Genomic DNA, 72,089 nt, shown 5'->3' on the forward strand with positions numbered 1-72,089 from the left:
GTGGCTGCTATGAAAGTGAACTGTGTTTATGCGGGATCAGGGATTTATTCATTCCGCCGATTCTGTTGAAAAATGTTTCGTAAACGGAAGCAAACAGAACAAAAAGTGAATTTGTCCTATATAAACTCTTGTTTGCAACTGTTGGACTAATGATTACACCCTATATCAGATAGATGCAGGCAAGAGTGTGCAAGGCGTTATTTGTCTGTCCATGTGTCATTGTCTCAAATTTGTCTCTCGACCTGTGTGCACCTACGTTGTAAACTTTCATTCATAGGCTAGGGAAAATGGGTATAGGGAAAATGTGAGTATCATGTAGTAGCCTAAACCTATTTCTGGTACATTGAACTGGATGAATGGAATATGAATGAGAGTCATCCAATATGCTGTAATAGAAACAAGGCCATGCACATGAAAAAAAAGTAATCCAACAATGTGTACGCCGCCATCTTGTCTATTTCAAATATTCTCATTGATTGGTGGTGCTTTCAATACAACTGGGAACTCGGAAAAAACGAGGTCAAATCATGATGTCATTGATCTTCATGTCGGAGCTCTAGAAAGATGTCAGATTTTACGACTTGGAATTCTGAGTTGGATGACTGTTCAAAATGATTTTTCCCCAGTCGGAGCTCATTTCCCCCCCCCCCCCCCCCCCCCGATTTCCCAGTTGTCTTGAACGCACTGAAGTCGGAGATTTCCAAGTTCCCAGTTGTTTTGAACACAGCATGAGACAGCCGTGTCATCATGACATGTGGCACTTTGGGGTGGACCCACCTTAATCAATGAGAGAAGATTTTAAATAGACAAAATGGTGGCGTACACATTGTTGGATTTCCTTCATTATTTTAACAGAGCATTTTCTAAATTCAAACGCATCACCTGCAACTGGACACATACATTTTAGAAGACATGTTTGGCTGAATCTAGAACAAATATATCACCTATAGACTACCAGGTTAATAAAAATCTTTGGCGACGTTTTGAATAGGCAAACCTGTAACTCCCAGTATGGATACCAAAAATCTTTGCTTAATCATGACGCCTCAGAGCGTCAGAGCGGTCGGGTAGGTTGTTTGGCGGTTTCAGACGGCTGGATTTGGGACCAAGCGGACACCACAGAGCATGTGGACAGGCTGTGTGAAGGAAAAGCTATTATTATAAGACCAGCACGTTGCTGCTGTCTGCAGCTGCTATCTCTGTGTGTTGCGCTTTTTCTCAGAGTTGTAAAAGCAAGCAGAGCAGAAACTGGCTATTCTTTATTTGACTGATGTAGCTGGCAAGGTAACTGTTTGACTTAACAGAAGAAAAATATGAAATATATATATATATATTTTCATTCCCAGTGCTGAGCTAATAGTGTAAGTGACATGTAACGTTAGCTAATGTTTCATCCCCTCTCGACTGAAGTTCTTTCTGAATTAACTAGCTAGCTAGTAGCTACCACAGCCAGTCCAGCTTTAGCCTCTAGCTATCTGTCAGGTAGCAGCATCTAGCAGTCGTTGTGTGCATCTTATTTATATGGGGGATACAATCTTCCCAGCTCTGCAGATTTTGCTGCGAAGAGACAGACTCATTAGATCATTTGTTTTGGTACTGTCCATTTGTAGCTTGTTTTTGGACACAGGTCCAGGAATGGCTAAAGGATTGCAATATTTACCTGGAGCTAACCTTGCAGATAGCAATACTGGGTGATCTGAAAAGTCATAGTCAAATCGATCAATAATATAATAATACTTTTAGCAAAAATGTTTATTTTCAATTTACAATCTGTAGAAACAATGAGAATAGAAAGGTTCAGAAATGTTGTAAAACATCACAGTACAGTTGAAAAATATATGGCAAATATAAATCCTATATGGATGTGTTAAGAGATAGATGGGTGGTGTTGAATGAAGTTGAGGGATGGGACTAATAACAAGATAACTAATAATGTAAGCATACTGTATCCATAATAAGTATGTAGGTTGTAGGTTGGGAGCTTTTGTGAAAGAGCACAGTTAGAAAGATATGGGATATATATATAGAAGCAAACCGGATGGACATCATGAAAATGATCGGAGAGGTTGAGAGTAGAAGTAGTTAAAGAGAAAAAACAAACAAAATATAATTATTATAAAATTGACTGTGTCCATAAAATGTATATAGTAAGTATAAGCTGGAAGTAGAGGCCTAAGCGTTGTTGTTCACTAGTTTACTCCAATTAGGGAAAGGGTAGTGGGGTTGGAAAGTAATAAAGGGGAATATATTTTTTTTAAAGGATATGTATAATATACACTGCTCAAAAAAATAAAGGGAACACTTAAACAACACATCCTAGATCTGAATGTGTTGACAACAAAATCACACAAAACTTATCAATGGAAATCAAATGTATCAACCCATGGAGGTCTGGATTTGGAGTCACCCTCAAAATTAAAGTGGAAAACCACACTACAGGCTGATCCAACTTTGATGTAATGTCCTTAAAACAAGTCAAAATGAGGCTCAGTAGTGTGTGTGGCCTCCACGTGCCTGTATGACCTCCCTACAACGCCTGGGCATGCTCCTGATGAGGTGGCGGATGGTCTCCTGAGGGATCTCCTCCCAGACCTGGACTAAAGCATCCGCCAACTCCTGGACAGTCTGTGGTGCAACGTGGCGTTGGTGGATGGAGCGAGACATGATGTCCCAGATGTGCTCAATTGGATTCAGGTCTGGGGAACGGGCGGGCCAGTCCATAGCATCAATGCCTTCCTCTTGCAGGAACTGCTGACACACTCCAGCCACATGAGGTCTAGCATTGTCTTGCATTAGGAGTAACCCAGGGCCAACCGCACCAGCATATGGTCTCACAAGGGGTCTGAGGATCTCATCTCGGTACCTAATGGCAGTCAGGCTACCTCTGGCGAGCACATGGAGGGCTGTGCGGCCCCCCAAAGAAATGCCACCCCACACCATGACTGACCCACTGCCAAACCGGTCATGCTGGAGGATGTTGCAGGCAGCAAAACGTTCTCCACGGCGTCTCTAGACTCTGTCACGTCTGTCACATGTGCTCAGTGTGAACCTGCTTTCATCTGTGAAGAGCACAGGGCGCCAGTGGCGAATTTGCCAATCTTGGTGTTCTCTGGCAAATGCCAAACGTCCTGCACGGTGTTGGGCTGTAAGCACAACCCCCACCTGTGGACGTCGGGCCCTCATACCACCTTCATGGAGTCTGTTTCTGACCGTTTGAGCAGACACATGCACATTTGTGGCCTGCTGGAGGTCATTTTGCAGGGCTCTGGCAGTGCTCCTCCTGCTCCTCCTTGCACAAAGGCGGAGGTAGCGGTCCTGCTGCTGGGTTGTTGCCCTCCTACGGCCTCCTCCACATCTCCTGATGTACTGGCCTGTCTCCTGGTAGCGCCTCCATGCTCTGGACACTACGCTGACAGACACAGCAAACCTTCTTGCCACAGCTCGCATTGATGTGCCATCCTGGATGAGCTGCACTACCTGAGCCACTTGTGTGGGTTGTAGACTCCGTCTCATGCTACCACTAGAGTGAAAGCACCGCCAGCATTCAAAAGTGACCAAAACATCAGACAGGAAGCATAGGAACTGAGAAGTGGTCTGTGGTCACCACCTGCAGAACCACTTCTTTATTGGGGGTGTCTTGCTAATTGCCTATAATTTCCACATGTTGTCTATTCTATTTGCACAACAGCATGTGAAATGTATTGTCAATCAGTGTTGCTTCCTAAGTGGACAGTTTGATTTCACAGAAGTGTGATTGACTTGAAGTTACATTGTGTTGTTTAAGTGTTCCCTTTATTTTTTTGAGCAGTATATATATATATATATATATATATATATATATATATATATATATATATATATATATAAACATGGGGGATTGGAAGTGATGCAGACAATTACATTGATGGAAGTTACAATCTATCTGCAATATTAAGCTGATCTACCCCCTAAAAAAAAAGATATATTAAATATTAAAACTATTTTAAGGCAGTCTGACAAACATCCAAAGTTCATTTCCAAACTGTATCAAGGCTTTTACCGATGACACAAAGTATATGTCAAACAAAAAAATGTTAGGAAGACCTGGGAGACACTATTGATGATGATGAATGTATACAGATATGGTTGAATGCCCAGTCATGTTCTTATAATGTCAGACATAAATTACTGCAGTTTAAGACCATCCATAGAACATACTATATGCCAGTGAAACTGAATATCATGCACTCAGAAATGTAATTCCTCTGCTGGAGGTGTAAAACACAAAAGAGGGCATATTTGCATTTGTTATGATCTTGTGAAGGCTGGCTGAATTCTGGCAAAGAGTATGTTATTTTATCTCAGCATGTCTACAGATTATCCCTTGTCCCTGTTTTTGTTTGATTGGAAATGTTGATACTGGATACTCTGTAACCTAGCATTTATAGAAATGCATTGCCATTAATTGGAAGGTTGATTATCCTCCCACAATGTCACAATGGATAGCATAAAAGTAAAGATATGCATCACTAGATTTGATTTATTACAAGATTAAGGGTATACTGTGCAACTTTCATAAGGTCTGGGTGCCTTATATGGAATACTGTATGACAAAAGGGGTCCGTATTGAAAATATGAGATTTTTTTAGTCAAGCAGTCGCAAATATATATTTTTTTTCATGGAACACGAGACACCTGTCTGATTTGCGCCTGTCTCAGTGGACTAATCCATTGAGGAGGCCGTGGTGATGCCACGGGCCAAGAATATGGGGATTGTGGCTCAGATGCCCGTCTCTCTCCAGAATGTGCCCTCTCCCGCCATTTTGTGGGTATTCATTGTTTCATAACTTAATTGTGTGCATTGTGTGCTGTGTCTATCAATTCCCCATTACATATATCACCAGTACTAGCCTACAGTTACCGTTAATTCCCAGAATTTCTCATCTGTGATGTTTGTTTGGTTACGGTAATTTCTGTTCATGCATTCAATATATTATTATTACAGTCATTTACCATTGTCGGAGTGGACATGTGTTTTGCAGAACTCACAACCTATGCTACACTTGTGAGAAACAAGTGTTTATTTCATTCCATTTATGAGTTTGGTAAATGTGTATTTTGTTTGAAACGCTCCTGTCAATGTTGAGTAGGACGTGCACCTGATTACACATATAGAACTGGACTAGTCTATCTGGCCTGTGCACAAATGTAGGCCTATGAATGTGCCCATTTGGGGATGTCTGATAGTATTTCTGATTGTCTTAACTCACCACCGCTAATGAGCAGTGGAGCTTCTCAAAGTACATTTTCTTCACCTCAAACAGAAAGTAAACAAAGTCTGTTTTTAAAATCAATTGAGAATGACAATAGTTCCTCAATGTATTTGTACAATATTTCCAGCTCTCTCCCTTTCGATAACCACTCGGCATTAAAGGGAAAAATGTAATGCTCTGATCCAGTGGAAACTTCATAAAATACCCGATTACTTCTTATCCCTTGCAACTTCATAAAATACCTGATTACTTCTTATCCCTTGCACAAATAGTATACAGCTGTGACTGTCCCAAGTTCACTGATGCAGGAAACTGAGGGCCCAGAATATTTTATACAATGTTTTAAGTTTGCTAGCATGAGTTCCTGGGCGACCCAGTTGATAGTTTATACAATGTTTCAAGTTTGTTGCAGACAGGCCATGCGTAGCCAATGTGATTTATAGGATATACATTTTTATCAGGATATTTTCTACCTGCAGGCTGCAATGTTTTTATGTGTTAGCTTTATGTAGGCTATTTTTACATAGTTGGCAAAGGCAATAAAAGTTACTTTTAGATTTGTATAATTTTCATTTAGAATGTAGATTAACCACAGACAATGATTGAGATACAAAGACTATTAGATACTGAACAAAAATATAAACACAACATGTAAAGTGTTGGTCCCATGTTTCATGAGCTGAAATAAAAGATCCCAGAAATGTTCCATACGCACAAAAAGCTAATTTCTCTCAAATTTTGTGGACAAGTTTGTTTACATCCCTGTTAGTGAGCATTTCTCCTTTACCAAGATAATCCATCCACCTGACAGGTGTGGCATATCAAGAAGCTGATTAAACAGCATGATCAGTACACAGGTGCACCTTGTGCTGAGGACAATAAAAGGCCACTCTAAAATGTAAAGTTGTCACAACACAATGCCACAGATGTCTCAAGTTGAGGGAGCATGCTGACTGCAGGAATGTCCACCAGAGCTGTTGGCAGATAATTTAATGTTCATTTCTCTACCATAAGCCATCTCCAATGTTGTTTTCGAGAATTTGGCAGTACGTCCAACCGGCCTCACAACCGCAGACCACGTGTAACCACGTCAGCCCAGGACCTCCACATCAGGCTTCTTCACCTGCGGGATCGTCTGAGACCAGCCACCCAGACAGCTGATGAAACTGAGGAGTATTTCTGTAATAAAGCCCTTTTGTGGGGAAAAACCCATTCTGCTTGGCTGGGCCTGACTCCCCAGTGGGTGTCCCTGGCTCTCAAGTGGGTGGGCCTATGCCCTCCCAGGCCCACCCATGTGAAATCCATAGATTAGGGCCTAGTTTATTTATTTCAATTGACTGATTTCTTTATATGAACTGTAACTCAGTAAAATAGTTTAAATTGTTGCGTTTATATTTTTGTTCAGTATAAATTAAAATGAAACTGTTCCACGAAAATGCGAACTGGCGGCAGATTGAACATTCGAATATGACCTGTCCACATTTGTCTGTGTTCTTGATACCGTGTAGGGCAGAATAACAATGCTATTTACAACTCCTATGTAAAGACAAACCGTGGTCCGTTTGTTTGAGCGTTTATCTGATTTTTTTGATTTTTTTCCAACTTCGTAGGAAATGCAGACACATCGAAGTTGCTTAAACGTTTATTTGAAAATCCGGTTGCAAGTTAAAAGTAGCCTTTGCCATTGTTTAGCGCAGTCTAACAAACATTTCAAACTTACAGTTACTTCTTGGTTGGATCAGCTGTTTTCCCGCGTGATAGGGCGTCCTCCGCCAGAGGTGCGAACGGTTATTGATTGGTTTGACGTCATTAGGGAAGACCACTTTGCCTAATATTCATGGTTAGGGCTCCGATATTTTACAAACTGATTCACAGTGGTTGAAAACAAGTTAGTTGTGGTGATTATCAATGTTGTCATGTATCTACAGCGTAGGCCTATATGGGATGCCATGAGTATTGGCCTGTGATATGAGAGGTCTTCAGTTTTAGAGGAAGTGTAGCTCTCCATGTGCATGGTAGAATAATAGATTTGCCTTCTCTGGGTCTGGGTGGTTGTAAGTATGCAATGATGCAGACAGGTCCTGATCTGGGTAATTGGAGGCAGATGATGGATATCCCAGAGATGTCTTTCTGTGACAGCCTTTAGTTCTCCACAGGTGGACCATGACCTAAAATACATATCTCCACCCCACAGCCTGGCTCTCATCATGGACACATGTTGCCACACACACACACACACACACACAGGTGTATCCTGAAATGCCTGACATTGCAATTTATCCTAGGAATTGTCTGCCAAAAACTGGAATAGATCACCCCTTTTGCTTTATGACTGGATTGGTATGACGTGACATTTTAATAATTTGTAGATACCAGTTAAATCCTTGCTTAACTTATATCCTATATAATAAAATTAAAATAGATTGTTTACATTTAAAATAAAATTGTGAAGCAAATCTTAATGAGAAAGGGTTGTACAATTAATGAGAAATGCATTATTTGTCAAATGTCTCCATCTGCTGCCGAATTACAGGACAACCATTCAACCATCCACGGATTTCCACTTCTAATAGTAGTTCTCTCAATGGACATGTGTGTGGGAGACACACAACAAAAGCCAATGCGTAAAAAGTAGATCGCTTTTAAATACTAGCATTATGCGATGTTCTTCACAATTACATTATTTTCCCCTCAATATTAGTTATCTTAATCTTTTCTATACAATTATAATCAGTCATTCATTTAAAATGTTCCTGTGTTAATAATTAACAGTCAATCAACTTGCCGCGTTCACCTCCATGGTCATCCCCCGCTCAGCCAGAAGGACATTCGATGTCAAAAAAGGGGTCTTTTCATAAAGTTGTTGATATTTGCCTATGGCCTCTGGAGAGGTTACTCTTTTCAATTCCTGCTGTCCTGATTTATCTCTGGTAAGTTCCCTCTCATAACTGTACACAGTTTTACTTGGTAACTAACTGTGAAGACGGTTTGTTGTTCCAGGCTGAGGCATGTGGTAGTGGCACTATTAGGAAGACTAATTAATGTGGGTAATTGACACGATGGGGTGTATTCATTAAGTCTTGCAACTGAAACAGTTAACCGTTTAAGAACCAAACGGAAGCAAACAGAACGGGACCTACGTGAATTTGTCCAATAGAAACGTTCCAAAACGTTTTCCGTTTGAGTAAATGTTTGTCGCAAAACGTTTTGCAACAGACTAAACGGTTTGCAAAATTATTGGCGTAATGAATACACCTCTGGTAGTGTTGACACTTTGTAGTCGTCTTGTAATATCTGATGCGTACGTTTCTTTACAAAGCTCCCGTATTTAATGTGAGTTAAAGTTTTGAGTGTGTTGGTTTTTGTAATGTGGTCTTTGCCAAATAACCATACATCTAGGTTACTGCCTGTTATTGCAATTCATATTATTAGACCTACAAGACCTAGACCTTTGCTTTTTGCTGGTTAACCATACATTATTCAGGTAGTTATGGCCCACTAATTCTGAGTTACTTAATTCTGTCTGCCTAGAGATGTGAGCGATGCTAAGAAACAGGTGTCATAGATGGATGTGCAGGGGTCTTGATGCAACAACACCGCAGACCCTCTCGGTTGTAAGCTTTATGTTGCCTTGGCCTTGTGTAAACTGCCACTCAGTCTAAGATTCAAGTTTAGATGTGCCAGTCAGCTCTGTGGAGTGTATAATCGTTACATTGACATTACTGATATTTTCCCCTGTCTGTGGTGTGGTTCAGTTGAAGAGGGATCAGGCACGTTATTTTATAACAATTTTTTTGGTAAAACATACAATCTACCTGTAGTGAAGCCGCTCATAATTGACATTACATTCAGTAATCTAGCAGACACTCCCATCCAGAGCAATCAGGGTCAACTGCCCTGCCCAAGGGCACATCGACAGATCTCCCACTAAGTCAAATCGGGGACCCAAACCACCGAACAAGCTCCCAACCACCAGGCCAACAACCATCCAAGATCCCCCCACAGTTCCCCCGAGCTCCCCCTACACTGAACAAAAATATAAACGCAACATGCAACAATTTCTACGATTTTACAGAGTTACAGTTCATATAAGGAAAAAGTACTACTTAAGTAGTTTTTTGGGGTATCTGTACTTTACTATTTATACTTTTGCCTACTTTTACTTCACTACATTCCTAAAGAAAATAATGTACTTTTTACTCCATATATTTTCCCTGACACTCAATTACTTTTCACACATTTATCAAGAGAACATCCCTGGTCATCCTTACTGCATCTGATCGGGCAGACTCATTAAACACAAATGCTTCGTTTGTAAATTATGTCTTGAGTGTTGGAGTTTGCCCCTGGCTATCCGTAAATAAATAAGAAAACAAGAAAATTGTGCCGTCTGGTTTACATAATATAAGGAATTAGATATTATTAAAACTTTTACTTTTGATACTTAAGTATATTTGAGCAATTCCATTTACTTTTGATACTTAAGTATATTTAAAACCAAATACTTAGACTTATACTCTGGTAGTATTTTACTGGGAGACTTTTACTTGAGTCGTTTTCTATTAAGGTATCTTTACTTTTACTCAAGTATGACAATTGAGTACTTTTTCCACCACTACCCTAATCTATGGATTTCACATGACTGGGAATACAAACATGCAACTGTTGGTCACAGGTACCTTAAAAAAAGGTAGGGGAATGGATCAGAAAACCAGTCAGTATCTGGTGTGACCACCATTTTCCTCATGCAGCGCAACATATCTCCTTTGCATAGAGTTGATCAGGCTGTTGATTGTGGCCTGTGGAATGTTGTCAATCCTCTTCAATGGCTGTGTGAAGTTGCTGATATTGGCAGGAACTGGAACACGCTGTCGTACACGTCGATCCAGAGCATCCCAAACGTGCTCAATGGGTGACATGTCTGGTGAATATGCAGGCCATGGAAGAACTGGGACATTTTCAGCTTCCAGGAATTGTTTACAGATCCTTGCGAAATGGGTCTGTGAATTATCATGCTGAAACATGAGGTGATGGCAGTGGATGAATGGCCTCAAGAGCTCGTCACGTTATCTCTGTGCATTCAAATTGCCATCGATAAAATGCAATTGTGTTCATTGTCCGTAGCTTGTGCCTGCCCATACCAAAACCCCACCTCCACCATGGGGCAATCAATTCACAATGTTGAAATCAGCAAACCGCTCACCCACACAACGACATATACGTGGTCTGCGGTTGTGAGGCTGGTTGGTCGTACTGCCAAATTCTCTCAAATGAATTGGAGGCGGGTTACGGTAGAGAAATGAACATTAAATTCTCTGGCAACAGCTCTGGCGGACATTCCTGCAGTCAGCATGCCAATTGCACGCTCCCTCAACTTGAGACATCTGTGGCATTGTGTTGTGTGACAAAACTGCACATTTTAGAGTGGACTTTTATTGTCCCCAGCAGAAGGTGCACCTGTGTAATGATCATGCTGTTTAATCAGCTTCTTGATATGCCACACCTATCAGGTGGATGGATTATCTTGGCAAACCAGAAATGCTCACTAACAGGGATGTAAACAAATTAGTGAATCAAATTTGAGAGAAATAAGCTTTTTGTGCGTATGGAACATTTCTGGGATATTTTATTTCAGCTCATGAAACATGGGACTAACACTTTGCATGTTGCGTTTATTTTTGTTCAGTGTAAATACCTCATGTAATATTAGATCTGTAATATTGTTTAAAGATGCACTATGCAGAAATCACTCCACCATTTCCTGGTTGCTAAAATTCTAATAGTTCACTTAATTTCAGTATATGTGGCAAAACAAAAGTATAGTGTAGAGAATCATTGTACCATCTAAACCGCTGTGAAATATATTTTACATAACCAAAAATATTGTATTTTCAGCTGTTTAAAGCTAGTGTACAAAACCGAAAGTAAGACAAAACATAAGAACGGGTAGCATAGTTGGGTCGCCCAAAAAGTTACATAGTGCAAATTTAGGTGAAGTCCCCACCATGCTTCAGAATGTTTTTTAATGCAATCTGCTCTTACCATCACTATGCATTAGTATACACTCTTGTTAACCATGACTAACCTCTACTGCCTAGGAAGGCACATACGTTTGGTCATATAGTGTATGTGGGCACCAGCTCGTCGAACATCTCATTCCAAAATCATGGGCATTAATATGGAGTTGGTCCCCCCTTTGCTGCTATTACAGCCTCCACTCTTCTGGGAAGGCTTTCTACTAGATGTTGGAACATTGCTGCGGGGACTTGCTTCCATTCAGCCATAAGAGCATTAGTGAGGTCTGGCACTGATGTTGGCTGATTAGGCCTGGCTCACAGTCGGTGTTCCAATTCATCCCAAAGGTGTTTGATGGGGTTGAGGTCAGGGCTCTGTGCAGGCCATTAAAGTCCTTCCGCACCGATCTTGACAAATCATTTCTGTATGGACCTTGCTTTGTGCACGGTGGCATTGTCATGCTGAAACAGGAAAGGGCCTTCCCCAAAGTGTTGCCACAAAGTTGGAAGCACAGAATCGTCTAAAATGTCATTGTATGCTGTAGGGTTAAGATTTCCCTTCACTAGCACTAAGGGGCCTAGCCCAAACCGTGAAAAATAGCCCCAGACCTTTATTCCTCCTCCACCTAACTTTACAGTTGGCACTATGCATTGGGGCAGGTAGTGTTCTCCTGGCATCCGCCAAACCCAGATTTGTCCGTCGGACTGCCAGATTGTGAAGCGTGATTCATCAATCCATATAACGCGTTTCCACTGCTCCAGAGTCCAATGGCGGCAAGCTTTACACCACTCCAGCCAACGTTTGGCATTGCGCATGGTGATCTTAGGCTTGTGTGCGGCTGCTCAGCCATGGAAACCCATTTCATGAAGCTCTCGACGAACAGTTATTGTGCTGACGTTGCTTCCAGAGGCAGTTTAGAACTAGGTAGTGAGTGTTGCAAACGAGGACAGACTATTTTTACGTGCTTCAGCACTCGGCGGTCCCGTTCTGTGAGCTTGTGTGGCCTACCACTTCGTGGCTGAGCCATTGTTGCTCCTAGACCTTTCCACTTCACAATAACAGCACTCAACGTTGACTGGGGCAGCTCTAGCAGGGCAGAAGTTTGTCAATCTGACTTGTTGGAAAGGTGGCATACTATGACGGTGACAAGTTGAAAGTCACTGAGCTCTTCAATAAGGCCATTCTACTGCCAAGGTTTGTCTATGGAGATTGCATGGCTGTGTGCTCGATTTTATATACCTGTCAGCAAAGGGTGTGGCTGAAATAGCCGAATACACTAATTTGAAGGGGTGTCCACATACATTTGTATATACAGTTGAAGTCGGAAGTTTACATACACTGAGGTTGGAGTTATTAAAACTCGTTTTTCAACCACACCACAAATTTCTTGTTAACAAACTATAGTTTTGGCAAGTCAGTTAGGACATCTACTTTGTGCATGACACAAGTAATGTTTCCAACAATTGTTTACAGACAGATTATTTCACTTATAATTCACTGTATCACAATTCCAGTGGGTCAGAAGTTGACATACACTAAGTTGACTGTGACTTTAAACAAGCTTGGAAAATTCCAGAAAATGATGTCATGGCTTTAGAAGCTTCTGATAGGCTAATTGACATAATTTGAGTCAATTGGAGGTGTACCTGTGGATGTATTTCAAGGCCTACCTTCAAACTCAGTGCCTCTTTGCTTGACATCATGGGAAAATCAAAAGAAATCAGCCAAGACCTCAGAATTTTTTTTGTAGACCTCCACAAGTCTGGTTCATCCTTGGGAGCAATTTCCAAACGCCTGAAGGTACCACGTTCATCTGAAGAAGCCACTTCCCCAAAACCGGCATAAAAAAGCCAGACTACAGTTTGCAACTGCACATGGGGACAAAGATCGTACTTTTTGGAGAAATGTCCTCTGGTCTGATGAAACAAAAATAGAACTGTTTGGACATAATGACCATCGTTATGTTTGGAGGAAAAAGGGGGCGGCTTGCAAGCCGAAGAACAACATCCCAACCGTGAAGCACAGGGGTGGCAGCATCATGCTGTGGGGGTGCTTTGCTGCAAGAGGGACTGGTGCACTTCACAAAATAGATGGCATCATGAGGAAGGAAAATTATGTGGATATATTGAAGCAACATCTCAAGACATCAGTCAGGAAGTTAAAGCTTGGTTGCAAATGGGTCTTCCAAATGGACAATTACCCCAAGCATACTTCCAAAGTTGTGGCAAAATGGCTTAAGGACAACAAAGTCAAGGTATTGGAGTGGCCATCACAAAGCCCTGACCTCAATCCTATAGAAAATGTGTGGGCAGAACTGAAAAAGTGTGTGCGAGCAAGGAGGCCTACAAACCTGACTCAGTTACACCAGCTCTGTCAGGAGGAATGGGCCAAAATTCACCCAACTTATTGTGGGAAACTTGTGGAAGGCTACCTGAAACGTTTGACCCAAGTTAAACAACTTAAAGGCAATGCAACCAAATACTAATTGAGTGTATGTAAACATCTGACCCACTGGGTATTTGATGAAATAAATAAAAGCTGAAATAAATCATTCTCTCTACTATTATTCTGACATTTCACATGCTTAAAATAAAGTGGTGATCCTAACTGACCTAAGACAGGGAATTTTTACTAGGATTACATTTTAATGTATTTGGCTAAGGTGTATGTAAACTTCCGACTTCAACTGTATAGTGTAGAAGGGCATAGTACAGAACATTATAAGATCAACCTCAAGAAACAACTTTAAGGTGAAATTAAAATGCATGCTGTCACAAATGCTTAGAACTTTACTGCATTGCATCCAGCAGGTCAGGAGTGTGTCCCCATTAGCACAGTTGGTCCATGGGAGCTCCCAGGAGATCTGGCAGACGGGCCACTATGGACCCATTTGCAGAGGCACACTCAGAAAAGCGGACATATCTACTGCTGTGGTGGTCAAGACACTCCGGGGTATGTGTTGTACTGTCCAGCGCAAACAGAGGCTGTGTGTGTGTGGAACATAGTTGCATCTATTTGGAGAGTTTTCCCCAATAAAGTTTGAGGTATGGGATAGCTTTGTGAGTACCTCGCAGGTAAAAACAAACATAATTTAGGACTTGCCCTCTTAGAGGGAATTTCCCATCCCACTGCATAAAAAACAACAAGTAAAATGGATGTTGTTCCTTCTTTGAGAAGATGAAAACTTTTGTGCAATATACTGTATCTCCTTTCAGATGTCTTAAATCAGCCTGAGGCAAAATAGTTTGTGGACGGGATCCTTTTACATGGGACAGTGTGTAAACACCACCACCTGGTCCGGATGCTGTACTGCCAGACCCAGCGACTACCCATCTACCTGGTTATGTAGTCCTTGCAACCCCCTGCACTACTATGGACCCTGAGGAATGTAAAACAATGGCCGGGACCTCAAGTTCAACTTTATTAGCTGTAACAAATACATTGGAAATCGTACACACCAGTGCTCTTACTAATAAACCATGTTGAATATGAATAATATTGTATTTCTATTCCCAATATTATGTAAATTCATTAATCAATTTTTCAGATACATTTAATTGAAAGGTCCACAGATAAATAATTGGTCAATTAAAATTTCAATCATCCACTGACTTAACTGAATAAGATTAAATACATTTCCCTTCTCTCCAGAGGGATTCGGAGTCCTTGGATCCACTCCAGCACTTTCCGGTGGCAAAGCAGATGGCAGCAGGCCTGATAAGTTGGAGGTGCCAAAATGACAAGCTGGCCAATCAGAGGACAGCTGAGGTCCCTCTCAAATGGCAGGCTCCAGAGAGGATGATGAAGCATCCAACCACAGACAGGAGTGATGTGTGAGCGTTGGGATTTAATCTGTGTTTGGGAATCTGCCCCGTAGCCTAGAGTATACATAGACATTTGTTTGTTTTATTAACGTTCAGACAAAATATTTCTACATTACTTTCAGTTGCTTTTTGTAACATCCCAACATGCTTGATAGCTTGTTTTGTCTCCCCCTCAGATGGTCTTTTGGAATCTGTATGAATTGATCACATTGGGTAACTGTTACTTTGCACATATCTGATTTAAAGTAATTTTGCAAATGTACCTCAACAATAACTTGTTTTAGTGGAGAACCCTTTTAAATCTGTCCATCCCTGGCCAAAAACAGTCTGTATATCTCATTATGTATATTTAATCACTCCACAGCCAATGTAAAACCCATTATTAGCTGTGTAATGCCTCCATGTTGTAACCACCTATTTAATGTAATTGGGCTCTCTCATTCTGTGCTATTCAGATCTCTCAGGTATGACCTGATGAAGTACTGCTGGATGTGGAGCTTCAAGGACCGCCCTGTGTCCTCCGCCATCATCAAGCTTCTGGAGTCCTACACATACCTGGATGACACTACAGACATCTACATCCCAGAGGGCAGACAACTTGAACTACAGCAAGAGGGCGGGTGTGCTCCTCTAAATGTCTAGCCTGAAGCATCACATTGATGAATGAAGATGCTAAAAGCAAGCAGGGGTGGACTGGCCATCTGGCATTTCTGGCAAATGCCAGATGGGCCTGTCTAACTTATTTTGTGTGCAAAATGATCATTATCTGGCTAATAATGGGGGCCTTAAACTACAAATTTGCCAGTGAGGGGGGCCTCGAGAAAAACAATGGTGTGTTAAATGCCAGGGCCGACTTCTGGTCCCAGATTTCTGGTCCCCTGAAAGCAAGGATTTAGTCCCATACAAAGCATGGCTGTAATTGATTCTAGGTTGATGTGTCACTGTGGTATCATACTGTGGTATCAACATTCAGAGAGATTATTTTATTAAACCGGGATTAAATGTTGTAAATGCGTTAACGTAAATGTGTGAAAGTACAGTTGAAGTCGGAAATTGACATACCTTAGCCAAATACATTTAAACCGTTTTTCACAATTCCTGACATTTAATCCTAGTAACAATTCCCTGTTTTACGTCAGTTAGGATTACCACTTTATTTTAAGAATGTGAAATGTCAGAATAATAGTAGAGAATTATTTCTTTCAGCTTTTATTTATTTCATCACATTCCCAGTGGGTCAGAAGTTTACATACACTCAATTAGTATTTGGTAGCATTGCCTTTCAATTGTTTAACTTGGGTCAAACGTTTTGGGTAGCCTTCCACAAGCTTCCCACAATAAGTTGGGTGAATTTTGGACCATTCCTCCTGACAGAGCTGGTGTAACTGAGTCAGGTTTGTAGGCATCCTTGCTCGCACACGCTTTTTCAGTTCTGCCCACACATTTTCTATAGGATTGAGGTCAGGGCTTAGTGATGGCCACTCCAATACCTTGACTTTGTTGTCCTTAAGCCATTTTGCCACAACTTTGGAAGTATGCTTGGGGTCATTGTCCATTTGGAAGAACATTTGTGACCAAGCTTTAACTTCCTGACTGATGTCTTGAGATGTTGCTTCAATATATCCACATAATTTTCCTTCCTCATGATGCTATCTATTTTCTGAAGTGGTCCAGTCCCTCCTGCAGCAAAGCACCCCCACAGCATGATGCTTCCACTCCCGTGCTTCACAGTTGGGATGGTGTTCTTCGGCTTGCAAGCCGCCCCCTTTTTCCTCCAAACATAACGATGGTCATTGTGTCCAAACAGTTCTATTTTTGTTTCATCAGACCAGAGGACATTTCTCCAAAAAGTACAGTCTTTGTCCCCATGTGCAGTTGCAAACCATAGTCTGGCTTTTTTATGGCGTTTTTGGAGCAGTGGCTTCTTCCTTGCTGAGCGGCCTTTCAGGTTATGTCGATATAGGACTCGTTTTACTGTGGATATAGATACTTTTGTACCCGTTTCCTCCTGCATCTTCACAGGGTACTTTGCTGTTGTTCTGGGATTGATTTGAACTTTTTGCACCCAAGTACTTTCATCTCTAGGAGACAGAACGCGTCTCCTTCCTGAGCGGTATGACGGGCTGCGTGGTCCCATGGTGTTTAGATGAACGTGGTACCTTCAAGCGTTTGGAAATTGCTCCCAAGGATGAACCAGACTTGTGGAGGTCTACAATTTTTTTTTCTGAGGTCTTGTCTGATTTCTTTAGATTTTCCCATGATGTCAAGCAAAGAGGCACTGAGTTTGATGGTAGGCCTTGGAGTACATCCACAGGTACACCTCCAATTGACTCAAATGATGTCAATTAGCCTATCAGAAGCTTCTAAAGCCATGACATCATTTTCTGGAATTTTCCAAGCTGTTTAAAAGCAGTCAACTTAGTGTATGTAAACTTCTGACCCACTGGAATTGTGATACAGTGAATTATAAGTGAAATAATCTGTCTAATCAATTGTTGTAAAAATTACGTGTCATGCAAAGTAGATGTCCTAAACAACTTGCCAAAACTATTGTTAACAATAAATGTGTGGAGTGGTTGAAAAACAACTTTTAATGACTCCAACCTAAGTGTATGTAAACTTCCGACTTCAACTGTATTGTATGGTAAATGCAACCTATAGCCTTATTGTAAGATTGCACAAATGTTGTACAACCACACCGGGGATTTTCGGATGAGTGACACTGTCCCTTTTAGCACAAATGGATGTCGGGAAAAAAAATCTGCTATTAATGTTATTTTCACATCACAATTCCTCACCTCACATGTTTGGTCCATCAGTAGTGCTTTTCCTTTGAAATTGTACAAATGTAAAAAGGGTTCTTTTCATGAAACCAGGCAAGTCATTATAATCACATTTTATTGTCAAAGGTACAGAATAAAAAAATCTTCATGACATTTACTGGTTTATAATTGGGTGAGTATCACTCTTGTGCATTTAACTGTAGTAATGAGACATGTATTGTGGCCATACAGTTAGAGCGCCCACCATGAGACTGTCAAGTCACTGATCATTCTACGTAAAATTGTCCTTTAAGTGTTCTTCACTCACTCAACGCTGTTGATTTTGTTCATACCATTACTTATCATTGACCATGATGTTAACAAACCAGCCGTGTCGACCACATGGAGGTGACATTTATAGTTGTACTGTAGAGTTGCTGTTGTCAGTCAGTTTCTAAAGACATTTCAAAACAAACTCATCACATTGTCTCCATCACTCACACATATTTGAAATCCTAAAGAGAGGCACAAACCGCCATTTTCAGAATAATACACCCAGTCGTGGAAATGGAGTAAGTCCTTGCTCGACCGAATGGATCAAGAACAGGAATATCTGGACATCATTTGTCCTCATGACTCATGCTTAAAAGTAACAGCAAAACGTTGTCACACTACTGAGCTGAACCAAGCCAAGATGAGCTGTGCAGGACTGGTTACACATAAACCATAGTTACTCGAACCGCGCTGGAAAGGACAGCAGGAAAGGAAAATATCCAAGCCAGCACAGTTCGGGCCGGCACTAATGTTATGAACTAAAAAATAAAAATAAAACATTCAATGTACCTTAGGTAAAAAGCAAAAAAATGTTGGTACTACTTAAAGCGCAAAGCCTCCTAAAACAGAGGTGCACAAATACCAACTATAAAGCTACGTTCACAGTAGATAAAATCTAACCACAATGTCATGTGTAAGTAAAATGTGAATATGTCAAACCCTTAGTTAGAATAAAATCTGCTCATGTGTTTTGTTAATAAGAACACAAACGCAAGTGCTGAGAGACCCAGTTATCTTATGAATGCTCATTATTGTATTCACCATAGCTAGCACATGACATCTTTTTAATATAGTACTGTAATTCTAGTGATTAAAATATCTGGTGGGAACGTAAGCACGAATACATTTTGCCTCCAATAAAATGAAACTAATCTATCGTCACAATGGTTTGAGGATAAAAAAATTAATACAAATTCAGATTAAAGAATGCAGTTTGATGCTCAAAAACAAACCGTGTTTGAAGATAAAATAAAAAAGAAATATTTCTCAATCCCATATCCACACACAATGTATTATGTACAATCACTGTGGTAGTTAAGTAGAACATAAGATATGTGAACCAGTCAGTCTACCATAATTTAAAAAACTAACTGGGTGGTTTGAGCCCTGAATGCTGAAAGCCATGGTATAAATCAGACCTTATACAATGGGAATGTCTAATCCTGGACGCTGATTGGAATGCAGTTTTAACCAGCCAGTGTCTATTCCACAAGTTACCACCGGCTAAATCTGACGTTAAAATGCCTATTTACTCTGTTCCAGTGGTGTAAAGTACTTAAGTAAAAATACGTTAAGAACTTTGAAATGATCTCTACTTTTACTCCTTAAGTATATTTTTGCCATTACATTTACTTTTGATACTTAAGTAAAAGTATTTGGTTTTAAATATACTTAAGTAGTATGTTACTGGGTGACTTTCACTTGAGTCATTTTCTACTAAGAAAATGTATATTTACTTTTAATAAAGTATTAAAATTGGGTACTTTTGCCACCACTACTCTGTTCCATCTCACTGCGCAATCCACTGTCTCATCAGCCCTGCCAGGCAATTTATAAACTTGATCCACTATAAAATGCATCTAGACATTCTCACATTTCTTTTAGACTAACATTTAGTTTTCAACAGTGGAGATTTGTATAAACATTGCCGTCTGTTTTTCCAACATTTGCAACATTGTTTCAATATTCAAATTCGATCTCCATCTGTCACATAGGCAGGCAGCTTTTTTCAGCCAGTCAAAATCATGAATCAGTGTAATTTTTATGGATATATGAAGAAATATCAATAGAAAACAGGTAAAAAGTGCAGCTAGTTTGCAGTCTTTCCAGCTTCAGTTTGAAGTGATTTAGTTAGCCGTATTGTTAGCTAACTCCTCTGAACAACAGTGTCCTGACGAGAGAGCACATTTTCTATGCCAGGTGAAATCGGGATGTATCCAAACAAATGTCACTAGAAAACAGCTTATGCAAATTAAGCTACTTTGTTGTTATTCTGGCTGCACTGTTTGACGTGACTGTAAGTTAGCCGTAGTTGGCAAGCAAGCATTGGATAAGAACGTTTCCAGCCAGTATGGCAATAGAACATTTAGAATGAACGACTGGGTCACGTCCATAGATAGAGAACAAAATGACTGGACGACTGGGTCGCATCTCTGGCAACCGAACGACCAGCCGGCTTGGGTAGCAACACTAGATTTGTGTCGGGACTATATATTGTGGAAGGATGAAATGGTATGAATAAATTCATCAAAATATCATTAAGGAAAATATGTAAATCATTATTTGAATGTTGGTAACCCATTGTATAAAAGTGATAATGCCGTCAAAGCCGGTGTTTGGAGGATATATTGGTACGGGTGTTGTTAGGCCCGAGACTAAGTCGGGGGCCGGCAAACCATGCCAATATCCTCCTAACACTGGCTTCTCGGGCATTATCACTTAAGTATACCACGGGTATGGAAAAATTACTTTTTACTCATCTAATTACATTGGTAACCAGTTTATAATAGCAATAAGGCACCTTGCGGGTTTGTGGTATATTGGCCAATATACCACGGCTAATGGCTGTATCCAGGCACTCTGTGTTGCATCATGCGTAAGAACAGCCCTTAGCCATTGTATATTGGCCATATACCACACCTCTCCTCTGGCCTTACTGCTTAATTATACAATGGACTTCTTTTGTATTTGCAATATGATGAAAATAAAATATACATTACAAATTGAGAGCATGCCATAAGTTTGAATCTACCATGTTTACAGTAAAAAGTTTCTCAAATGACTTTATTATTTACTGAAAATACTTATTAATAGTTGGAATAATCTCAAGCACAATTATGCACACAGTACACACAAGACAGTACAGTACAATTCTGCCGTTGTATTGTAAAAACATAACTACAGATACCCAAAGCCTGTATTAAATCAAAAACAAGATGGCTAAGGTACTTCACATTATCCATCAAGTGGTCGACGAAAAGGCAGTTCAATCTTACAAAAACATTAAAACGTCCTCTTACGTCCTTTTTCGATCCGCTGTGGATAGCTAGCAGCAGCAGTCTGGGAGCTTTAGTTAACCCCGCCGGACGGCCTGTTGACAAGCCATGTGTGAGTTTGGAGCAAGGCCTTTAACTCCTACACTTTGCAACTCCAAAGAGATGTTGGGAACAAAATGTAGGAGACAGACCACAACAGGTAGTACACACATGCCGGAGGGAAAGAGGGACAGAACACCATGACAACTCCTGCAAAACAAAACAGGAAAAGAAAAATGAGATGAATAGCCTACCTAATGAATAGCCTACCCTTTTTCATGGCTGGATTTTTGTGATCTGAAACATGAAACTTTAGAAACCTTTCATTTAGATTTAAAAGGGCAATTCCACCACTTTTCCACCACTCTAATTATCTCCAGCACCAAACCAGTGTCTACATAAAAAAAGCAGTTTCTATAATCTGTGGTTAAAAAGATAAGGTCCTAAGAAAATGCTTCTTTATGACTTCACATGGTAGGATTAAACGTTTTTTAACAGGGATTTTCAAAACCTGCAACGAGTTTCTAGCCACAGGGTATTTTCTTGCTCCCCAAGTCAGTGGGTTAGGGTTATTGTGTTTGAAAAATCAGTGCTTTTAAAATGTTTTAACGATGTCATTGGGTAGAACATGAAAAAAAATATATATATATATCTACAAAAACATAGAAATGCACAGTTCACATATGTAGACACTGGTATTGTGCAGGAGATAATATAAATTAGGTTGGAAAGTAGTGGAATTGCCCTCTAAGACCTTATTCTGGAGGATTCTTATTACTGCTCGTATGCTTAAAGTACCTGCGGCCTCATTTATCAAAGGTGCTTGCGCACAAAAAGACAACCTTGCGTGCGCAAGTTGTCCCCACAAAGGTTGGTATTTATAAATGTTGAACTTGACGGGAAAGTATGCATATCTCCACACAAATCTCTGTATTGCAAGAAAATACTTATTTTTGGGGAGATGGAGGCATTTGCACAGGAATTATAATAATGGTAGGCTAAAAACATTAAAGTAAGCCTAATGATAAAATTGATGAATTTGCCTTTGATAAGATCGCATAGCAGCATGTCGCCTAATATATTGATTTGACTTTTATTAGTCCTAAATCATAAATCATGTCACTCCTTTTCTGACATGACTGGTTTATTCCCACTATACAATAATTAGGCTACCATTTATCCATTGCTCATTCAATAGCCAACCATGCTCGAAAGTAAAGGAGTGTGGGCAGTAGGCAGCATTTACGTTTAAATTCTTCGATAGACAAATCAATCTTGCATAATAAGCAGCCAGTATTTGGCACTCGCTATAGGTGGCATGCATTTTTTGTGGTGAAAAAGTCACTACAAAAGATTAAAACATTCTACCCACACCTCTACAGAAATGTGATCCAATTTGCTATTTTCCGATTTTTTTTAAGAAACAGACATAGCGAAGTTCCAACATTTCCAAAGCATACAGCAAATGAGGGCGTTTTTGTTTGCATAAAAAAGGTGAATGGGGGGGTGTTTTCCAGGCGGGGTTGTAGCGCTCGTTAACGAGCGCACAACTATAATATGGCTCTGATTTATCAATGAAGACATGCACATACAGTACCAGTCAAAGGTTTGGACACACCTACTCATTCAAGGGTTTCTTTTTTTTACTATTTTCTACATTGTAGAATAATAGTGAAGACATCAAAACTATGAAATAACACATATGGAATCATGTAGTAACCAAAAATATGTTAAACAAATCAAAATATATTTTATATTTGAGATTCTTCAAAGTAGTCACCCTTGATGACAGCTTTGCACACTCTTGGCATTCTCTCAACCAGCTTCATGAGGTAGTCACCTCGAATGCATTTCAATTAACAGGTGTGCCTTGTTAAAAGTTAATTTGTGGAATTTCTTTCCTTCTTAATGCGTTGGAGCCAATCAGTTGTGTTGTGACAAGGTAGGATTGGTATACAGAAGATGGTCTTTTACCAAATAGGGCTAAGTCCATATTATAGCAAAGAACAGCTCAAATAAGCAAAGAGAAACAACAGTAGATCATTACTATAAGACATGAAGGTCAATCCGGAACATTAAGAACTTTTAAAGTTTCTTCAAGTGCAGTCGCAAAAACCATCAAGCGCTATGATGGAACTGGCTGTCAAAAGGACCGCCACAGGAAAGAAAGACCCAGAGTTAACTCTGCTGCAGAGGATAAGTTCATTTGAGTTACCAGCCTCAGAAATTGCAGCCCAAATAAACACTTCCGAGTTTAAGTAACAGACTGCGTGAATCAGGCCTTCAAGATTGAATTGCTGCAAAGAAACCACTACTAAAGGACACCAATAAGAAGAAGAGACTTGCTTGGGCCAAGAAACATGAGCAATGGACATTAGACCAGTGGAAATCTGTCCTTTGGTCTGGAGTCCAAATTTGAGATTTGTGGTTCCAACTGCTGTGTCTTTGTGAGACGCAGAGTAGGTGAACGGATGATCTCCGCATGTGTGGTTCCCACCGTGAAGCATGGAGAAGGGGGTGTGATGGTGCATTGCTGGTGACACTGTGTGATTTATTTAGAATTCAAGGCACACTTACCCAGCATGGCTACCACAGCATTCTGCAGCGATACACCATCCAATCTTGTTTGCACTTAGTGTTTTTCAACAGGACAATGACCCAACACACCTCCAGGCTGTTTAAGGGCTATTTGACAAAGAAGGGAAGGAGAGTGATGGAGCACTGCATCAGATGACCTTGCCTCCACAATCCCCCAGCCTCAACCCAATTGAGATGGTTTGGGATGAGTTGGACTGAAGAGTGAAGGAAAAGCAGCCAACAAGTGCTCAGCATATGTGGGAACTCCTTCAAGACTGTTGGAAAAGCATTCCAGGTGAAGTTGGTTGAGAGAATGCCAGGAGTGTGCAAAGCTGTCATCAAGGCAAAGTGTGGCTATTTGAAGAATCTCAAATATTTAGATTTGTTTAACACTTTTTTGGTTACTACATGATTACATATGTGTCATTTCATAGTTTTGATGTCTTCACTATTATTCTACAATGTAGAAAATAGTAAAAATAAAATAAAAACCCTTGAATGAGTAGTTGTCCAAACCTATGACTGGTACTGCATATTGCTAGAATCTCCACGTACGCCATAATTTAGTAAGAAATGTACGCACGGTTGCTAAATGAGGCGTCATTTATAACGGTTGTGTAAATTTCACACTAAATATCTGAATGTGCCATTTCTGAAAAGAATACGTACGTCAAAAAAATTGATGTATAAACTTGACGCAAGCCATTCATGCATGTTTCCCATGTATACCTGTCGTAAAACTGTGCGTGCGTGAATAAGCATCAAAACTCCACCCTCCACCTTTTATGGTGTATAATTTAGCACTATTAGAATTAGGTCACAGCAGTTTGTAAAAGAACAATGGCATATTTGATCACATTTCTGTAGAGGTGTGGGCAGAATGTTTTGATATTTTGCAGTAACTTTTTCAAACTAAACATGCATGCTGCCTACAGAGATGGGCAGTATTTCTGTTACATGTATTTGAAATACATATTTTAATTACTTCTGAGTATTTTGTATTATGCTGGGCTGAACTTCACTGTATTGTATTTTTATATGTATTTTTTAACAAGATACTTTCAAAGCTGTAATTTCAAAATACTTTTCTATACCATTTCTTTACAGCGGTTCCCAATTTTGTGGCCCCCTTTCACCCTACATTAGTTTCAAAAGTCTGATGGCACTAAGGTGTGATAAGAGCATCTGTTAAATAACTACATGTAAATGTAAAAATCAACAATTGCAAAGCATGCGGAGTATTACTCTTATGAGCTCCACCCCGAAACATGGCCAATGACAATACAGTAGTAGCATACATAGGCCTACTACAAAGTAAAATATCAACTGTCTGTAGGCAATAAACGGCGTTGCCTATGTGATCACAGAGAAACTTGAAATACATGGGCCAATTAAATGAGATGTGCATAGTAATTTGTTTTATGGCTACTTCAGGAATATGAACCCATCATGGCCAGAAAAGGTGAGGAATTTATTCTGCAATGGTTATGAAAATAAATCTATAGTAAATAGATTCCTCGGTCTAATTATTTTAGATAAAGAAATAAAATAAAATGGTTTGCTCTTCTCACTAACAGCCAATGGCTGCGTCTTGTCATAATATCCCCCATTTACAAATAATACTTAGGCCTGCTTGCAATACAACATGTCAACCACTAGAAGATGTGCGTACGCATGGTCTAAAATGTGCGTGGAGAAAGGACATTCTCACATCAAGTTCTGTTTTTATAAATGCCAACTTGTGGGAAAAAAGGGGCACGAACATTTTGGGGTATATTTTTTTTAACGTACGCACGGTTTATAAAATGAGGCCCCTGGTATCAACATTCCAATAGATTTCACAGGACCAAAAACCAATTTTTTGATGAATTGTTTAAAACAAGTGTAGCCATTTTATTTATCCCAGAAAAGTTTTTTTTTACAGTGGCTAGTTGCCATTTCCCAATAGGTAAACAACCGAACCTTCTACTTTACAGATGTATTTTTATGTAGCTGTTGCGCCCTCTGCTCCTCTTCCTTTCCTCCTGTTCTCACTCACCCACACATGATCGGATGTCTTTGTCTGGTGTAGAAACTTCACCTAATTGTTGTAACTATAATAAACTAATTGAATTTACCGCCCACACACAGTACCCAATGTGCAGCAGACTGATCACTTGAATTGACGGGCATGTTGACATTAACCAGGTTTCCATCCAACCTTTTTATGTGGGGATAAAAAAAATAAGTCATGATAGGCCTGATGGAAAAAGTTTTTCAGTAAACTTTCCAAATGTCGACAAAACGAAATAGGCTAGACAAGGTGGGATCTTTTTGCATCTGTAAAATGAATTATGCTGAAATAATTCCATGGAACCCGAGGTAGTAGGAACATGTTCATGCTAATAGCTAGCCAGTGTAACTCTGCTAGCCAACCTGTTAAGTGATGTACACTGTCTTCAAATAGAAAAAGTAAAGATGCCATCAAAGGCAGAATTATGTATGTTGTGGTTGTGCAGAACACGATCCCAGTAAAAAGTACAAACACAATATTTTTCGTACAAATGGCAATGATGTAGAACGCTACGACTACTGTAAAGCACTGGAGGAGATTGTTGGACCAATCTCTGGGAGCTGGCTTGCCACTGGCAGTTTGCGAAAAGTGTTGAACTCTTCTTAGAAGATACTACAAAAGCATCTGTGAATTGGCAAGAATAGGCAGTTTATTTCGAGAAAGAGAATATCCATTTTGCACAAGCTAACCGAATTGTCTTTGTTGCACACAAAGACAATACCGGCCCCTGGATGCAGCACACTTAGGGGAGGTTCTAAGGGTTGCGCTAGATGGTGATGGACCGCCACCTCCAGTTACAGAATGTTTGCGCACAAGTATAATTCATTGGCTGATCCCTCCTGATGACCTGGATGGAATTATGTGATACTTCCTTAAGCCATAGGAAGTCCCACTCAGTTGACTACTTAAATGGTGAAAGTCCTCAAATGGCAATGTCCATGCAAAAATGGGTTATTTCCATGGAATGAGCTCTATATACACATCTCTATGGAACAGGGAAGAGCGTCACTGCCTTATCCGGTGATGTCACGGCCTAGCGTCAACATCCTCGCCGGACACAACGTAGTAGCTGGCTAGCTAGCGAGATGGAGAATGCAGAGGTTATTTTTAATGAGCGCATTTCGCAAGTGGCTAGTTTGCATCATCTACCGCCACTAAAACCACTGCAAAGGTTTTGCCTGAAAACTTTGGTTTCAAATCTCAACATTATGAGATGTCTGTCTACAGGCTACGGAAAGTGTTAGATTTTTCAGGCTTGGCCCGCCTACCCAAACTCGTGATTTGTTGGGAGAGTTGTCGGTCTGAAGAAGAACCTCCCCGGAATTTGTTGTTGTTGAAATATCCAAGAGAATCCAACATCCTCCTCAGACCTAGTGTTGTTGCTCTAGGATTTCCTAGACTACTAGCTATCACTAGCTAACAGGAAAGAACTAGAACCTACATGCAGGCTACTTTCTGTCCCAAACACCAAAACTGAATTACATAAAAATGAAATAGGAATGTTTATCAAACTAAAACTGAATAGAAAATTAACTGAAAATTACCTAAATAAATAAAAAAAAACAGGATGTTTCCATCAAATCTAATATTAAAACACAAAACTATAATAACCTTGGAATGGAGAATGGTGCTTGTTTAATAAAGTTAGATCAAAGCTGAATCAATGTCTGCAAGATTACGATTAATTAGTATTCTACATAAAGAACCAACTATAACAGTATAACGTTACTGTAAGACAAAAACATCCACCTAATTTATAAGATTTTAGCAAAATATGTGCTTTGATTGAAACAAAACACTGATAAGATAGTTTAACACCATCTGCTTTAAAAAGTCGCTCACGAAACACTGTACATAATTCAAGAATATCTAAATGCCTATTCCCATGAAAATGGTTGGCATGCAGATGCTGCATGGATGTTTCAGTATTAAAACGTGAAGAATTCTCATTCACGATTGTGTAGTGAGAAGCGTGAAGGGGAAGGGTGAGCAGCAGCTACGTAAAAAAATATATATGCGTAAACTAAAAGGTAAAGTAACACATGTGCAGAACGTGACAGTTGTTAAACTCTGGGGGAGAGGATTCCAGGGGGGCGGGACAAGGCAGGACAGGGGCGGAACAGGCCGTTAATTTGGTTGTGCAGCCTCAGTCCTTTTTTACAAATTTGAATTCTAATTTTCAAGAGCTAATTCAGCACCTCTACTACCTATTCTACTTGTGCAGTTTCTTAACCCTTGTCTGGGGGCCCAAAGGGATGAACCTTTCTGTTTTTGCCGTAGCACTACACTAGCCTCGTACAACCTGCCTGATCTTGCGAGCTTACATAAATGATCTGTGTAGTCAATTATTTATGTATGCTTGCGAGATCAGGCTGGTTGTACGAGGCTAGCACTACACACCTGATTCCACTAATCAACTCACCATCAACCCTTTGATTAAATCAGATATGTAGTGCTAGGGCAAAAACTAAATTGTGCACTCCTTTGGGTCCCCTGGACCAAGATTAAGAAACACTGTATCTGGTGTATTACCTCCAGCGTAGACCACCTTCTTCCAGGCCTGTGACTCCAGGACCCTGTCATGAGGGTAGAAGCCCTGGTTGACCATGAAGAGGATCATGGCCACAGCAGTGACCCGCAGGATCACCATGTTACCTCCGGTCAGCAGGGAGAGACAGGCCAGGATGGCGGAAGAGTAGATGCACGGCAGGCCACGGTACATGAAGGGGATGCCTGGAGAAGAATAACCACAGAAAGACAGGACCTAAATAAAGACTTTGAATCTGAAATGGCCAAAGACTTCTTTTGCCTAGACTGCACTTTGAATGACAATACATGAAAATATGTTTTCCCTAGACTGAAATTGATCATGCCATCATCCTAGCATTTCACGTTTTCTTTCTGCGCCCCTTACCGCTGGAGAAGAAGCAGAGGCGGACAAACACAGACAGGACATAGCACATGCACAGGATGTTGTCCATTAAGGCATGTGTCCTCAGGAGCAATGAAGTTGCAATCCCAAAGGTTGTGAAATCTGCAAAATCATCCAGTTTAGCACCTGAACCAGAGAGGAAGACAGGAAGTGACTAGTTATACATTTGTCTCATGACTTGTCACACAGATCAGATTAATGTCAACATGCTACTGCTGTGAGGCTAGTTCACTGCTAACATAAGACAAAACAAGTTGATCTAATCTTGTTTATGCCAATGGCCTACTTCTCCCTTTCCTGTGTGCGTGTTATTGTTTGTAGAAAGGGTCTATCTGTAGTGGAAATGTCAGTGTCAGCCTAACAGGCCTGCCACTTTCCTCTGTAAACAACATTCCCAAAATTCACAGTCTATTTGTCCCCCCAGAGCAGGGAGCATGTTGTCACCGAGCGACGAGCAGGAGGTGATTCTGACCCCAGCTCCAAAGAACGGGATGGAATTCCACAGCACAGGGGTCAACAATTTTAGCAATTTCAGATATGCTGAGGTCCCAAAGCATTGGGATAAAACAGACAATTGGAGCATGATCCCCCGATTCAGACTGCTTATTCGGAAAGTGAAAGTTCAATTGACACAAAAAACGGGGGCACAACAACACCCACCTGCAAAGTCATGCAGAAAAACACTGTTGGGACACAAAGCCCCTGAAATATCCGGGTGACGATGCATTGTGGTGCACCTGCTGGGAGCTATTTCAGGCAGCCGTGGGATGCATGGTAGTGTAGACGTGACTATCTGCACACAGGAGGTCGTTATGTACAAAGCCACCTGTATGTGCCTTTTTAATACATCATATCATCATTTGAGAATGTGCTGTGTCGGGTACAATAGGAGTTTGCTTAAAAATCAACAGCTTTATTTTTTTAAATATTGAATCGTTAGCTAGGCCATTTCCTAATAATACACAACAGTCTACGGCAGAGAGAATTCAACAAAGACATGGAACCAGTGCAATGCAGAGAAGATAATTTACTGAACTACATACAGAGACAGAAGCAGCTCAGCACAGCAAATTGACAGCAAGTACACTTACTGCAACGAGATTCGATTTTGTTTGGTTTGCTGTCACTTAAGTGCCCTTTGGATTCTCCCTTTCATTCAAGAATGTTTTTAAAATGGGGTCTTTGTAAGGAAAACCAGTTTGGTCCAAACTTATTGCAGTATGCAACCTGCTGTCACTTAGCTATATGGCTATCCCCACAGGAGAACCCTTTTTGGTTCCAGGTAAAAAATATAAACTGTTTTGGGTTCCATGTAGAACCCTCTGTGGAAAGGGTTCTACATGGAACCCAACATGGTTCTACCTGGAACCAAAAGGGTTCTCCCATTGGGACAGCGGAATAACCATTTGTTTATGCTGATCGTCTTCTACCTCTGTAAAATATGCATGTACAGTGCATTCGGAAAGTATTCAGACCCCTTAACTTTTCCCACTTTTTGTTACATTACAGCCTTTTCTAAAATTAATTAAAATTGTTTGTCCTTCCTCAATCTACACACAGAAAAGCGATATTACATTTACATAAGTATTCAGACCCTTTACTCAGTACTTTGTTGAAGCACCTTTGGCAGCGATTACAGCCTCGAGTCTTCTTGGGTATGACACTACAAGCTTGGCACACCTGTATTTGGGGAGTTTCTCCCATTCTTCTCTGCAGATCCTCTCAAGCTCTGTCAGGTTGGATTGGGAGCGTCGCTGCGCAGCTATTTTCAGGTCTCTCCAGAGATGTTTGATCGGGTTCAAGTCCGGGCTCTGGCTGGGCTACTCAATGACATTCAGAGACTTGTCCTGAAGCCACTCCTGCATTGTATTGGCTGTACGCTTAGGGTTGTTGTCCTGTTGGAAGGTGAACCTTCGCCCCAGTCTGAGGTCCTGAGGTCTCTGGAGCAGGTTTTCATCAAGGATCTCTGTACTTTGCTCTGTTAATCTTCCCTCGATCCTGACTAGTCTTCCCAGTCCCTGCCGCTGAAAAACGTCACCACAGCATAATGCTGCCACCACCATGCTTCACCGTAGGGATGGTGCCAGGTTTCCTCCAGATGTGACACTTGGCATTCAGGCCTAAGAGTTCAATTTTGATTATCAGACCAGAGAATCTAGTTTCTCATGGTCTGAGAGTCCTTGAGGTTCCTTTTGGAAAACTCCAAGTGGGCTGTCATGTGCCTTTTACTGAGGAGTGGCTTCCGTCTGGCCACTTCCATAAAGGCCTGATTGGTGGAGTAATGCAGAGATGGGAGAACCTTCCAGAAGGACAACCATCTCCACAGAGGAACTCTGGAGCTCTGTCAGAGTGACCATCGGGTTCTTGGTCACCTCCCTGACAAAGGCCCTTCTACCCTGATTGCTCAGTTTGGCCGGGCGGCCAGCTCTAGGAAGAGTCTTGGTGTTTCCAAACTTCTTCCATTTAAGAATGATAAAGGCCACTGTGTTCTTGGGGACCTTCAATGCTGCAGAAATGTTTTGGTACCCTTACACAGATCTGTGCCTCAACAATCCTGTATCGGCGCTCTACGGACAATTCCTTCGACATCATGGCTTGGTTTTTGCTGACATGACTGTCAACTGAGGGACCTTGTAGAGACAGGTGTGTGCCTTTCCAAATCATGTCCAATCAATTGAATTTATCACAGGTGGACTCCAAATCAAGTTGTAGAAACATCAAGGATGATCAATGGAAACAGGATGTACCTGAGCTCAATTTCGAGTCTTATAGTTAAGGATCTGAATACTTACATAAATAAGGTTTCTGTTTTTTATTTATTTGTAATACATTTCCAAAAATGTCTACAAACCTGTTTTCGCTTTGTCATTATAGGGTATTGCATGTAGATTGATGAGGGGAAAATGTATTTAATTGATTTTAGAATAAGGCTGTAACATAACAAAATGTGGAAAAAGTAAAGGGGTCTGAATACTTTCCGAATGCACTGTAGGTCTGTAAATTATCTTCCCTGAATTATACATGGCTCCTTTTGTGTCTTTTAAGGAATAACCATTGCCCATTAGGCCATTTGAGCCATCAGCTATAATGACCAGTGCCAGTAGTAGAGGGCTGGGTTGTGTGCATCACTCTCCTGATCCCAGACCTGTTTGTGCTGTCTTGCCCTCTCATAGTCCTCGTCATAACTAACATGTTTCAGGCTAGTGAATCATCAGTGTCAGTTGAAGTTTAGCCCTTGCCAGAGGTAATGGACACCAATCCACTCACCTAGTGCAGAGCATGCATCCAGTTGCCTGGCAACTGCCCCGTCTGCCAAATCCAGCAGGTAGCCAATCAGGACCAGCCAGCAGGCAGCATGTTGGTGGCTGCAATAGGAGGGTAAAATGTTGGGTTGCAGTTTTACAAAACAGAAAATGACAATACTAAGACATTACATGATACAACCGTATTTACACAGTAACCTATGGATTACTTGTTTATTACCACTGCACTTACGGCAATGTCCCACCAAGAGCTGCTTTTTGTATTAACTTGTGGCTTTTACAGAGTAAGAAAACCACACAAATATCATACAAGAAAACATGGCTAAAAAACTAACAGGGGAATAAAGAGCATAACTTACAGATACAAAAATAAACAGACAAAACAATTATTATTTTTTAAACGACCATTAAAAATCAATAAATCCATCTGAAGTCATTTGACAGCATCCCTTTTTATTTATACAAAACTTTCCTTACACGTTTGCCCATGGAACAAGTGGTCAGAAAGTGACTTTTTGGCCCTGAATACGAGATAAAAGGTGCTCAAAGTTCACCCATTTTGCATACCCCCCCAATACCATGAGACATCCATGTCTTCATCACTGGACAAGATAAATGGTTGAGTTTTATATAATTTCAAAGCTTACAAACAGTGTTGTGAAGCTATTTTATTTCCCACATAGATTGCTAATTTATGTTTAAAAAATATATATATTAAAAAAAAAAGTCAATTCTTATTTATTTAAAATCCCCACAAATTATAAAATGCTTTGACAACTCTGTTTGTAAGCTATTAAATCTCAAGTGTTTATTTTCCATTTCCTTCTACAACAGGCAAATATGTATGGAAGGTTTTGTTCAAGTCAAATGGGGTGCTGTCAAAAAGTGATTGAATTCAAATGGATTTATGCAGATAATAGCCACACAAGCACCAGACTACACAATCACAGAGGTCAAGTATGTGAAAAGAGTACTACATACAGTGCATTCAGTATTCAGACCCCTTGAATTTTTCCATATTACAACCTTATTCTAAAACTGATTAAATCATGTCTCTCTCAATCTACACACAATACCCCATAATGACGAAGCGAAAACAGGTTTAGATGATTTTGCAAATTTATTAAAAATAAAAAAACAGATACCTTATGTAAGTACTCAGATCCTTAGCTACAGTGGGGGAAAAAAGTATTTAAAATTCCAGAAAATCACATTGTAGGATTTTTTATGAATTTATTTGCAAATTATGGTGGAAAATAAGTTTTTGGTCACCTACAAACAAGCAAGATTTCTGGCTCTCACAGACCTGTAACTTCTTCTTTAAGAGGCTCCTCTGTCCTCCACTCGTTACCTGTATTAATGGCACCTGTTTGAACTTGTTATCAGTATAAAAGACACCTGTCCACAACCTCAAACAGTCACACTCCAAACTTCACTATGGCCAAGACCAAAGAGCTGTCAAAGGACACCAGAAACAAAATTGTAGACCTGCACCAGGCTGGGAAGACTGAATCTGCAATAGGTAAGCAGCTTGGTTTGAAGAAATCAACTGTGGGAGCAATTATTAGGAAATGGAAGACATACAAGACCACTGATAATCTCCCTCGATCTGGGGCTCCACGCAAGATCTCACCCCGTGGGGTCAAAATGATCACAAGAACAGTGAGCAAAAATCCCAGAACCACACGGGGGGACCTAGTGAATGACCTGCAGAGAGCTGGGACCAAAGTAACAAAGCCTACCATCAGTAACACACTACGCCGCCAGGGACTCAAATCCTGCATTGCCAGACGTGTCCCCCTGCTTAAGCCAGTACATGTCCAGGCCCGTCTGAAGTTTGCTAGAGTGCATTTGGATGATCCAGAAGAGGATTGGGAGAATGTCATATGGTCAGATGAAACCAAAATAGAACTTTTTGGTAAAAACTCAACTCGTCGTGTTTGGAGGACAAAGAATGCTGAGTTGCATCCAAAGAACACCATACCTACTGTGAAGCATGGGGGTGGAAACTTCATGCTTTGGGGCTGTTTTTCTGCAAAGGGACCAGGACGACTGATCCGTGTAAAGGAAAGAATGAATGGGGCCATGTATCGTGAGATTTTGAGTGAAAACCTCCTTCCATCAGCAAGGGCATTGAAGATGAAACGTGGCTGGGTCTTTTAGCATGACAATGATCCCAAACACACCTCCCGGGCAACGAAGGAGTGGCTTCGTAAGAAGCATTTCAAGGTCCTGGAGTGGCCTAGCCAGTCTCCAGATCTCAACCCCAAAGAAAATCTTTGGAGGGAGTTGAAAGTCCGTGTTGCCCAGCGACAGCCCTAAAACATCACTGCTCTAGTGGAGATCTGCATGGAGGAATGGGCCAAAATACCAGCAACAGTGTGTGAAAACCTTGTGAAGACTTACAGAAAACGTTTGACCTGTGTCATTGCCAACAAAGGGTATATAACAAAGTATTGAGAAACTTTTGTTATTGACCAAATACTTATTTTCCACCATAATTTGCATATAAATTCATTTAAAATCCTACAATGTGATTTTCTGGAAAAAAAAATTCTCATTTTGTCTGTCATAGTTGACATGTACCTATGATGAAAATTACAGGCCTCTCTCATCATTTTAAGTGGGAGAACTTGCACAATTGGTGGCTGACTAAATACTTTTTTCCCCCACTGTAAATGCTCATCTCTAGTTCCCAGTGTACAAGCCTTTGCACCCAGCTGGAGAGAGCATTCAAAACACGTTATCCATCGCCTGTAGAACCTCTGACCTAATTTTTTTTTATTTACGGCCAATTCCAGAAACAATTAATTAACCTTCCGTACCCTGAAACTATTACAAAGACTAGCCAAATTAGGGTTAATTCTATCCCTAGACACAGGAGTGACATGAGGCGATGTAGGATCTTAAATTGCATTTAGGGCTGCTTTGTTGACAGAAGATATCATAAACTGTATCTTCTACTTACGGCTTTTCGTGCCATATACACTTCAGATACAGTATATTATTTAACACTAACAATGCTTTAAGGGTGGTGTTTGATGTGTGCTGTATGTTTTAGAGCCGAAGGTCTGACGACCTGACCTTAATAAGCTGCTTGTATTCATCTCAGTCTTCCCTCAACAGCGCAGCCTTTTTTTGGCAGGACATGCGCTTGTGTCAACCGTCAATACAACATTCAAAAAATAGAAGCCTCACAGATATAACAAAGATGTATGCTATAATAACATAAAACACTGCCACTGTCTATGTTAGCTATACTATGGTTTTGTAGAAAGAAAATCAGATACTGTATGCTGTGTTTACTCACCCATTCAGGCTGCAGAGGATAGAGGCCATGCCCATGAGCATGTTTGCCATAGACAGAGCGTTGGCTGCATTTTTGCGTACAAACTCCTTGAGCTGGACACCAGTGGCCTGCTCGCTTAGAAAAAGCTTATTGGTGCGCTGGAAGAAACCTGAGAGCAGTGAAGACAGTGATTGCTATTAGCTGGTGGTCTATGTTAGAGTCACTTAGCTGCTCTTAAGAGGATTGTAGCTAAAACACTACAGATATGATAGGACCATATCATATCTGATGGCCATACTTAAACTGCTGTACAGTATGTAAATCCTGTTTAAACAGATATGTCAAACAAACCAAACACGCGAAAGATAAATCATTGCTATAACCAATATTTTCTTTGCAAATTATCAGCTTTAACTTGTTTGGCTCGTTTGGCTTGCTACTTATGTGGCCCCTCCTCAAGACCAGGACAGAATCAGCAGCTGTACCAAGATATGAAAAAAGATGAATGAAAATTAAAGGGAAAAAGTCAAACCTCATGCACCCAACCTACTGTACAGCGTTCAACCTACAGTAGTACTAGTAACCAGCAGATTTCAAGTATAGGGGAGAACCTAAATAAAATTCACAAGTGGTTTAGGTTGTGCTTAAAAATATATAAATAAATAAATGTTACACAGTATTAAATAATGTATTTGTTATCAAAGAATGAACATTTGCAAAGAAACTTCATTTTTTATATACAAATTGTACATTATTTACAAACCTATGCAAGATTGATTCATGTAGCTAATAAAAAGTAGTAGCACTTACCAAGAAGTATGTAAGTTTATTGGCGACCCACCATTCGATAGACTAATCCACTTTTCAGAATAAAACATTCATATGAAGGGGCTGGCACAGTATGTACAGTAACCACCATTTGGTAGTGTTAATATTGTCATAGTCATTGCCACACGGAATACATATTTAGCAAATATATAGTGCATGTATAGCTGAGACAGGCTGGTGGGGAGAGAGTAAGTGACTGTCCACACATGGTACTATACTATAGTAATGGACTGTCCATACATAGTACTATAGTGCAACCCTGAGATATTGACTCTACTGGGCTGTTGATTCATTAGGCTAGTTGACTGGCAAAACAGTGACCTGGAACAATGACAAAGAACATGAAAGCAACTTTCACATGGATGGGTAGCTTTTAAAAAGCGTCAATAACAGTTTGCCTGTTCGGTCTTTGTCATTGTTTGTATTTTGTGGAAATGTCATACTAATTACATAATTTCTTTATACATTTGTTATTTGAAAGCCAAGTATTGTTTTATCAAAGTTCATATCAGAAGTAACTGTATAATACTGTGTTCCACCATTACGGTTATTAAAGTAATCGAAGAGTGTAAGGGCAATTTAATTTGACTTTCATTGAATGAATGGATGCCAGAATCTTGAAACATTAAAAGGCATCATGGATAGGTCATCTTACTTCAAAAGCTGGAAGGTCTAGTGACGCTAGCTACTTCACTATGGCCAGGGCTGTTCTTCATCCTTGCAATGCTGAGGGTTTTCAATGAAGGCAAACAAAGGGATCTTTGTTCTTGAGTGTCTGTGGCTTCGCTAGTGAGTTTAGATTTCACACAGAAGTTAATAAGCTGAGGTGATAAAAGTAGCCAACAGAGTGTTCTCTGCCGACAAAGACCCACATACCTCTAAATAAAATAAACAAAGATTACCATAGCAACCCTTTTTAAAACTAAAATAGTCTAACAAACTAACGTCTGTAGGTGAAAAAGGGTTAAAGTCATGTTCCTACTATTCTGTTTTGCACACAGAACTTCGTGTGATTCCAAAGCCAGTCGAGTTCAAGAGACTCTTCATCTGAAAGAAAACAGTGTATGAGACATAGCACAAGCCAACAACAACTTTTAAGAAGTTCACTTGACAAGCATGCTTCTCATTTCTGATTTGCATTTTACATTACTTGGCTTTCGACAACCTAACCAGAAAACCCCAAATGGTAAACTATGGCGAATCAATAAGCAGATACATTTACAGTATCTGCCACTAATCTTTGTCTGTTTGCCTAGAATGTCAACAAATATTTTCTAAAAATATTGAAATATTGACCCAGTTAGGAGAGAAACACACTTGTTGCTCTTCCGGAAAAAGAAAAAACAGCCAGCTTGTGTTTCACAACTCAGTGGAAAGGATACACCAGGTCTGATCCCTAATCCGGCCAGTCAATACTGTCTCACCACTGATAAATACCAGCTAAGTATCAAGCCAGAGCCAGATACATTCACACTTTTAAGTTCGTATTTCTGGGCCCATTTTCACAGTGTCTCAGAGTAGAAGTCCTGATCTAGGATCAGTTTTGCCTTTTAAATCATAAGGAATAAGAGAGGGGGGACCTACTGAGACGCTCTGTGAATACAGGCCCAGGATATCTGCCTATTAAGATGAGCATGGGAGCAAATTTCACAACTGGGAAATTATGGAATATGTACACTTAAAAAAACATCATGCTCCCACTTTAACTGAGAAATAATTAACTATTAATTTAATATTACAAAAATGATGAAAACTAACAACAAATACATCCAAAAACTAAAACAGGATATTATAGTAGCATTACATTACAATCCACACTATCGGTCAAAAGTTTTAAACACCTACTCATTCAAGGGTTTTTCTTCATTTTTACTATTTTCTACATTGTAGAATAAATGTGAAGACATCAAAACTATGAAATAACACATATGGAATCATGTAGTAACCAAAAAGTGTTAAATAAAATATATTTTATATTTCAGATTGTTCAAAGTAGCCACCCTTTGCCTTGATGACAGCTTTGCACACTCTTGGCATTCTCTCATCCAGCTTCACCTGGAATGCTTTTCCAACAGTCTTGAAGGAGTTCCCACATATGCTGAGCACTTGTTGGCTGCTTTTCCTTCACTCTCACCATAGCAGCACCAACCCATAGTCTGCGCTCCAGCAGGTATATTTCACTGGTCATCCCCAAAGCCAACACCTTTGGCCGCCATTCCTTCCAGTTCTCTGCTGCCAATGACTGGAACAATTGCAAAAATCTCTGAAGCTGGAGACTCATATCTCCCTCATTAACTTTAAGCATCAGTTGTCAGAGCAGCTTACCGATCACTGCACCTGTACACAGCCCATCTGAAATTAGCCCACCCAACTACTTCATCCCTATATTGTTATTTATTTTGCTCTTTTGCACCCCAGTATCTCTATTTGCACATCTAGCATTCCAGTGTTAATACTAATTGTAATTATTTTGCACTATAGCCTATTTATTGCCTTACCTCCATAACTTGCTACATTTGCACACACTGTATATATATTTTCTGTTGTATTTTTTTGACTTTGTTTTTTTACCCCATATGTAACTCTGTGCTGTTGTTTTTAATCGCACTGCTTTGCTTCATCTTGGCCAGGTCGCAGTTGTAAATGAGAACTTGTTCTCAACTGGCTTACCTGGTTAAATAAAGGTGAAATAAAATAAAATAAACTCTGCGGTCCGACTCCCCCCAAACCATCTCAGCATTCTGCAGCAATACGCAAAATCCCATCTGGTTTGGGCTTAGTGGGACTATCATTTGTTTTTCAGCAGGACAATGACACAACACACCTCCAGGCTGTGTAAGGGCTACTTTACCAAGAAGGAGAGTAATGAGTGCTGCATCAGATGACCTGGCCTCCACAATCCCGACCTCAAACCAATTGAGATGGTTTGGGAGGAGTCAGATCGCAGAGTGAAGGAAAAGCAGCCAACAAGTGCTCAGCATGTGGGAACTCCTTCAAAAAGCATTCCAGGTGAAGCTGGTTGAGAGAATGCCAAGAGTGTGCAAAGCTGTCATCAAGGCAAATGGTGGCTATTTGAAGAATCTCAAATATTAAATATATTTTGATTGTTTTAACACTTTTTTGGTTACTACATGATTCCATAAGTGTTATTTCATAGTTTATGTCTTCACTATTATTCTACAATGTAGAACATTTTAAAAATTAAGAAAAACCCTTGAATGAGTAGGCGTTCTAAAACTTTTGACGGGTAGTGAACCTAATCACATACAACCTGCATTAACATTTAGTTATAGATTTAAATGTTGATGAGTAACTATCTATTATCCACTATAATTTCATAGTTGACAACTTGCTATATAACTCTAAGCTAGTATAAGTACAAGAAAAAAAACTGATATCAGTTGTGAAAAAACTACACTCACACCCAGTTTTACATGATTCTTACCAGACCTTGGCTCTAGTGTTGACACAGATATTCACAACCATGTCATGCACATTTGTCCAGGGGCATCCAGCAATAAGCACTTACCAGAGGATGGAGTCAGCAGAATCATGGTACTCTCTGCGTCAGTCTGCCCACAGCACAGCAGCTGGAAAACAGTCAACATTTAGAGACTGTTTCCCATAAACAGATTAAACCTAGTTCTGGACTGAAAAGCATACTTAAGAGCTTAAAATAGCATTTTCAGTCCACAACTAGACTTAAAATGTGTCCAGGTAACTGGCCCATCCACTTGCCTTATGCATGAGTTGGATTGACATTAAAAGTTGCTCTATTGCCAGGGCCAGGTGAAGAGCAATTGGGAAAGTTGAGACTGTTTTGAAGTTGCCCCACTGGGCAGGTCACATCTGTCTAGGAATGCCTGACTGATTGAACATCAATGACATGCAAACAATTTGCTGCATTTTGATTGAACTTTATTTTCATTAGGCCATCCGTCAGTCTTAATGTCATTATCAACTTCATAACAAGTAACAAAAATGACTGCTATAATAGCTAATGGCACACATAAATCATGTCTTATTTAGAGCTTGAGGGTTTTAAGCCATGTCTATATTTGGCAATTATGGTATGCTACAAAACAATTAGCGCTACTGGTTTAATCCTCTGCAGTTGATAATTGACAGAGCGATCTTCTAATCATTATCGGAATGGACTCTGATAGGCATAAATTAACACTGTATGCCTGCAATACCTCAATCACCCACCAATAACTTGGAAATTAAAATGCATGTCTGAAGCTCAATCATTCACAAAAATGACTAGGCTCACAGTAGCCTAGTCATATACAAAGCTATAACAGCGTTATCTAGTCTAGTCAAATACACTCATAAATAAGATTGTCATTTTCAAAGGAAAATCTATTTCAAAAGCAATAATTCTAGTTAATTAACTACATAACTGTAGTACAAGATCCTACACACTTAAAGTACTAGATTATTTAGCTACAACGCCATGGATCACAAGGCAGTCAGTGCGCTCACCTATGCTATTGGTTGATCCTATTGGTTGAGCCAGCGGGTGTGCCCCATAGAGTTGGAAAGAGGCCTCATTTTTGTATGAATGCGATTATGGTGTCTGACATTGAGGCTCTCTCCATTTTAAAGTACGGAGTGGCTGTGGATCCAACTTTTTCAGAATCTTTAAATTTTAGTTTTGGCCATGAGAGAAAAACGTGGTGGTGTTTTTGTCTTACAGTAGCCAAACTTTATACTATGCTATTATTTTCTGTTATGTAGAATACTCATTAATCATTATGTGATCTTGCAGACATTGATTCAGCTTTGATCTAACTTTATTAAACGAGCACCATTCGCCTGAGTAGCCTGTTCTCTATGCGTAAAGTAGAGAATACACACAGAATGTTATCCACACATGCGCAGAAGCTTTGTGATCTTAAGTCTGGCGGACTAAAGACTCTGAAAAAGTCGGATCCGCAGACACAGCCTTTAAAAGTATAACCGTTTCTAGTTTTTTTGTGTTTATAAAAAAAGTGTCAAGCTAATATTGGTGATTTACCACCACCTGTAGTGCTGGAGTCCTGAACCAAATATTGTGTCATTCATTTATTATGGCCACTAGATTGCTGTGGTATTGCTGAAAGCCATTTACAAACCATAGCACCCAATTTAAAGAAGAAGACAATGCTCTGATCAGTAGCTATGTTTCCATGAACTTGTCCAGTGATTTCAGTTGTTAATATTTTGAACGTTTGCATAGAAAATAGATGCGACAATTGCCTGCTTGGGTGCGTTTCCATTTAACTATCGTGTGTTGATAAAAACAGCTAGACGTAACGACTTCACACCGAGAAAAAAATAGATTGAAAAATAGATTTTGCAAGCAGAAGACATTTAGAATTAAATGTAGAGTGGAGCTTTATAGTGACATCACGTGCCTCGGGTACCTTCAAAATTATTCGGCAATCATCATTTATTAGAAAAACAGTTTCCATCATAATTTGTCGCAATAAAAAAAGCTTCACAAAACGAAATCCACCCTTGTCAAATGGATAAAAATGTATCCTCTATCAATACACTTTGCAATTACTTTGTTGCAACATTGATTTTGTCGAATAAGCTTGAGTCGATGGAAACCTGCCTACTGGCTGATAGCTCCCAACCCATAGGAATCCCCACCCAGTTGTCTATAAAATTGTGGAAGTCCTCAATGGCTAAAACGTGTTATTTTCAAGTTGAGTCCTCTACCTATCTCTATGGTGTGCGCACACTACGCAGTTTCTTCAGTACCATAGCCACGCGCAACTACCCAAATTCCTTACTACCCTTACAAAAAAAGAGTGCCGTATAACTGCAGTATGTTACAAATACTGCGTCCAAAATACGTTTTTTTTACTGCAGTAATTTTGCACTAGAACTGCAGTTTTCTGCAATTACTGCGTCCAAAATACCACCGTCGACTGCAGTTACTGCACTTTTACTAGTTTCAAAACTGCAATCTTTTTTGTAAGGGTAGCCTATGAAATGTGTAAACTCGTGCGTTAAACGCATCATTCTCACAGTAGATGTCTTTTTAAAAAATACAATTATTTAAAAAAATACAAAAACAAAATGGTTGCTGCAATTTATTTTATACAAAGTGCGTCACACATTTAGGGGACAAAATCCACAACCCATAGCCTTTCTAAATATAATTTACTGAAATGCTTATAATAATTCCATATGGATGTCAACAATCGGTTTTCTGCGCACTATGTAAACTGATATGAGGATAATTTAAACAGTCTGACTTACCTGGAAGGACCTAAAGATGATGCTGAAATAGTGCAAATGATTGACACGGCTTCAATGGAACTAAGCAATCGTATTAAATGAATCTCTCTTCTGTAATAGTTACTTCTTCATGTGTACAAAGTGGTTGTTTATTGCATCCCAATAACGTTTCAGTGATTCACCTGTTAAAAGCATCTCAGTCTGCGTCTCAGCGCGCCTGCTTTTAAAGTCCCACGAAGAATCCACTAGAATATTCCACCGGATGTGACGCACAGCAAACTGGCTATCGTTTGTCTAGCTACTGTACTGTATACATTTATATTATGGGAATATCATCATTTCAGTGATGAATTTAGTTATAACACCAAAGTGTAGTTTGTCATTTATTTAACAAATGAACATTAACATATGTGACGCGCTCTATCATAATCAGTCGGAAGTCGCTATGGCTAATTTGCATATAAATGGTGTTTGTCAAAATTGAGATTTTTCGCTGTTTTTTTGGTTTCATCTGGTTTTAACAAAACAATCTCTTTGCTTTCATAATCTGTATGTTTTATTGGCTAATTCAGAGTATACATGTAGTTTTTAATCTTATAAATGTAGGATGAAACATAGCAACAGAACACTTTTCCCATCGGCTCGGTGGATGCTAGCTTGTAACACACACACACCTGTTTGACCTCGCTGTGATACTGTAGGCCTACTTATGTTACTTTTCTGAGTCAATTCAGGTAGCAATCAATGTCCTGCGTTTGTGTAAACCATGTCAGCCAGCATTGCAAATAAAGTGATGTGCATCGCTCTGGATAAGAGCGTCTGCTAAATGACTAACAAAAGATAAGCATCCTCTGTGTCTGTGGATCCTTTCCCCTTAATATATTTTTCATGTCAGCCAGGCCAATCTTTTCAAAGAAACAATCTCTAGTTCAGTAAAATAAGGAGTATATTGCTTCAGTCCTTGTTTCGTTTTCACCTCTTGTTACCTGGTAAATAACCAACAACCATGGTTAACCACAAGGAGAATAAGGTGAGGAAACAGTACGTCAACCAGGCCAATCTTTTAAAGAAACACCATTTATTTAAGTCTCTAGTTGAGTAAAATCATTTGTTATGTTCTGATCAGAAGATAATCCAGAAAATTGCAGTAAACACTGCCACACTCAGGCAGAAAACGGAATGTTCTATTCTCAGCCAGGCCCATTTTTTCAAAGAAAACACCATTTAATTATATCTCTATTTGAGCAAAAATAAGTAGTGTGATCAGCAGAACATCCTAACAATTCAAGTAAAGAGCGCCACAGTCAGGCAGAAAAATCTGAATGTTCTATCATAAAGTGAGAACAATTAGTTTCCCGGGCCTATTATATGGCTGCCACTTAGAAATACTATAACCAGTGGTTCATTTCTAAATCGGGAGGTGCCGGAACAAACAGTGAACACGAGAGGGGGTGACCTGGGGAGTTCTGAGGTACCGGAATGCATGAATAATTTTTTCCCCCTTTATAATAAAGCATTGCATTCATATCGTTGCATTTGCCTAGTGGCATAGAGCAGTAGAGTAGAGGCACTTACAGAAGTTGCACACATTGGGTACATTTTTAGTGGCATAATGTCCGGGAAAATGTTGGCCTTTTATAAACGCACTTCATGCAATTCTATGTCATTTTACATGACTGGAGACTTCGGCAGAATCTTTGTTAATACATTTACATTTGACATTTTACTACTTTGACACTGACAAACTGAGAATCAGAGATCAATAAAAACGACTGTCTTGAATCCATCAATAGCCTTGGCCTATAGGTGTGTGGAGACCATTGGCGGTCAGTGCCGTTTAAGATGAGGGAGGACGATTATTTTTGTCATAATTACTGCGTAAATCTATGGAAGCGGGTGAGAACCATGAGCCTCCTAGGTGTTGAATTGAAGTCAATGTACCCAGAGGAGGACGGAAGCTAGCTATCCTCCGGCTACACCATGGTGCTACCCTACAGAGTGCTTTTGAGGCTACTGTAGACCTTTGCAAAATAGTGTGTTTTAATCAATTATTTGGTGACGTGATTATATTTAGTATAGTTTTATCTAAAAAGGATAACTTTTTAAATGTTTTACCATTTACATTTTTATTAAATTCACTGAGGAGGATGGTCCTCCCCTTCCTCCTCTGAGGAGCCTCCACTGGTGGAGACATATTGTAGGCTACAATATGAGGAAGAAATTATAGTCCTAAAAATGCTTTCCAGTTTCACTGACTCACCCAATGATGCGCAGCTCACTCACTGGTGATGGCCGATGCACTTGTGCCAAAAGCCCCTCTCTCTCTCTTTCTCTCTCTCTCTCTCTCTCTCTCTCTCTCTCTCTCTCTCTCTCTCTCTCTCTCTCTCTCTCTCTCTCTCATAAAACAATATTTGGAAGTTGATCAAATATTTTGGTGGCCTACAGCATAGAGTCTAAATAAATGATTAAGTGCAACGCTTGAGAGATGAGAGTTCAGGCTCATGTCTATCGGAGCAGAGAGGGAGAGAGATCATAGAAAGTGAATCTCATTCTAGTTATGTGAGAGATACTGGCGCGTTTCTCACACAGCCACGCGTTGGTCTCAAACATATACTATGCCCACATACACTCTAAAAATTAGGGGTTCAACAAGGGTTCTTCTAAGATCCTCAAAGTTCTTCGAAGAACCTTATGGTTCTTGGCACTGAAAATTGCCCCTAAAAGGTTCTTCCAAGAACCCCATAGGAGGTGGGGTTAATCGAGGAACCTCATTAGTTGGAGGGGGTTCTTGCAGGAACCTAACTGCCCAAATGAAACATTTGAATTTGAATTTGAAATGACAACAGGTGCAGGAACTTAACTGAAAACTGTAAACATCTCCACAATTTAAGGTAAAGTTTGTCCCTTGTATGATCTAAATTGATATTGTTTTATGATGATACATCTATCTTTTCATATTTGTGCAAATCTTTCTAAAACAGAAAATTGATACAATTCAATGGATATCAATCAACAAAGAGGTAAGAATATGTATGCTATACGAATATGTTGAAGGCTAGCTGTATTGGGTGCAGATGACTGAACTGCTCACTTTTGTGTCTGTGTCTGTAGGTTTACAGATGAGGAGGCATACAAAAGGTACACTCTAAAAATTAGGGGTTCAACAAGGGTTCTTCTAAGACCTTCAAAGTTCTTCGAAGAACCTTAGGGTTCTTGGCACTGAAAATTGCCCCCAAAAGGTTCTTCCAAGAACCCCATAGGAGGTTGGGTTTCATCGAGGAACCTCCTTAGTTGGTGGGGGTTCTTGCAGGAACCTAACTGCCCAACTGAAACATTTGGATTTGAATTTGAAGGTTTGTCCCTTGTATGATTTAAATGGATATTGTTTTCTGATGACTCTATCCATCTTTTCATATTTGTGCAAATCTTTCTAAAACAGAAAATGGACACAATTCAATGGATATCAATCAACAAAGAGGTAAGAATCTGTACTGTAGGCTATAAGAATATGTTGAAGGCTAGCTGTATTGGGTGCAGATGACTGAACTGCTCACTTTTGTGTCTGTAGGCATAGGATGCATACAGACGAGGAGGCATACAAAGGTATGTAAATTGGTATCGGTATGTTATGCAGATCAGATTTACCATGATCCTCCCTTACCTCTTCAAATGAATATCCCATAGGCCTCTACATTATTGACAAGGCATGTGTATGAAAACCATTATTAAAACGTTTTTTTCATTCACATTTACCACAGAAACCAAGGTATGAATATTGTCGTGTGCATGTTTTATTAATCGTCTGTATAACTACTATTTTTTGGATTCACAGACTTCACCCTCCCTACACCTCTGATGAATATAACAGGAAACCTGTTCAATCACCATGCACTGCAAAATCATTCTGGTTATGGATACGGAGTACATCAACACATTAACATCAACATGCCAGAGGATATACCCATTGGACTTGGGGCTCTGCTGGGAGTTTTTCCTCATATTCTGATTTTTTTATTCTGCTTTGCAACTACAATCATAATAAACACTGACAATTAAGATATTGTGTTATTGTTGTTATTGTTAAGCATATTAACAATAATAATAGGGGGGGGGGTAGTTAAAAAATGAACCCCAAAAGGTTCTTCAAAAGGTTATTCGAGGATCCATTAAAAGGGGTTCCCCCACATTTTCAATTTGAAGAACCCCTAAAGAATCCTCCAGGAACCTTTACTTGTTAGAGTGTACTCTAGTTTAGCTGTGGGGCTTACAAGTCGGAATTTCTTATAGCCTAATTTTCAAGACATCAATGTACAGCAACATTTTTAGGCGTCACTGCAGAACACCTGCAATATGCACACATACTCAGCTGTGGGGCTTATAATACTCGAATTTCATATACTTTTCAAGACATCAATGTAGCAGTAGAACAAACATATCAAAATCATTTTATTTGATATCAGAATATACTTCAAATAAAATATATCAATGTAGGCTAAAGCAGAACACATATTATAATATATAGGCCTCCTGCCTATGTGATAATATGAAGTGCATATTCAGATGAACTTCACAGTACAGAACAAGTATGTAAAGGAAAAATATGTTCCTACCTTAGTTTTCCAAAACTTCCCACAACACAGCCATTTCCTGGTGCGTCTTCTCCTCCCTATCTCTTGTTTTGCTCCTGGTGTCTGTGACACAGCTGTGTCCTTTAGCAATCCATGACCTCACATAGGGGACTGGGTTGAATTTGGTCAGGGGTGGGCCAATAAGGTTCAGAAAGAGTAGCCCTGATATGGTGGAGGTATGCAGAGAGGCGCGGGTTTAGGTGCAAATCAGATTCATTTGAAAAAATCGCCGCTTGCATTCTGCACTGGAAATGGGAATGGTGCTGACCGCCATCAACAGCTCTTTAAGTCCATCTGGAATGACTCCTTTATCATTACCATTAGTGTCCCTGTACGGCCTGGCAGAGAGATTCTATCTCTGTTTCTCCTTACAGTGCTCCTGCGTCCTCCGGCCAGTATTGCGCGTAAAGCACCTTCAGCTCCTCTATGAACTGGCTGTATCCTGTATTGTCCACCGCCCGTCCTCCTTGAGAGAACATTCTAGCCTCCATGTTCCTCGCCAAGCTCTCAAAAAACTCCCTCTGATTAAGGACTCTGTCGCTGGGTCTTCCACCATTCAGTTTGACGCCTTGGAAAGAGTTATCTTGAATCCCTCTCTGGCTAAGTTGTGTGTCGGCTTGGCTGCTCTGTCATTGCACTGATCTTCCTCGCTTCCCTGGTGACTGCCCTGTGTGCAGTAATAATTGTGCAGTCTCTCTTTTGGAGCTCGAGTGACAATTCAGATAGTTCTTGAAGTGCATCACACATAAGGCCTAGATTGTTAACAAACGCATGCGAGGATATGCGCATGGCAAGGCCACTATAGCTCTGACAGGGGAGGCATCCTCAGCTGTTGTGGTGAAATGCTTGTGAAGAGCCGGGTAATTTTTCCACACAGACTCTACAGTTCTAAAACTGGATACCAACCATCTAGTGTCCAAGATCCTGCCGATTTTGCACAGCTGAATGTCTAAACTCTGTGCACTCCCTCAGCTCCATTCGGTTTTTGTTGGATACGCAATAAAGCGCATAAAGCTTGTCCATATATATTTTTTAATGATTGATAGCGCCCATCTCTTTTCAGCTGTTGTGATTCTGGATGGCCAGATTGCTAGCAAGAATGACACTACCATGTGTGGGAATCATAAGTGGCTTATTTCAGCATGTTTCATCATGTTATTGATACACTCTAAAAAGTAAAGGTTCCTGGAGGATCCTTTAGGGGTTCTTCAAATTGAAACTGTGGGGGAACCCCTATAATCTTCAAAGAACCCTTTTAATGGATCCTCAAATAACCTTTACAATAACCTTTTGGGGTTCATTTTTGAACTACCCCCCCCCCCCCCCTCCCCTATTATTAATAATAATAATACGCATAACAATAACACAATATTTTAGTTGTCAGTGTTTATTATGATTTTAGTGGCAAAGCAGAATAAAAAAATCAAAATATGAGGTCAACTCCAAGCAGTGCCCCAAGTCCAATGGGTATATCTTCTGACGTGTTGATGTTAATGTCTTGATGTTCTCCGCATCCATAGCCAATAATGATTTTGCAGTGCATGGTGATCGAACAGGTTTCCTGTTATATTCATCAGAGGTGTAGGGAGGGTGAAGTATGTGAATCCAAAAAATAGTAATTATACAGATGTTTAACAAAACATGCACACAACAGTATCCATACCTTGGTTTTTGTGGTAAATGTGATTTTAAAAAACTGTTTTGATAATGGTTTTCATACACATACCTTGTCCATAATATAGAGGCCTAGTGGCTTCCAGTTGAAGCTCGCATCTGCTACAAGACCATGGTGCTTGCCTACGGAGCTGTGAGGGGAACGGCACCTCCGTACCTTCAGGCTCTGATCAGTCCCTACACCCAAACGAGGGCATTGCGTTCATCCACCTCTGGCCTGCTGGCCCCCCTACCTCTGCGGAAGCACAGTTCCCGCTCAGCCCAGTCAAAACTGTTCGCTGCTCTGGCACCCCAATGGTGGAACAAGCTCCCTCACGACGCCAGGACAGCGGAGTCACTCACCACCTTCCGGAGACACTTGAAACCCCACCTCTTTAAGGAATACCTGGGATAGGATAAAGTAATCCTTCTACCCCACCTTACCCCACCCCCCCCAAAATAAAATAAAAAATAAAAAAATAAAATAACATATTGTAAAGTGGTTATCCCACTGGCTATAAGGTGAATGCACCAATTTGTAAGTCGCTTTGGATAAGAGCGTCTGCTAAATGACGTAAATGGAAATGGAAATGTAAATGCATGTGGGATTTTCATTGAAGAGGTAAGGGAGGAGGATGATACATGTGATCTGCATAACATACCAATACCAATTGACATACCTTTGTATGCCTCCTAGTCTGTATACCTGCAGACACAGACACAAAAGTGAGCAGTTCAGTCATCTGCACCCAATACAGCTAGCCTTCAACATATTCTTATAGCATACATATTCTTACCTCTTTGTTGATTGATATCCATTGAATTGTATCCATTTTCTGTTTTAGAAAGATTTGCACAAATATGGAAAGATAGATGGTATCATCATAAAACAATATCAATTTAGATCATTTAAGGTAAGGTTTTGGCAAACCTTACCTTAAAGTTAGGAGATCTTAAAATGTTTCGTTACATGCCTGCACCTGCCATCCTTTCAAATCCAAATATTTCAGTTGGGCAGTTGGGTTCCTGCAAGAACCCCAACCATCTAAGGAGGTTCCTCGATGAACCCCACCTCCTATGGGGTTCTTGGAATAACCTTTTGGGGGCAATTTTCAGTGCCAAGAACCTTAAGGTTCTTTGAAGAACTTTGAGGATCTTAGAAGAACCCTTGTTGAACCCTAATATTTAGAGTGTACCATGTCTTGTTTTGAGGTGTTTTGACTGATGTCATGTCAATGCAAGTATGGCTAAAATTCGCTAGCTAGCTAGTAACGATGTATTTGAAACAACAAGTGGTCATTGTGCAAATGTATTTGTTTTCAATAAACATTGGAGACGAAATACAGCTTACATGTTAACAATCTAAGCCAACCTCAACTGTTTTGCCCCATGGTTGCACGCCTTTCAATTTTGTTCCTAAAGCCACAGAGAGAGAACACAGGTATTGTGGTTAGTGAAGGGTAAAACAGTTGAATGTGTGATGGAGAATTTTATCTTGTGAAGAGACAGCCTTGAAAATGTTCATCTTGTCTTAGTGTTATAAATAATCCTTGGTTCCTGCCTGTGCTTGGTAAAGATATGAGGGGGGCGACATGACCCCCTCCTTAGGACCATCTGGCAGAACGCCCAGAATATGTTCTATAAATTAAGATAGGAGATGGTGCCAGACACATGTCGGAAACAACCCTATTTACTATGCCTATGTAACGTGTCTATAACCAGTATATAAGAGATCTAACGGGACTGCCCTGATAGAGCTCCTGACAGACATGGTGCATCAAGTTTGTTGGAACCTCTCCAGTTAACTGTTAATAAACAATGATTAATTTAAGATTTACTTTGAGTGTCCCATGTGTATAATTTCCACGACAATTGTTAATCAGGTTTAAGATTGAGTGAACTGCTAATATCTTAAGGAACATAAATTATCCCAGATTTGACCTTTAGCTCAATTCAGGTAAACATTATTTGCCTGTTGTTCATATTGTGTGTGTGCGTGCGTATATTGCTTATGTGTGTGTTTGTCTGTCCAGAATACTCCATACTGTTACGGCACTGATACTATGCCTTCTCTGTAATAATATAGGAGATCCAGGAAAGCAGAACTTCAGACAGCAAGGAAGAGAGGGGAGCAGACAGGACAGAGCGAGAACACAGGAGAACATAGAGAGAGGGGAGGCCCACACAAGACAATTAGTGTCCCTGTACTCTCAAGCCAGAGGAAGTAGTCCTTGCTAAACATTATCTCTCAAAAAAAGATGCCACTTCTGTGTGTATAAATTCTTAGACCCTGATATGTTCCCATCACTGAAGGCAATCATACAGGCCGCGCTGACCATCCCAGTTAGCAGCTGTAAGAGATCTTTCAGTGTATTAAGACATCTACACACCTTGTTTAGGAGCCCAATGACCCAAGATAGAATGCATCATGACAATTAACAAAGATATACAGTTGAAGTCGGAAGTTTACATACACTTAGGATGGAGTCATTAAAACTCATTATTTTCAATCACTCCACAAATTTCTTGTTAACAAACTATAGTTTTGGCAAGTCGGTTAGGACATCTACTTTGTGCATGACACAAGTAATTTCTCCAACAATTGTTTACAGACAGATTATTTCACTTATAATTCACTGTATCACAATTCCAGTGGGTCAGAAGTTTACATACACTAAGTTGACTGTGCCTTTAAACAGCTTGGAAAATTCCAGAAAATTATGTCATGGCTTTATAAGCTTCTGATAGGCTAATTGACATAATTTGAGTCAATTGGAGGTGTACCTGTGGATGTACTTCAAGGCCTACTATCAAACTCAGTGTCTCTTTGCTTGACATCATGGGAAAATCAGCCAAGACCTCAGAAAGAAAATTGTAGACCTCCACAAGTCTGGTTCATCCTTGGGAGCAATTTCCAAACGCCTGAAGGTACCACGTTCATCTGTACAAACAATAGTACACAAGTATAAACACCATGGGACCACACAGCCGTCATACCGCTCAGGAAGGCGACGCGTTCTGTCTCCTGGAGATTAACGTACTGCGAAAAGTGCAAATCAATCCCAGAACAACAGCAAAGGACCTTGTGAAGATGCTGGAGGAAACAGGTACAAAAGGATCTATATCCACAGTAAAATGAGTCCTATATCGACATAACCTGAAAGGGCACTCAGCAAGGAAGAAGCCACTGCTCCAAAACCGCCATAAAAAAGCCAGACTATGGTTTGCAACTGCGCATGGGGACAAAGATCATACTTTTTGGAGAAATGTCCTCTGGTCTGATGAAACAAAAATAGAACTGTTTGGGCATAATAACTATCATTATGTTTGGAGCAAAAAGGGGGTACTTGCAAGCCAAAGAACACCATCCCAACCGTGAAGCACGGGGGTGGCAGCATCATGCTGTGGGGGTGCACTTCACAAAATAGATGGCATCATGAGGAAGGAAAATGATGTGTATATATTGAAGCAACATCTCAAGACATCAGTCAGGAAGTTAAAGCTTGGTCGCAAATGGGTCTTCCAAATGGACAATGACCTCAAGCATACTTCCAAAGTTGTGGCAAAATGGCTTAAGGACAACAAAGTAAAGGTATTGGAGTGGCCATCACAAAGCACTGACCTCAATCCTATAGAACATTTGCGGGCAGAACTGAAAAAGCGTGTGCGAGCAAGGAGGCCTACAAACCTGACTCAGTTACACCAGCTCTGTCAGGAGGAATGGGCCAAAATACACCCAATTTATTGTGGGAAGCTACCCGAAACGTTTGACCCAAGTTAAACAATTTAAAGGCAATACTACCAAATAATAATTGAGTGTATGTAAACTTCTGACACACTGGGAATGTGATGAAAGAAATAAAAGCTGAAATAAATCATTCTCTCTACTATTATTCTGACATTTCACATTCTTAAAATAAAGTGGCGATCCTAACTGACCTAAGACAGGGAATGTTTACTAGGATTGAATGTCAGGATTTGTGAAAAACTGAGTTTAAATGTATTTGGCTAAGGTGTATGTAAACTTCCGACTTCAACTGTACATACTAACACACTTGGGAAAGAGTGAAGTCATAGACAGGTTTGCACCTACAGTTTCATTTTGTTTATTTCTAATCTTTATGGATGGACTAACATCCTAGTACTGTGTAATATAACTTGCAAACATTGTGAATACTTAGTTGGAGAAAGGATTCTACATGTGTGTAAAATTGTGAAGTGTTGTTATTACAGGGGTTTTGGAGGGGGTGTATTTGTTTTTGTGTACTTAATTATAAGAAATCCCTCTATGCCCTCAGACGAACCATCAAACAGGCAAAGCGTCAATAAAGGACTAAGATTGAATCCTACTACAACGGCTCTGACGCTCGTCGGATGTGGCAGGGCTTGCAAACTATTACGGACTACAAAGGGAAACCCAGCCACGAGCTGCCCAGTGATGCGAGCCTACCAGACGAGCTAAATGCCTTTTATGCTCGCTTCGAGGCAAGCAACACTGAAGCATGCATGAGAGCACCAGCTGTTCCGGACGACTGTGGATCACGCTCTCCGTAGCCGATGTGAGCAAGACCGTTAAACGGGTCAACATTCACAAGGCCGCGGCCCAGACGGATTACCAGGGCGTGTACTCAGAGCATGCGCGGACCAACTGGCAAGTGTCTTCACTGACATTTTCAACCTTTCCCTGACCGAGTCTGTAATACCCACATGTTTCAAGCAGACCACCATAGTCCCTGTGCCCAAGAATGTGAAGGTAACCTGCCTACATTACTACCTTCCTGTAGCACTCACGTCGGTAGCCATGAAGTGCTTTGAAAGGCTGGTCATGGCTCACATCAACACCATTATCCCAGAAACCCTAGACCCACTCCAATTTGCATACTGCCCCAACAGATCCACAGATGACACAATCTCAATCGCACTCCACACTGGTCTTTCCCACCTGGACAAAAGGAACACCTACAGTGAGGGAAAAAAGTATTTGATCCCCTGCTGATTTTGTACGTTTGCCCACTGACAAAGAAATTATCAGTCTATAATTTTAATGGTAGGTTTATTTGAACAGTGAGAGACAGAATAACAACAAGAAAATCCAGAAAAACGCATGTCAAAAATGTTATAAATTGATTTGCATTTTAATGAGGGAAATACGTATTTGACCCCTCTGCAAAACATGACTTAGTACTTGGTGGCAAAACCCTTGTTGGCAATCACAGAGGTCAGATGTTTCTTGTAGTTGGCCACCAGGTTTGCACACATCTCAGGAGGGATTTTGTCCCACTCCTCTTTGCAGATCTTCTCCAAGTCATTAAGGTTTCGAGGCTGATGTTTGTCAACTCGAACCTTCAGCTCCCTCCACAGATTTTCTATGGGATTAAGGTCTGGAGACTGGCTAGGCCACACCAGGACCTTAATGTGCTTCTTCTTGAGCCACTCCTTTGTTGCCTTGGCTGTGTGTTTTGGGTCATTGTCATGCTGTAATACCCATCCACGACCCATTTTCAATGCCCTGGCTGAGGGAAGGAGGTTCTCACCCAAGATTTGATGGTACATGGTCCCGTCCATCGTCCCTTTGATGCGGTGAAGTTGTCCTGTCCCTTAGCAGAAAAACACCCCCAAAGCATAATGTTTCCACCTCCATGTTTGACGGTGGGGATGGTGTTCTTGGGGTCATAGGCAGCATTCCTCCTCCTCCAAACACGGCGAGTTGAGTTGATGCCAAAGAGCTCAATTCTGGTCTCATCTGACCACAACACTTTCACCCAGTTCTCCTCTGAATCATTCAGATGTTCATTGGCAAACTTCAGACGGACCTGTATATGTGCTTTCTTGAGCAGGGGGACCTTGCGGGCGCTGCAGGATTTCAGTCCTTCACGGCGTAGTGTGTTACCAATTGTTTTCTTGGTGACTATGGTCCCAGCTGCCTTGAGATCATTGACAAGATCCTCCCGTGTAGTTCTGGGCTGATTCCTCACCGTTCTCATGATCATTGCAACTCCACGAGGTGAGATCTTGCATGGAGCCCCAGGCCGAGGGAGATTGACCGTTCTTTTGTGTTTCTTCCATTTGCGAATAATCGCACCAACTGTTGTCACCTTCTCACCAAGCTGCTTGGCGATGGTCTTGTAGCCCATTCCAGCCTTGTGTAGGTCTACAATCTTGTCCCTGACATCCTTGGAGAGCTCTTTGGTCTTGGCCATGGTGGAGAGTTTGGAATCTGATTGATTGCTTCTGTGGACAGGTGTCTTTTATACAGGTTACAAGCTGAGATTAGGAGCACTCCCTTTAAGAGTGTGCTCCTAATCTCAGCTCGTTACCTGTATAAAAGACACCTGGGAGACAGAAATCTTTCTGATTGAGAGGGGGTCAAATACTTATTTCCCTCATTAAAATGCAAAACAATTTATAACATTTTTGACATGCGTTTTTCTGGATTTTGTTGTTGTTATTCTGTCTCTCACTGTTCAAATAAACCTACCATTAAAATTATAGACTGATCATTTCTTTGTCAGTGGGCAAACGTACAAAATCAGCAGGGGATCAAATACTTTTTTCCCTCACTGTATGTGAGAATGCTGTTCATTGACTACAGCTCAGCGTTCAACACCATAGTGCCCACAAAGCTCATCACTAAGCTAAGGACCCTGGGACTAAACACCTCCCTCTTCAACTGGATCCTGGACTTGCTGACGGGCCGCCCCCAGGTGGTAAGGGTAGGCAACAACACATCTGCCACGCTGATCCTCAACACCAGGGCCCTCAGGGGTGCGTGCTTAGTCCCCTCCTGTACTCCCTGTTCACCCATGACTGCGTGGCCAAGCGCGACTCCGACACCATCATTAAGTTTGCTGACGACACAACAGTGGTAGGCCTGATCACCGACAATGATGAGATAGCCTATAGGGAGGAGGTCAGAGACCTGGCAGTGTGGTGCCAGGACAACAACCTCTCCCTCAATGTGAGCAAGACAAAGGAGATGATTGTGGACTGCAGGAAAAGGAGGGCCGAACAGGCCCCCATTAACATTGACGGGGCAGGAGTGGAGCATGTTGAGAGTTTCAAGTTCCTTGGTGTCAGCATCACCAACAAACTATCATGGTCCAAACACACCAAGACAGTCGTGAAGAGGGCACGACAACACCTTTTCCCCATCAGGAGACTGAAAAGATTTGGCATGGGTCCCCAGATCCTCAAAAAGTTATATATATCTGCTCCATCGAGAGCATCCTGACCGGTTGTATCACCGCCTGGTATAGCAACTGCTCGGCATCCGACCGTAAGGTGCTACAGAGGGTAGTGCGTACGGCCCAATACATCACTGGGGCCAAGCTTCCTGCCATCCAGGACCTACAGTACCAGTCAAAAGTTTGGACACACCTACTCATTCAAGGGTTTTTCTATATTTGTAATATTTTTTACATTGTAGAATAATAGTGAAGACATCAAAACTATGAAATAACACATATGAAGTATGTAGTAAACAAAAAAGTGTTAAAGAAATCAAAATATATTTTATATTTAAGATTCTTCAAATAGCCACCCTTTGCCTTGATGACAGCTTTGCAAACTCTTGGCATTCTCTCAACCAGCTTCACCTGGAATGCTTTTCCAACAGTCTTGAAGGAGTTCCCACATATGCTGAGCACTTGTTGGCTGCTTTTCCTTCACTCTGCGATCTGACTCATACCAAACCATCTCAATTGGGTTGAGGTCGGGGGATTGTGGAGGCCAGGTCATCTGATGCAGCACTCCATCACTCTCCTTCTTGGTAAAATAGCCCTTACACAGCCTGGAGGTGTGTTGGGTCATTGTCCTGTTGAAAAACAAATGATAGTCCCACTAAGCCCAAACCAGATGGGATGGCGTATCGCTGTAGAATGTTGTGGTAGCCATGCTGGTTAATTGTGCCTTGAATTCTAAATAAATCACAGACAGTGTCACCAGCAAAGCACCCCCACATCATAACACCTCCTCCTCCGTGCTTTAAGGTGGGAAATACACATGCAGAGATAAAAAGTCTCCAATTACAAATTTCCACCGGTCTAATGTCCATTGCTCGTGTTTCTTGGCCTAAGCAGGTCTCTTCTTCTTATTGGTGTCCTTTAGTAGTGGTTTCTTTGCAGCAATTCGACCATGAAGGCCTGATTCACACAGTACCCTCTGAACAATTGATGTTGAGATGTGTCTGTTACTTGAACTCTGTGAAGCATTTATTTGGGCTGCAACTTCTGAGGCTGGTAACTCTAATTAACTTATCCTCTGCAGTAGAGGTAACTCTGGGTCTTCCATTCCTGTGGCAGTCCTCATGAGAGCCAGTTGCATCACAGCGCTTGATGGTTTTTGCGACTGCACTTGAAGAAACTTTAAAAGTTCTTGAAATGTTCCGTATTGACTGACCTTCATGTCTTAAAGTAATGATGGACTGTCATTTCTCTTTGCTTATTTGAGCTGTCCTTGCCATAATATGGACTTGGTATTTTACCAAATAGGCTATCTTGTTACCTTGTCACAACACAACCGATTGGCTCAAACGCATTAAGAAGGAAAGAAATTCCACAAATTAACTTTTAAGAAGGCACACCTGTTAATTGAAATACATTCCAGGTGACTACCTCATGAAGCTGGTTGAGAGAATGCCTAGTAAAAATAAAGAAAAACCTTTGAATGAAACTTTTGACTGGTACTGTACATACTAGGCGGTGTGAGAGGAAGGTCCCAAAAATTGTCACCGAAGTCATAGACTGTTCTCTCTGCTACCGCACGGCAAGCGGTACCGGAGCGCCATGTCTAGGTCCAAAAGGCTCCTTAACAGCTTCTACCCCCAAGCTATAAGACTGCTGAACAATTATTAAAATGGCCACCCAGACTATTTACATTAGTCCTGTGTCCCCCCCCCCCCCCCCCCCCACTCTACAGTTCTAATACAAACCTACTGCTAATGTGAGTTTATGCAGTTCCAACATAATCCAAAGGATGGTAGCCTAAAATCACAATCCTGCTATATTGCACGTAACTATATATTTTCTTCAAGCAAAACATTAATTTGTGGTTTAGGCTGCCACCATTTGGATTATTCTGGAACTGCACAGTGCGCCGCGCAGCATAACTAGCAGTATTGTGACCAACATCAACATGAGGCTTTTTTTAAATTGCCAATCAAATATTGGACACGGTTTATATAAACATTGCAACAAAATGATAATTACTTTTTCCAACAATTTTTGTTCATGGAAAATTACGATATAGTTATGCACTTGTAATTTGTACTTGCTAATAGATTTTTCAAATATATTATTGAAACCATATTCCATGGGTTTACTGACCACAATCCATTACATTAATATTAGGTCGTGTCAATTATTAGGCGTCAGGAGAGCACAGCGCATGGAAGAAAGCAGTGAGATATGCAACATAGTGTTGTGTTTCTGCAAAATGTTCACTGCTAACGTGCGAGGCCAAGAGTGCCGGGCGCTTCATTTCGGTCGCGCAGGGATCAAGTCCCTGCGCACCATCACACGTAATTCCAATAAGGGTTTTGGAGAGAACATCCTCAGTAAACGTTACACCTTCTAATGCAGATTACAGATTACGGACAATTCCCCCTGCAGATAAATCCTCCAGTTCCACAAGATCAACAAATGTTTTTTGCTGGTACGTCCATATCTGCCAGCTGAAGTCTGATGTATACAATGAAGGCACTCTTTTTATTCAAACTAGTAGCCTCATCGAGCATTAGGCTGATTTTGGGAGAGCACTGTACTATTCTTTCAAATAGTTTTCGCTTCATTTCGGATGAAATATGTTGCTGTATGTTGGAGCAATCAACATTGGAATGTAGAATTCTCCCCATGTCAAGTCCATTTAACTCCTAACAGTCCATTTCTTGCTCAAAACCATGAGCAGTCTGTGAAGTTTAGCCTCCTTGTGAACTGTTCAGAAGACTCTGGCTGTAGTGTCTGTTTTTATTTTGAGTGTTAACTACAACCTGTGTTAAGGTGTCCTCTTTAGCCTAGTCTACAATTCTAAATGGGTCTTGGGCATGTTCAAAAACCTTTTTTCTGAGGGCTCTTTGTTGCTTTTTTACGTCGGAGGCAGAGGATGTTACTGTACATTCCACTCTCTCCTTTGCTAGTTTCATCCCTCCAGTCTTTTCCGGGCCCAAACTCCCTACACTTTTGCATGTTGTACAGCCCGCTTTGAATTTTGCTTGACAAGCCAGGGGTTATAAATTTGCTTGGTCTTGAACTGAGCCTCCGTCCAAATTGCACCTGCTCCGGGCACTTCGTCGGTGGATGCACTGAATAACAGTAAATTAATAGATGACATTCACTGATATAAACCTGTCTCCAATATAATCGCATAGCTTACACAGACCCACCACGGACCTTTGACAAATACATCCCCGTGTAAAAAGGCGTCCCATGGTCTACTTAGTACATAAAAATAATAATAAATAATTTTGCAGGACAATAAACATATTTGCCTGCCACTCCTGGGAACCCTGTACATATGTGAGGGCTGTTGGGGCCCTGTTTCAGCTCCAGATGACAAAAACTGCACACACTCCCAAAGGGTTACAGGTCTGCCGACTTCCTTTTGGTCATTCATTTTAAATCAGAGAAATATCCAATAAACCAAACTGTTGCTTTAACTGTGAATGTACTTATTGCACACAATCCTCAAATAAAATAGAGCATACATAAAATAAACAATGTGTGTGTGAGAGAGTGAGAGGGAGGCATGTTTTTCAACACAGAAAAAAGCACAAAGAATTTCCTTAAACTGTACAAATTACACAATAGTCTTAAACAATATTATCAATCACACTTTGATTGGATAGATATTTAGAGAAATGATGTAGATATTGATAATGGATATGTAGGCGTTGATATCTCCAATCCTAAAATAAAATTGAACATACATAAAATAAACAAGTAATTACCATTTATTTACATTGGGGATAATGTGTGTGTGACAGAGACAGAGCGAGGGTGTGTGTGTGTGCACGTTGTGTTTTATTTTTCCTTGTCAGCCACCTATCTCTGCTTGTCAGTCTTGATTGGCCCAGTATATGCACTTCTGGGTGAGGCTGTCAGGCAGTGGTGGAGTGCATGGCATATCTGAAAGAGAGATGCACAAAGTGACAGTAAGTATACAGCTCAATAACATGTTTGTGTGCACATCTGTTGGTGTGAGTGAGCATATGCAATATAATTCTGAATTACCTGTATCCATCTGGGAATCCTCAAAAGTTTCTCCCTTCATGGCCAGTGTAGTAGGAACTGGTGCAGCCGGTAAATTAAATACCACAGCAGAGGACTGCTGTGACTGCAGCTGAACTGCTGAGGGTGGCAGATCTAAAAGAGAGAGGCACAATTTTCTTAACTGACAATAATTATACAACTAAATAGAGTGAATGAGCGTAAAGCCTAGATTAAATCAGATCAAGCGTTAACCGTCGATAGCCGACACCTGATGTTTTGGCGGTGTCTGAGGTGTAACTGCGTTGGATCTGTCAAATCAGTAAGCAGCTGCTCTTGATCATTGTCACGAAACTACACCCGTCCTACTCGCGTTACAAGTTCAGAACGAGAAAGTGTAGGTTATATAGAAATAATGACGCTCAAATTCTAAATCATTAAACTAAATAATGAGGATTTCTATCAGCCTAATCGAGGTGTAGATTACATCTCAAATTCCAGTGTTCTAACTTGTAAACAGGGCTGCATGAGATTTATGTTGATGCGACTCGGTGCAGCCAATGGCAATGTCCGCTTTAGGTATAATGCCAGGAGCCGCTTGTGAATTTGACAGCTCTAACACAGTTCCACCTCAGACACCGCCAAAACAACCGCTATACGGATGTCGGCTAAAGGGGATGTGATTGAATAGAGCCCCAAGTGAGGGAGAGTTTGCATGTATGTATCCATGCGATAATTACCTGTATCACCTGTCGCAACTGGTGTAGCAGGCGCAGGGGCAGACGACTGCAGCTGTGAAGACTGTGGTTGAGCTAATAGGGGTGTCAGATCTAAAAGAGAGAGGCACAATTTTCTTAAGTGAAAATAATTATACAACAAAACAGAGTGAGTGATTGAGTGAGTGTGTATACGTGTGTGTGATATTTACCTGGACCACGTCACACTGTTTCAGGTCTACAAGCTTCTGGAAGTTCCAGCGTGCCACTCCAGGCCTGGAACAGCTTGGTGGAAACAAGGTTACCTGTCACCCACCAAGCCTGGTTAGCAGATCTGAAAGATAGACAGTATATTATTTTAATGACAAAGCCTTGACTACACACTAACCTAAATTAAGTGTGTGTTTGTGTGTGTGTACCACGCAGTGGACTTCATTTCCCCATTGTACTTGCCCTCGCAATCTGCGGTATGTGTTATCTGTGTTATTGTGACTCAGAAGTGTGTCAACATGACCACATCCTTGTAGTAGGACTTTCAGTGATTAGCTTTGGGGAAAATAACAGTGTACAAATAACAGTGTACAGTAAAAAGGATATCAAATATTCAGATCTGGATTGACAAGTACACTAAATCATGTGAAGTTACAAAACCTCTAGGACTTAGTCTACACAAATTTAATAAAGGATGCAGGACTTGAGCCCTAGGACCAGGACTACCTGGCCTGTTGACTCCTGGCTATCCCTGTCCCCAGTCCACCTGGTCGTGCTGCTGATCCAGTCTCTTTCTGTCTGCGGCTATGGAACCCTGACCTGCCCAGGACTCACCAGAAGTGCTACCTTGTCCCAGACCTGCTGTTTGATCCTGTCTCTCTCTGCCGGATTTTGTAAGATAAGTCCAATGGGACTGAAATAATTAACAGTCTGAACGTACATTTCTGTGACTCACTAGCTAACTTTAACTTGCTAGCTCAGTGACCGATGCTGGGCGAAGAAATATGCACCTCTTCCTTCTGCTTCTTCTTCTTCTTCAGTGGGGTTTATCGGCGGTTGGCATCCAACATGATGGTGCATTACCGCCACCTACCGTACTGGAATGTGGGCCAGAGACATGGAGAAACTAAATCCTACCTGCCAACCCCGTCTCTCTATGCACCTCTTCCTGTTTACAGCGTTCCCTATGGGGAAATCGGTCTAGCGCCACAAGACCAACCAGTGGCCGGAAATATATTACATCCGGGTTCGTCGCTCTGGACAAGAGCGTCTGCTAATTGACTCAAATGTAAATGATGAGGCTCAAATTGGCTGACTAGCAAATTAAAGCAGAATGTGTGGCATGAGAGAGGGAAGTGGGGGATGTGTAGCCCATGCAACCTAGCTAGTAACTTTGGGACCTGTGTGTGATGGTAAAGAGATTGGTTACATAAATGCATGAAATGCCCATCAATAAAGTTATCACATTTTTTATTTATTTTTATTTCACCTTTATTTAACCAGGTAAGCCAGTTGAGAACAAGTTCTCATTTACAACTGCGACCTGGCCAAGATAAAGCAAAGCAGTGCGATAAAAACAACAACACAGAGTTACATATGGGGTAAAACAATACATAAAGTCAAAAATACAACAGAAAATATATATACAGTGTGTGCAAATGTAGCAAGTTATGGAGGTAAGGCAATAAATAGGCCATAGTGCAAAATAATTACAATTAGTATTAACACTGGAATGATAGATGTGCAAGAGATGATGTGCAAATAGAGATACTGGGGTGCAAATGAGCAAAATAAATAACAATATGGGGATGAGGTAGTTGGGTGGGCTAATTTCAGATGGGCTGTGTACAGGTGCAGTGATCGGTAAGGTGCTCTGACAACTGATGCTTAAAGTTAGTGAGGGAGATAAGAGTCTCCAGCTTCAGAGATTTTTGCAGTTCGTTCCAGTCATTGGCAGCAGAGAACTGGAAGGAATGGTGGTCAAAGGAGGTGTTGGCTTTGGGGATGACCAGTGAGATATACCTGCTGGAGCGCATACTACGGGTGGGTGTTGCTATGGTGACCAATGAGCTAAGATAAGGAGGGGATTTGCCTAGCAGTGACTTATAGATGGCCTGGAGCCAGTGGGTTTGGCGACGAATATGTAGTGAGGACCAGCCAACAAGAGTGTATAGGTCACAGTGGTGGGTTGTATATGGGGCTTTGGTGACAAAATGGATGGCACTGTGATAGACTACATCCAGTTTGCTGAGTAGATTGTTGGACACTATTTTGTAAATGACATCGCCGAAGTCAAGGATCGGTAGGATAGTCAGTTTTACAAGGGCATGTTTGGCAGCATGAGTGAAGGAGGCTTTGTTGCGAAATAGGAAGCCGATTCTAGATTTAACTTTGGATTGGAGATGCTTAATATGAGTCTGGAAGGAGAGTTTACAGTCTAACCAGACACCTAGGTATTTGTAGTTGTCCACATACTCTAGGTCAGAGTACACTACCAGTCAAAAGTTTGGACACACTTACTCATTCAAGGGGTTTTCTTTATTTTTACATTGTACAATAATAGTGAAGACATCAAAACTATGAAATAACACATATGGAATCATGCAGTAACCAAAAAAGTGTTAAACAAATCAAAATATATTTTATATTTGAGATTTTTCAAATAGCCACCCTTTGCCTTGATGACAGGTTTGCACACTCTTGGCATTCTCTCCACCAACTTCATGAGGTAGTCACCTGGAATTCATTTCAGTTAACAGGTGTGTCTTCTTAAAAGTTAATTTGTGGAATTTCTTTCCTTCTTAATGTGTTTGAGCCAATCAGTTGTGTTGTGACCAGGTGGGTATAAAGAAGATAGCCCTATTTGGTAAATGAGGACCACCACAGGAATGGAAGACCCAGAGTTACCTCTGCTGAAGAGGATAAGTTCATTACAGTTAACAGCCTCAGAAATTGCAGCCCAAATAAATGCTTCACTGAGTTCACGTTACATACACATCTCAACATCAACTGTTCAGAGGGGACTGTGTGAATCAGGTCTTCATGGTCGAATTGCTGCAAAGAAACCACTACTAAAGGACACCAATAAGAAGAAGAGACCTGCTTGGGCCAAGAAACACGAGCAATGGACATTAGACCGGTGGAAATTTGTAATTTGGTGTGGAGTCCAAATTTGAGATTTTTGGTTCCAACCGCCGTGTCTTTGTGAGACACAGTGTGGGTGAATGGATGATCTCCGCATGTGTAGTTCCCACCGTGACGCATGGAGGAAGAGGTGTTATGGCTTGGGGGTGCTTTGCTGGTGACACTGTCTGTGATTTATTTAGAATTCAAGGCACACTTAACCAGCATGGCTACCACAGCATTCTGCAGCGATACACCATCCCATCTGGTTTGGGCTTAGTGGGACTATAATTTGTTTTTCAACAGGACAATGACCCAACACACCTCCAGGCTGTGTAAATGCTATTTTACCAAGAAGGAGAGTGATGGAGTGCTGCATCAGATGACCTAGCCTCCACCATCCCCCAACCTCAACCCAATTGAGATGGTTTGGGATGAGTCAGACGGCAGAGTGAAGGAAAAGGAGCCAACAAGTGCTCAGCATATGAGGGAACTCCTTCAAGATTGTTGGAAAAGCATTCCAGGTGAAGCTGGTTTAGAGAATGCCAAGAGTGAGCAAAGCTGTCATCAAAGCAAAGGGTGGCTATTTGAATAATCAAAAATATAAAATATATTTTGATTTGTTTAACACTTTTTTGGTTAATACATGATTCCATATGTGTTATTTCATAGTTTTGATGTCTTCACTATTATTCTACAATGTAGAAAATAGTAAAAATAAAGAAAAAACCTTGAATGATTAGGTGTGTTCAAACTTTTGACTGGTACTTGACCTTTATATCAAACATGACCTATTTACAAAACTAGTTTGTGTGTGTTCACACATGCGTTTCAATGAGTACAGGTTATTGAAAGTGTATTGATGTTACTTGAAAATCTATTGGCTCAAATAAATGATGATGATGACTGAATGTTAAAGAATAATAGATTGTTATTAGTCTTATTTTTCAGATGAAAAACATTAGTGCTCATTGGCAAGATCCCTGTTTCCATGAACCTCGGAAAAGGAGCAAACAAAAAGAAAGGAAACAGAGGACATTATATTTCCTTGATAGACAGCAAATCTGCAGAGGAACATTAAAGTTCCTACATGTAAGTTTTCTTTAGAGTAATACAACTTGATGTTTTCTGTTACAGTATTAAAAGTTTGAGGTATTTAAGAAATAATTAGTAATAGGCTGTATCATCAATATAATAAAAGAGCTGAGAATACATTGTGCCTTTCAGCACATATTAAAGGTAATTAAAATAATTTATTTTATTGTTTCAGAATTTCTACAGATAAGCTGACTGCAGTGATAACGTTCTACAAGGAACATGGTGTGGCTCCAAGGAAGAAGAGGTGTGATGGTCATCTCGCCAGCAAAAGTGTGCTGTCCTGCAAGAACTTTCAGAGAATCGTCCACTAAGTCAACAACTTCGCAGATGTCCACGCGATGCCGCTACCTGGACGGATCCCTGTATTTAAAACTGCAGACATCCGGGTGCTACCGACATTTGAGACCAAGTCCTCTGTGTTGCGCAAGTACAAAACTTTGATGCGTGATCATGGTGAGTGTTTTCGTAAATCTTGATACTTATATTTGTATCAAACGTTCGTCAGCTCAAGCCAGTGGACCAGCGGAAAAGACTCTAACCAAAGCCCACACGTATCAAATCCTAAGAGACTGTCAGTCCTTACTGGTGATGAGTGTGGGGTCATATTTTCTTTAATGTTTCTCATTGGTGTATCTGCTTAGATAGACCAGAATGTATCTTCCCAAGCCTTATTTCCAAATGTAATCTGACATGGAAAAAAGGGCCCCAACCATGATATGTGAGGGGACTTCATGGGATGTGCACGCGTTTGTGTGCATGTGAATGTGTAGTCCTCGCATATACAGTTGAAGTCGGAAGTTTACATACACTTAGGTTGGAGTCATTAAAACTTGTTTTTCAACCACTCTTGTTAACAAACTATAGTTTTGGCAAGTCGGTTAGGACATCTACTTTGTGCATGACACAAGTAATTTTTCCAACAATTGTTTACAGACAGATTATTTCACTTATAATTCACTGTATCACAATTCCAGTGGGTCAGAAGTTGACATACACTAAGTTGACTGTGCCTTTAAACAGCTTGGAAAATTCCAGAAAATTATGTCATGGCTTTAGAAGCTTCTGATAGGCTAATTGACATAATTTGAGTCAATTGGAGGTGTACCTGTGGATGTATTTCAAGGCCTACCTTCAAACTCAGTGCCTCTTTGCTTGACACCATGGAAAAATCAAAAGAAATCAGCCAAGACCTCAGAAAAACAATTGTAGACCTCCACAAGTCTGGTTCATCCTTGGGAGCAATTTCCAAACACCTGAAGGTACCACGTTCATCTGTACAAACAATAGTATGCAAGTATAAACACCATGGGACCACACAGCCGTCATACCGCTCAGGAAGGAGACGCGTTCTGTCTCCTAGAGATTAACGTACTTTGGTGCGAAAAGTGCAAATCAATCCCAGAACAACAGCAAAGCACCTTGTGAAGATGCTGGAGGAAACAGGTACAAAAGTATCTATATCCACAGTAAAACGAGTCCTATATCGACATAACCTGAAAGGCCGCTCAGCAAGGAAGAAGCCACTGCACCAAAACCGCCATAAAAAGCCAGACTACGGTTTGCAACTGCACATGGGGACAAAGATCGTACTTTTTTGAGAAATGTCCTCTGGTCTGATGAAACAAAAATAGAACTGTTCGGCCATAATAACCATCGTTATGTTTGGAGGAAAAAGGGGGTCTCTTGCAAGCCGAAGAACACCATCCCAACCGTCAAGCACGGGAGTGGCAGCATCATGCTGTGGGGGTGCTTTGCTGCAGGAGGGACTGGTGCACTTCACAAAATAGATGGCATCATGAGGAAGGAAAATTATGTGGATATATTGAAGCAACATCTCAAGACTCAGTCAGGAAGTTAAGCTTGGTCGCAAATGGGTCTTCCAAATGGACAATGACCCCAAGCATACTTCCAAAGTTGTGGCAAAATGGCTTAAGGACAACAAAGTAAAGGTATTGGAGTGGCCATCACAAAGCCCTGACCTCAATCCTATAGAACATTTGTGAGCAGAACTGAAAAAGCGTGTGCGAGCAAGGAGGCCTACAAACCTGACTCAGTTACACCAGCTCTGTCAGGAGGAATGGGCCAAAATTCACCCAACTTATTGTGGGACGCTTGTGAAAGGCTGAAGGGGAATGTGATGAAATAAATAAAAGCTGAAATAAAACTTCTGACTTCAATTGTATCATGGCGTGAACATGTGCAGTGTGAGAGTATCCCCCCCCCCCCCCCCCCCCCTTTGCCCTCAGAACAGCCTCAATTCGTCGGAGCATGGACTCTACAAGGTGTCGAAAGCGTTCCACAGTGATGCTGGCCCATGTTGACTCAAATGCTTCCCATAGTTGTGTCAAATTGGCTGGTTGGATGGCCTTTGGGTGGTGGACCATTCTTGATACACATGGGAAACTGTTGTGGGTGAAAAACCCAGCAGCGTTGCAGTTCTTGACACAAACTGCTGCGCCTGGGACCTACTAACATACCCCGTTCAAAATACTTACATCTTTTGTCTTGCCCATTCAACCTGTTAATGTCACACACACATTCTATGCCTCAATTGTCTCAAGACTTGACAATCCTTCTTTAACATGTCTCTTTCCCTTCATCTACACTGATTTTAAGTGGATTTAACAAGTAACATCAATAAGGGATCATAGCTTTCACCTGTATTCACCTGGTCAGTCTATGCCATGGAAAGAGCAGTTCTTAATGTTTTGCACACTCAGTGTATATTCCCACACTATGAGATTGGAATAATACTGCGAAATTATGGAAATTATGATAATGGCCTTTTAGTGTAAAAACTGTTTGAAAAGACAGCCTGAAATTTCAACCTTTTTTGGTGGGATGGAGTTTTAGCTTGCCTAATGACATCACCAGGCAGTAAATTAGTTAATAGACCAATAAGAAAGAGAGTTTGAAACCTCTCTGCCAATAACAGCACATTTTCAGTTTCCCCCTCCCCACTCAGACCACTCCCAGACAGTCCTAGCAAAATTCTTGCTTGAGAAAGTACTCTTTGCTAAAAAGCTATTTTGTTTCTTTTTGAAAATTTAAATTGAAAACAATCACAGTAAGATACTTAATTGTTACCCAGAAATGATTTGATATTGAGATAAACGGCTGCATTGGACCTTTAATGCATGTCTGTGGATGTGACTGTACAGGTTTGCTTCAAAATAGACTCTAACTTTCTTTTGAATCATAGCTGCACATTGTGCAACAAACAGAACATTAACTGTAAGTGAAAATACTCAGGTATGAATAGAGTGGGTACAGATTAAGACACAATAGTCCCAGTATAAAATTAGTACCAAAATAAATATTGGATACTGGCCAATACTGGCTATTACACCTGAAATCAGGTCATAGGGACACAACACTCCTTAGTGTAGTTTAGTTTACATGGATGTATTATCATGTTGGGCTTCAAGTGAAGATTGACGATGTCATAAAATACTAGATGCAAAAGATATGGTACCTGCTATTATCGGTAAGTTTCCTTTCAGTCCTATGGCTCAACATTATTGAAAGACACAGCAGATCAACACCAGTGACTCTGTGTATACTTAAATACAATTTTGGATTTTTCTATTTTCTATTTGAATACATGGGGAAAGAAGGAAAAGAAGAAGAAGAACCAGAAATGTTCCAGATGTATTGACGTTATATTTATATGAACAATGTTTGACCTTTGACCTTTACCCGAACCTTGATCCCTAGTCATCCACACTGAATAGAAATGGCCAATGGCATAATCCCTCTTACATAACATAGCCATGGTAACGTTAACCTTGAAACTGAATTCTCACGACAACCCAAGTATCACATTCTGTTTTGGCACCTTCGGTTACAAATCCCCCTACATAATGCGACACGTTTACTCATCCTCCCGTTTGAATGAGACAATGATTTGGAACTCTAGAAGCCCAATTTCAGTGCTTCTTATGAATACCAGTAATAATGTTGTTACAAGTAAACCAGAATAAACTATTAACAATGCCCCTTACAGCATGTATCTCAGGGCTAGATTGTCTTGTGCAATGTACAGACAATGTGGATTAAACAATGACTACTTGTAGTGGCTAAGCTTCCTAGAGTTCACAAAGGCCACTTCCTTAGATGCCAAATACAAGCTTGGTTATATGCGTTTCCATAGATGAGACTTAAGAGTTCTTGATTGCAGTTAAATTATATTAATTACTGCCAATAAGATTGCCCTGTTACCACACAGATTCCAAGGTTGATGAATGGTAAAAAGTAAAATAGTCCCAAAGAAAGGTTAAAAAACTGTTTGTCTATTCAAATAACAAATCATTCAAATATCTTCAAATACATTTCCGTTCCACATACAAAATGGCTCTAACACTACTATTTGACTTACTGCAAGAACTTATTTTCTGTATGAAATATTTGTAAATTTTGTCTTGTGTTTCATGTTGGGATACTTCCCCATCCACGCTTGCAATGTAACATTAATGTAATGCAGGTAAGCAAAGCAGCAAAGAAATGCAAAGCAAAGAAATGAAATAAAATAGCATTTTCAAATGCTATCATGGTGACTTATTACATTATATAAACATTTAAGCCTGCCTTATCTAATCTGATACTCATCATATACAGTAAGAGAGTATGACTTTGATGATATCCATGTCAGAAACCTGATTTGGGTGTAACTTCCATGGGAAACATTAGACTTTGTCAATAGGCCTGGTAATAAAGTAATCATCCTCACTTTCTCAGGTCTCTCCTGTGTAAAGGGCTGACCCACTAAAGATGAAGAGCAAACAGAAAGGGGATTAAGGGTAACGATCGTATAATTTCTGGAATGTCCTGGGCCTGGAGCACACAATAACTGAAAGTGAATTAATATATTAAAGAGGCATATATGGGGAATAAACGACTGCACATACTGTATGGCTGCAACAGTCTATAGCGTCAAAATAAGTATAAAAGAAAAATAATATGACAGAGAAAAAAATACAACTAGGTAAAAAATAATATGACTGGCAAAATAATACAACTCACAAGATTATAAATAGCACATGAATGTTGTTTTAATTAAGAAACATTGAGGAAGGGGGAGAGTCCTTCCTTCCAACACTGGAAATGGTACAGTCAGGAACAAGAGCAGTATCACCCAATGGACAATAATATCATGTGTAGTACACTTCCATTCACTAGAATGTTGTGACACTCTTTTTCAACATTTGTCTTTAATCTAAAAATGAAACATAGACAATATTAACAATTTCAAAAAAGGTGAAATAATATCTTCATAAATGATGATATTTACTTTATAAATACTCAGTACATCATCCATACCCAGTTATATCTTATGATTAAGATCACACAAATAGGACATTCAATGTATTAATGATTTGTGATTGTGTGACGTTTTCTCATCTGTGTTTATGCTGTGTTTTGGCCACAACTCCTGTCAATTACACAATAAACACACTAACATTTCCCAATGAGTAATGGTAACTCAAAGAGTGTAACATACAGTAGCTGAGCCTAATCCTCCATTTTGTCATCTAATCTGATAGCCAAATGACACATCCATTTGTCTCTAGCACAAACCAGTTGACAACCCCTTCTCAGGCTGATGTTACAGTCGGTTACCACATTTGTTGCACATTCAGTCCACTGAGACTGTATGGACTGAGAGGTCATGGTGGGAACGCCAGTGGGGCAAGACACTCTTGGAGGAAAGGTATTAAAAATCAAACATGAAGGGAACAGGGGGATGTGGGGAGGCAATACACAATAACCCAAGAAAAAAAAAGAATGGCAAGCTTTTCTGATCGCTCTACAACAGCAGAATCAAGCCTGAAATGAACAGACATTAAAAAGAAAAAAAAAAGGAAAGAAAATAAAAATGAAGCAACTTTAAGTTAACTGACGGTGCTCATTTTCAGAATATTAATCAACATAATCTTAAGATTACAAAAGGTGAAAAGTTTGTGAACCTCATGAAGTGAACTTTGATGCCATGATGTTATATTTGTCATGAGGTAAACCAGTGTGGGCGAGCATGCTCATTGGAGCTCCATAGGTCACAGCTAGCGAGCACCCCACCAGGGAGGTTTCAACGGCTTTCTCCCACTACTGAAGTAATCTACTCTGACTGCTGTATGTCTACTGTTAGTCTCCCTCCAATATGTTTACCCCAAGTTACGGAAGCCATATCCATGTCAAAATAAAAATGATTTTGGCATGAATGTGCTTCCAAACTGTGTTAGGTACAACAGCTAACAAAATGATGCAGCTGTTAAGAGTTCAATATCAGACTTGTTAGTTCTATAAGACCGTAACTAAGGCTAATTGCTACTGAACCTGAAAATGACTGAGGAACATCTTGAGGCAGTTCTGCGTTGACCCTCCTGAGGATTTAGATGGCAAGACTCACGCATTCAGTACAAACACATACAGTAACATATACAGTTCATACACAAACATCATATAGGGGTTTAAAGAGAGGGTGGGGTTGAGGGGCAACACATACATACTAAACTTTTTGAAGTACACACGTAGACACTCTCACACACATAACCAGACTAAACTGATATTTTACCTGACTGGCAGATAGTTGGCACATGATTGTTACTGCAGAAGTAAAATGACAAAATGTCTTATAATTCTCAGAACCACTCATAATAAAAAAAACATCATAATACAATCGCCATTCATTCTTAAAAACACCTCCTTGATGTCTTTTGAGATCTACTCAATCAAATAGGATGTTGAAGGAGACACTTAAATGATGAAGATTTCAGCTAATAATCAAATAAACCTCAGATCTCATGCATATCTTGGAGAACAACACAACCTCCCCTACCTCAGGAGAGGTGAAAGAAAGTAGGCACATGTGTAGCATGTGTTTTACACTGATATTCTTTCAAACACGTACTACATTATTATAAGGAGACAGACAAATAACTGTTAGTGTTAGTGGGCTGTATTTTCATTTCTGACTTAATAGCACCAAGTAAAAAAACTAAACAATTACAGACACAAAAAAGGGAACCATGCTACTAGGGAAGGCAAGTGATTTCAGAATCAGATCAGAAACGATTTGGCAGAATAGAAAAGCACCAGTACATCTAATAGCGTTCTGTTTGTTTTTAAAATCCTGTCTTCCCCTGAGATGTGTCTTGATGCTGCTTTGTGCCGTGACCTCTGTGACCCCTCTCCCAATAGTGTGACAAGTCTGTAAGCATGCTCACCCCTAAGGTTCCCCTACAGAAGTGAAGAAAGAAGAAGGCCTTAATGTCTTCAAGTATTA

General features: G+C 40.5%; 2 protein-coding genes and 1 long non-coding RNA gene across 9 annotated transcripts; 1 reads left to right on the plus strand and 2 right to left on the minus strand.

The window, feature by feature from the left end:
• Window positions 1–14,519: 14,519 nt before the first annotated feature.
• LOC311150171 (uncharacterized protein) lies at window positions 14,520–18,626 on the plus strand. The gene is made up of 3 exons (XM_084187498.1): window positions 14,520–14,696; window positions 14,919–15,100; window positions 15,547–18,626. The coding sequence occupies exons 1-3, from the start codon at window positions 14,640–14,642 to the stop codon at window positions 15,731–15,733; spliced, it is 426 nt and encodes a 141-aa protein (XP_084043624.1). The 5' UTR covers window positions 14,520–14,639; the 3' UTR covers window positions 15,734–18,626.
• On the minus strand, window positions 17,973–42,666 carry LOC311150170 (transmembrane protein 269-like). Of its 7 annotated transcripts, none has more exons than XM_084187492.1 (8): window positions 42,580–42,659; window positions 42,419–42,440; window positions 39,693–39,753; window positions 35,357–35,504; window positions 32,051–32,148; window positions 28,766–28,909; window positions 28,384–28,584; window positions 17,973–21,431 (listed from the first exon to the last, which is right to left on the minus strand). In XM_084187492.1, the coding sequence occupies exons 3-8, from the start codon at window positions 39,715–39,717 to the stop codon at window positions 21,322–21,324; spliced, it is 726 nt and encodes a 241-aa protein (XP_084043618.1). In that variant the 5' UTR covers window positions 39,718–39,753; window positions 42,419–42,440; window positions 42,580–42,659; the 3' UTR covers window positions 17,973–21,321. The 7 variants fall into 7 exon arrangements, with proteins under 7 accessions (XP_084043618.1, XP_084043621.1, XP_084043619.1 ...); XM_084187495.1 differs by adding an exon at window positions 35,868–37,210 and having other exon boundaries at window positions 42,419–42,632; XM_084187493.1 differs by lacking the exon at window positions 42,419–42,440 and having other exon boundaries at window positions 42,580–42,666.
• A 16,588-nt stretch (window positions 42,667–59,254) lies between these two features.
• LOC311150324 lies at window positions 59,255–61,627 on the minus strand. The gene is made up of 5 exons (XR_014615090.1): window positions 61,421–61,627; window positions 60,808–60,929; window positions 60,620–60,709; window positions 59,904–60,035; window positions 59,255–59,798 (listed from the first exon to the last, which is right to left on the minus strand). It is a non-coding gene; the product is annotated as an uncharacterized lncRNA (long non-coding RNA).
• Window positions 61,628–72,089: the final 10,462 nt, after the last annotated feature.

Source organism: Coregonus lavaretus (assembly GCF_964263955.1).
Source record: "Coregonus lavaretus genome assembly, chromosome: 22".
NCBI classification, from domain to species: Eukaryota; Metazoa; Chordata; class Actinopteri; order Salmoniformes; family Salmonidae; genus Coregonus; species Coregonus lavaretus.

Coding starts and splice junctions, on each gene's coding strand:
- LOC311150170 (XM_084187497.1), bottom strand. CDS start 37,303: ATGCAAATCAGAAATGAGAAGCATGCTTGTCAAGTGAACTTCTTAAAA. Junction 35,506..37,162: donor TTGGAATCACACGAAGTTCT/GTGTGCAAAACA, acceptor TCACTGCTCTCA/GGTTTCTTCCAGCGCACCAA. Junction 21,432..28,383: donor GAAGGTGGTCTACGCTGGAG/GTAATACACCAG, acceptor TTTGTTTTGCAG/GAGTTGTCATGGTGTTCTGT.
- LOC311150171 (XM_084187498.1), top strand. CDS start 14,640: ATGGACCCTGAGGAATGTAAAACAATGGCCGGGACCTCAAGTTCAACT. Junction 14,697..14,918: donor CAAGTTCAACTTTATTAGCT/GTAACAAATACA, acceptor CCTTCTCTCCAG/AGGGATTCGGAGTCCTTGGA. Junction 15,101..15,546: donor ACCACAGACAGGAGTGATGT/GTGAGCGTTGGG, acceptor TGTGCTATTCAG/ATCTCTCAGGTATGACCTGA.